The following is a 72,089-nucleotide window of genomic DNA, read 5'->3' as shown; positions in this document are numbered from 1 at the left end:
AATGAAAATTTCATCTTCATAAAAAAAATTTTTAACTACCACCATCACCTCAGTCAATAAATGTTCAAAAAGTGTAATTTGTGAAAGAGATGCTTCAACTAGTTAATATCTGGGAAAAAATGTTCAATTTCACTAATAATTACAAAATTCAGATTAAATCAATGTGATACAGTTGCTCCTCCACCACCTTATTTCACTCTCAGTGATTTGGTTTGTTCTTTGGGGTTATTAATCAAGAGACCTGGTACTTCCAAGGGAGTGTAATTTGGAATATTTGTTTTTGAAAGATTTTAGCTAATTTTAATCAAGAGATTTCACTAATTACTATTCCGTGAATGTCTTCTAAAGAACAAATCCTAAATTTGAAAAATAGTTATGTGCACAAAGATGTTTGTTATATAATTATTTATATTACCATAAAACTGAAAACAACCCAGTTTGGGTAATAGTGAATAGAGGAATAACTCAAACCATTGGGTGCTAACTTGGAATATTATAAACTTATAAAATTATATGAATGTGTGAAAATAAAAAATGTGCTTATAAAATTAAGCAAAGAAACAACTCATAAAATTCTCATGTACTTATTTCTATATATAAAAACAAAATAAATAGTTAAAAACTATCTACAAAGTAAATACTGGAATGAAACCTACACAGAGTTAGCTATAGCATTTCTGTAGTCTCCACAGTATCATTTATTAATCTGTATTACTTTCTTAAAGTAAATTGTTTTTATTTATCCTATATAGTAAAGATTTCCCTTTTTGAAAAAAAATTCACTTATTCACTTTTGGTTATGCTGGGTCTTCGTGGCTGTGCATCCTTTCTCTAGCTGCAGTGTGTAGGGTCTACTCTCTAAATGAGGTGAGTGAGCTTCTTATTGCAGTGGCCTTCCGTGTTGCAGAGCATGGGCTGAAAGGCACGTGAGTTTCAGTAATCGCAGAAGTGGGGCTCAGCAGTTGCAGTTCCCAGGCTCTAGAGCATGGTCTCAGTAGTTATGGCAAACGAACTTAGTTGCTCCGTGGCATGTGGGATCTACCCACATCAGGGATTCAACTCGTGTCTCTTCATTGGCAGGTAGATTTTTACCACTAAGCCACCAAGGAAGCCCTCCCTTTTGTTTTTAACACTAGTTCAGTTCAGTTCAATCACTCAGTCATGTCCAGCTCTTTGCAACCCCAGGGACTACAGCACACCAGCTTCCCTGTCCATCACCAACTCCCGGAGCTTACTCAAACTCATGTTCATAGAGTCCATGATGCCATCCAATCATCTCATCCTCTGTTGTCCCCGTCTCCTCCTGCCTTCAACTTTCCCAGCATCAGGGTCTTTTCAAATGAGTCAATTCTTTGCAAAGGTGGCCAAAGTATTGGGAGTTTCGGATTCAGCATCAGTCCTTCCAGTGAATATTCAGGACTGATTTCCTTTAGGATGGACTGGTTGGAACTCCTTGCAGTCCGAGGAACTCTCAAGAGTCTTCTCCAACACCACAGTTCAAAAGCATCAACTCTTTAGCGCTCAGCTTTCTTTATAGTCCGACTCTCACATCCATACATGACCACTGGAAAAACCATAGCTTTGACTAGACAGACATTTTTTGGCAAAGTAATGTCTCTGCTTTTTGAAATGCTGTCTAGGTTGGTCATAATTTTTCTTCCAAGGAGCAAGCATCTTTTAATTTCATGGCTGCAGTCACCATCTGCAGTGATTTTGGAGACCAAAAAAATAAAGTCTGTCACTGTTTCCATTGTTTTCCCATCTATTTGCCATGAAGTGATGGAACCAGATGCCATGAACTTTGTTTTCTGAATGTTGAGTTTTAAGCCAACTTTTTCACTCTCCTCTTTCACTTTCTTCAAGAGGCTCTTTAGTTCTTCTTCACTTTCTGTCATAAGAGTGGTGTCATCTGCATATCTGAGGTTATTGATATTTCTCCCAGCAATCTTGATTCCAGCTTGTGTTTCATCCAGTCCAGCATTTTTCATGATGTACTCTGCATATAAGTTAAATAAGCAGGGTGACAATATACAGCCTTGATGTACTCCTTTCCCAATTTGGAACCAGTCTGTTGTTCCATGTCTAGTTCTAACTGTTGCTTCTTGACCTGCATACAAGTTTCTCAAGAGGCAGGTCAGGTGGTCTGGTATTCCCATCTCTTTCAGAATTTTCCACAGTTTATTGTGATCCACATAGTCAAAGACTTTGGCATAGTCAATAAAGCAGAAGTAGATGTTATTCTGGAACTCTCTTGCTTTTTGATGATCCAGCGGATGTTGGCAATTTGATCTCTGGTTCCTCTGCCTTTTCTAAATCCAGCTTGAACTTCTGGGAGTTCACAGTTCACATACTGTTGAAACCTGGTTTGGAGAATTTTAAGCATTACTTTGCTAGCATGTGAGATGAGTGCAATTGTGTGGCAGTTTGAGCATTCTTTGGCATTGCCTTTCTTTGGGATTGGAATGAAAACTGACCTTTTCCAGTCCTGTGGCCACTGCTGAGTTTTTCAAATTTCCTGGAATATTGAGTGAAGCACTTTCACAGCACCATCTTTTAGGATTTGAAATAGCTCAGCTGGAATTTCATCACCTCCACTAGCTTTGTTCATAGTGATGCTTCCTAAGGCCCACTTGGCTTCACTTTCCAGGATGTCTGGCTCTAGGTGAGTGATCACACCATCATGATTATTTGGGTCATGAAGATCTTTTTGTATAGTTCTTCTGTGTTCTTGCCACCTCTTCTTAATATCTTCTGCTTCTGTTAGGCCCATACCATTTCTGTCCTTTATTGTGCCTATCTTTGCATGAAAAGTTCCCTTGGTATCTCTGATTTTCTTGAGGAGATCTCTAGTCTTTCCCATTCTATTGTTTTCCTCTAATTCTTTGCATTGACCACTGAGGAAGACTTTTTTATCTCTCCTTGAAATCTCAAAAATGACAGAGTGATCTCTGTTTGTTTCCACGGCAAACCATTCTATATCACAGTAATCCACAAGTCAATGCCCCGACCAGGAATGCTGAAAGAAGCTGAAGCTGAATGGTTCTAGGAAGACCAACAAGACCTTCTACAACTAACACCCAAAAAAGATGTCCTTTTCATTATAGGGACTGGAATGCAAAAGTAGGAAGTCAAGAAACACCTGGAGTAACAGGCAAATTTGGCCTTGAAATACAGAATAAAGCAGGGCAAAGGCTAACAGAGTTTTGCCAAGAGAACACACTGGTCATTGCAAAACCCTCTTCCAACAACACAAGATAAGACTCTAACATGGACAACACCAGATGGTCAATACCGAAACCAGATTGATAATATTCTTTGCAGCCAAAGATGGAGAAGCTCTATACAATCTGCAAAAACAAGACCGGGAGCTGACTGTGGCTCAGATCATGAACTCTGTATTACCAGATTCAGACTTAAATTGAAGAAAGTAGGGAAAACCACTAGACCATTCAGATATGACCTAAATCAAATCCCTTACGATTATACAGTGAAAGTGAGAAATAGGCTCAAGGGATTAGATCTGATAGACAGAGTGCCTGAGGAACTATGAATGGAGGTTCAAGACATTGTACAGGAGACAGTGATCAAGACCATCCCCAAGAAAAAGAAATGCAAAAAGGAAAAATAGTTGTCTGAGGCCTTACAAATAGCTGAGAAAAGAAGAGAAGCAAAAGGTAAAGGAGAAAAGGAAATATATACCCATCTTAATACTAGTACTCATACCTAATCTTTATTAACTTTATATAGAATAAATTATTGTTAAATATCGCCCACATATTCTGTTTGTCCATGTTGACTCTGCTTTCCACATTCAGTCAGAAATTAGTAATTATACAGTGCTAGTTTTATAATGTGGAGAAGGCAATGGCACCCCACTCCAGTACTCTTGCCTGGAAAATCCCATGGACAGAGGAGCCTGGTGGGCTGCAGTCCATGTGGTTGCTAAGAGTTGGACATGACTGAGCGACTTCACTTTCACTTTTCACTTTCATGCATTGGAGAAGGAAATGGCGACCCACTCCGGTGTTCTTGGAGAATCCCAGGGATGGGGAGCCTGGCAGGCTGCCGTCCATGGGGTCGCACAGAGTCGAACACGACTGAAGTGACTTAGCAGCAGCAGCAGCAGCAGTTTTATAATGAGCTACTGATGCCAGTGTATTTGGGGTTTGGAATCTTCAGACTATGATGTCTTAATATCGACCCTATAGTGTATATCCCAATTTATGTATAATTTATCTTATGGGCAGTACCATGATTGTGATAAACAATATAAATAATGCTCTTTAACAAGAATATGTTTTGTGAGAAATAACTTTTAAATTATATTTTGATTTTAGAATCTGGAGAATATGTTTGGATATTTTCAATTTTTCTTTCATATAAACACTTCCTTACCCCTTAGATCTAGAGGATTTTAGTGTATATATTTCACTATTCTGTCTCCAATTTTATTAAAGTAATTACTGCTTTTTCTGTGTATCTTTAGCCATCAGTTCCCTGAACTATTTTTAAAGTGTTAATAGATTTCAGAGTAAAGCTACAAAAGTAATATTAAAAAACATGCCCTTTTTCTGAAAGAGAGAAACACTGACATGTCACTCAACTTGATACACAGATATATATTATGCTTATTGCTTTGACAAGCTTGTTTATATGATTTCCAATAATATCTGTCAGGATTATAAATGAGTAGCAGAATAGATTCAGGTGATATACTAAGAGATGGCAAGTGTAATGAGCTGGATTCTCAGTTGTAAATAACAGAATCCCTTCCCTTTTAGTTTCAATAAAGGAATTTGTTGTGGAATATAGATAGAATATAAACTTACTGGAGATGTTCTAGAAGAAAACTAGAGATTCATGTTGAGGAATGATAACAGAGCTACATCCCACAACAAGCCTGCCTAGAATGTTGTGCCTGCCACAATCGGAAAGTGAAAGTGAAGTTGCTCAGTCGTGTCTGACTCTTCACGACCCCATGGACTGCAGCCCACCAGGCTCCTCCATCCATGGGATTTTCCAGGCAAGAGTACTGGAGTGGGGTGCCATTGCCTTCTCCACCACAATAGGAAAACTACACCCAAATGATGAGCCCCCACAGATGCCAGCTAGGGAGTCATGTTGCCTCTGCCAGAGTCTGTGCTACAAATGACTGTTTTGCCTTGTGCTGCTTTCTCTACAATAAATCATTTCTGAATCTAACTTGTCATATAAGGCCACAAGAATCCAAAATGCAAGGGTATTGTGGCACTTATTATTACATTTCTTCATTGAAATACTCATTTAAATTAGGAGTAAAGGGCTGAAACGTGCTCTTTGGTAAGGAAGATGACTACTTCACGTTTACCTTGCTCTCTCTGAGTCTCCTCTCTACCCAGAGATGTGAAGCAGAGTTCTTTGAGCTTCTTGAATGTTCATTGGAGACAGATTATATCTCTACTAAGAGTTGTTTCTCTACCTACCATAGTAGTGCCTTTTTTCTTGGCAATTAAATTTCTCATTAAGAAGTAATTTATTACCATTTCTCTGTATTTTTGTAAGTGAGAGATGAACGCTGGTTTTTCAGTTGACATACCTCAGGAGTAACTTGTATTGGTTTTATACCTAAGACAGTGACAGCTTTGTACAGACTATCCTATAGTTGTTTGAATCATCTTTAATGAACCACGAGTGCAGTCATATTCCAAGACTGGTGTCATCAGTTGTTTCTATGCCCCTACCAGGGATCCTCATAAACATTTGGGGACATGTCTCTACTTCTTGATAACCTGTAGAATAGGGCCTGTGATTATTGTTGTTTAAGTCTTAAAGGAAAAGCTGACCTCTGAACTCTAGAACATTTGAGGTTACTTGGAGTTTCAGTTTTTAAAACAATCCAGGAGACGTATACTACAATTAACACAGCTGTTTGGTCATTATTAAAATCCATGTAACTAACCTGGCTTTAGATACGTCTTGTGCTGCTTCCAGTGACAGTAAGTTGCAAAACTGACTTCATCATTTCTGAGTGGAAGGGGGCATGGAATTAGTATTTTACCAGTAGTTTCAAAATTACTTCAAGTTGATGATACCAAGATGTTTAGTGCAGTAAGTTGAAAATGAAATACAATTGTCTATACAAGGCTATACATCTAGATCTATGCAAGTTCTGTACATCTACAAATTGAAAAACCCTAAAGCGATAGCTTTAGAAAGAGAAGTTATGACAAATCTAGATAACATATTAATAAACAAAGGCATTACTTTGCCAACAAAGGTCCATATAGTCAAAGCTATGGTTTTTCTAGTAGTCATGTACAGATTTGAGAATTGCACCATAAAGAAGACTGAGCACCGATGAACTGATGCTTTCAAACTGTGTTGCTGGAAAAGACTCTTGAGAGTCCCTTGGACAGCAAGGAGATCAAACTGGCCAATCCAAAAGAAAATCAACCCTGAAAATTCATTGCAAGGACTGATGTTGAAGCTAAAGCTCAAATACTTTGGCCACCTGATGCGAAGAGCCAGCCCATCAGGAAAGACCCTGACGCTGGAAAAGATTGAAGGCAGGAGGAGAAGAGGACAACAGAGGAAGAAATGATTGGATGGGATCACTGACTCAGCGGACATGAGCTTGAGCAAACTCTGGGAGATGGTGAAGGACAGGGAGCTCTGGCATGCTAGAGCCCACAGGCTCACAAACAGTCAGACACAGCTGACCAACTAAACAATAAAGCAATAGCAGCACTGAAAAATTCTGTGGTTTAAGATGGTTGTAGCTTGGCATAATGGGAAATAATACTCAAATGATGCAGAACTTTCCTTATTATTATAAAAGCATTAGCCTTGACTGTAGTAATCTGCCTTCTTGTCCATTTCATTCAGATCATTGTCATAAATGACTAGTCCTGTCTGCCTATTAAAGGCTATTTTCTTAGTCAGTTTTTACACTAGTAGAAAATATGGTCTAAAGAAACCAAGATGCTATTCTTCAAAAAGAATAGCATACCTTATACTTTTGTTGTGATAGTAAAAAAAGAGTCCAGCTCTTTAAAAGAAAAGATTCTCCCTATAAATACATTGTTTTATATTCTAAAATCTAAGTGATCTCAGTTCAGTTCAGTCACTCAGTCATCTCTGACTCTTTGCAACCCCATGGACTGCCTGTCCATCACCATCTCCTGGAACTTACTCAAACTCACGTCCATCAGTTGAGTTTCAATCTCCTGCCTTCTGCTCCTTCTCCTCCTGCCTTCAATCTTTCCAAGCATCAGGGTCTTTCCAGTGAGTCAGTTCGTCACATCAGGTGGCCAAAGTATTTGGAGTTTCCACTTCAGCATTAGTCTTTCCAATGTATATTCAGGACTGATTTCTTTTATGAGTGACTGGTTTGATCTCTTTGCAGTCCATGGGATCCTCAAGAGTCTTCTCCAACACCACAGTTCAAGAGCATCAATTCTTCGGCACACAGACTTCTTTAAAGTCCAACTCTCACATTCATACATTACCGCTGGAAAAAACCATAGTTTTGACTAGACGGACCTTTATTGGCAAAGTAATGTCTCTGCTTTTTAATATGCTGTCTAGGTTTGTCATAGCTTTTCTTCCAAGGAGCAAGCATCTTTTAATTTCATGGCTGCAGTCACCATCTGCAGTGATTTTGGAGCCCCCCCCAAAAATAAAGTCTGTCACTGTTTCCACTGTTTCCCCATCTACTGCCATGAAGTGATGGGAATGGATGCCATGATCTTAGTTTTTTGAATGCTGAGTTTTAAGCCAACTTTTTCACTCTCCTCTTTCCCTTCATTAAGAGGCTTTTTAGTTCCTCTTCGAATTCTGCCATAAGGGTGGTGTTATCTGCATATCTGAAGTTATTGATATTTCTCCCGGCAATCCTGATTCCAGCTTGTGCTTTGTCCAGCCCAGCATTTCTCATGATGTTTAGCTAAGCAGGATGACAATATACAGCCTTGACGTACTCCTATCCTATTTTGGAACCAGTCTACTGTTCCATGTCTAGTTGTAAATGGTGCTTCTGCATACAGACTTCTCAGGAGGCAGGTAAGGTAGTCTGGTATTCCCATCTCTTTCAGAATTTTCCACAGTTTGTTGTGATCCACACAGTCAAAGGCTTTGGCATAGTGAATAAAGCAGAAGTAGATGTTTTTGGAACTCTCTTGCTTTTTCAATGATCCAGTGGATATTGGCAATTTGATCTCTGGTTCCTCTGCCTTTCCTAAATCCAGTTTGAACATGTGGAATTTCACAATTCACATACTGTTGAAGCCTCACTTGGAGAATTTTGAGCATTACTTTGCTAGCGTGTGAGATGAGTGCAGTTGTGCAGTAGTTTCAACATTCTTGGGCATTTTTGGGGGGTTGGAATGAAAACTGATCTTTTTCAGTCCTGTAGCCACTACTGAGTTTTCCACATTTGCTGGCACATTGAGTGTAGCACTTTAATAGCATCATCTTTTAGGATTTGAAATAGTTCAGCTGGAATTCCATCACCTCCACTAGCTTATCATAGTAATGTTTTTAAGGCCCACTTGACATCACCCTCCAGGATGTCTGGCTCTGCATAAATGATCATACCTTTGTGGTTATCCAGGTCATTAAGTCCTTTTTTATATAGTTCTTCTGTGTATTCTTGCCACCTCTTCTTAATATCTTCTGCTTCTGATAGGTCCATACCATTTCTGTCCTTTATTGTGCGCATCTTTGCATGAAATGTTCACTTGATATCACTAATTTTCTTGAAGAGATCGCTAGTCTTTCCTATTCTATTGTTTCCCTCTAATTCTTTGCATTGATCACTGAGGAAGGCTTTCTTATCTCTCCTTGCTATTCTTTGGAACTCTGCATTCAGATGGGTATATTTTTCCTTTTCTCCTTTGCCTTTAGCTTCTCTTCTCTTCTCAGCTATTGTAAGGTCTCCTCAGACAACCATTTTGCCTGTTGCTATTTCTTTTCATTGGAGATGGTCTTGATCACTTTCTCCTGTACAGTGTCACAAACCTCCGTCCCTAGTTCTTCAGGCACTCTATCAGATCTAATCCTTTGAATGTGTTTCTCACTTCCACTGTATAATTGTAAGGTATTTGATTTAGGTCATACCTGAATGGTCTAGGGGTTTTCCCTACTTTCTTCAATCTAAGTGATCTAAAGACTAATTATTTTTAATGGAGTTTGCACAGAGCTTGGTCAATAGTAGATTTTCCTGATAAACTCCACATTGAGATTATTGTATTAAAGTAGGCATTCTTGTAAGGTCTATAGCATCAGACTCAAATGTTCAATTGAAGACCAGTATTAATTCTGAGGTATCTCTAAGTAACTTAGAAATATTTTTATACTATGAATCTTCTTGTGCAGTGCCAGAATTTGTTGGTTTGTAAATAAAAGATGATCTGTTTTCCATGCAGAGAATGAATTTATAGAGCACCCTAGTAGGCATATTTTAAAAAATTAACTAACTCACTAGACTTCCAGTAATGGTGATTGTGGAAACTATTCCACATTAAAAAAAAAAATTAACTGAATTTTTAAATATTAAGACACTAGAGAGCATCCAAAGTCAGATAGCAGTCATTGGATGATTTAGTTTTGAAAAACTGTATTTGGGCAAGATAATTCTCAGTTTGCAGTTTTCTGGTCCGTGGGCACTAAACAACCCCCAAAGCAATGATTGTGGAAAACATAAATAGTGTAAATTGCAATCATACCAGCTCAAAATGTCAGAGATCAAAGTTCATGGCTATAAAACCAGGTAGAATGTTAAAGGAAAAACCCAAGCAACAAGAGAGCTACAAAAGGACGAATACCCAAATTCTGATTATGAACTGCCAAAATCCCTGGCTGGCAGTTTTAATTATGCATCATGGGTGTCTCAAGTGACCCAGGGGGGAAGGAGAGCCCCCAAAATCAAACAGATCAAAGAAGAATTGACTCTTCCATAATAGACTTACACAGGACTTTACCTGTGAGTCTGATACTTTCTTCTTTTATAACAACTGAACAGAGCTCTAGCAGTAGAAAGCTGAAGCCTTACAGATTTGAAGTGTACCCGCCAGACTCAAAGTATCAGAAGGAGGAGGACAGGACCAGAAGAAAAACCTGAAATTCCTTGTCTAAGAGACAAGGAAACCACAAAGGTGAGCCCATCCTTGCCCGTCCTTGACTGATTACCAAATTATATAGATACAGTGCAGAATTCATGGAGCCACGCTGAAAAAGCATTGGTGGAAGACCAAAAGGACAGGGCAGGAACATAACTTGTTATATACAACAGGAAAGATAAGGTTTGCAGTTACTGTCTAGGCAGGTTAACTGCTTACTAAATCAAAAAATCAAGTCTTTAGAAAAATATAAGATAAGAATTGCAGCAATATGTCATTTATCATGTCCAATTTTCAACCAAAAATCACTAGTCAAGCAAAGAGCAATGTGAGATCTATATTTAAGAAAAATGTAGTCTATAGAAAGTGACTTCAAGTGAGCCAAGATACTAGATTTCAGATTTAAAGGCTTAAAAGCAATATCTACATTTATATATTCAAAAATTAAAGTAACATGTGTTCAAAGAATTAAGTAAAAATGTAATATCAATGAGTAAACAGCAATCTCAACAGAAAACAAATCCTAAAGCTGAAAATTTTTACAAATGGAAAAATTCATTATCTGGGATCAATAGTAGATTAAAACAAAAACAGTAATAAGCAGCAAGGATCTACTGTGCAGCACAGGGAACTATATTCATTATCTTATAATAACCTATTATGGAAAATAATATGAAAAATATATATATAGCTGAGTCACTTTGAACACTTGTAAACCTGAAACTAACACAATATTACAAATTAACTACACTGCAATAAGCAATTTTAAATAAAAATAAAAACAGTAAATAAAAAAAAGTAGATTAAACAGAATGATGAATCCATTCATTGATGTTAAGGTAACTTGAAGAACAAAGAGAAAAAAGTTCAAAGAAAAATGAACAATCTTAGAACCTGTGAGACATGGCAAGTGGTGCAACATATAAAAACTGCAATTCCATAGAGAGAACTGAGGGAAAATGGCTGAAAACTTCCCAAACTGGATAGAGAAAACAGATTTATTGGTCAGAGATGCTCAACCAAAACATAATAAACATAGAATTGCTCCCAAAAGTGTTATAAACTTCCAAAAGCAAGCATAAAAGAAAATCTTAAAAGCAGTAAAAAAAAAAAAAAAAGAAAGAAAAAGCCATTCCATCAGGAAACAATTATATCAGCAGTCCCCAGCCTTTCTGGCACAAGGGACTGGTTTCGTGGAAGACAACTTTTCCATGGACCCAGACACTGGAGAACCCTGGGTTAGATTAAGTCGTGCCTGACTCTTTGCAACCCCATGGACTGCAGCCCACCAGGCTCCTCTGTCCATGAGATTTTCCAGGCAAGGATACTGGAGTGGGTTGCCATTTCCTTCTCCAGGGGATCTTCCCAACCCAGGGATTGAACCTGAGTCTCCTTCACTGCAGGCAGATTCTTTACTGACTGAGCTACACGGGAAGCCGGGTTATATTAAAGTTATATAGATTAATGGCTCATGTATCATCTGAAGCCATTTCAATCAGAAGACTGTGAAATGACATATTCAGAGTGCTAAAGGAAGTTATTTTCCACTAAGAATTCTACATCCAGGAGAAAGTACTTTCATAATGAAGATAAAATATATTGTCAGATAAATAGAAACTGAACCAAAACTGAGTTAAACCAAATACACAAAACTGAATTCATCAGTAGCAGATCTGCATTTAAAAGTACAACAGCAATTTTCATGCTAAAGGGAAATGATACAAGATGGCCTCACACTAGGAAAGGCTTCTGACTTAAAAGATCCTCACATAAACATCCAGAGTTACATTTGACCAAATACTTGCCACTCCATGGTCATCAAATTGACAAATACAATTAATCAGCACAAGTCTACCACTTGTCATTTGGCACTCATATGCATCTCCTTCACCATACTTAATCTCCAAACGAAGACAATGACATGATCATAATTCTGCTTAAGATGATACAACAATGAACCAAACACACAAACTAATGGCTCCCCCAAAAGAGGAGGTAAAGTCCTTGAGTAGTGTTGACTCTTCTTCATGATATTATGCAGCTTAAGTACCATGGTGTAAAATTATATTTTAAAATACTTAAATATTGTTATATAAAGTTTGTACATCTTATATCACATGATAAAGGAATAAAAAAAGGAAGGAAACCAATACTCACACAAATATATCCGTGACAAATAAGGAGGAAATAACTCATAGCAATTACAGTCCTTGGTTTCTGTTTACTTGTCATACCTAGCTTGTATTTATAACAGTCTTCTTTTACTACCCATTCTGTATTTCCTTTGCATTTAGCAAGTGCCTCAGCTAGTTTCAGTTCCATGGAGTGGGGTGAGCCTGAAGGGTCTGGGCCATTAATACTGCTATCTAGACTGGGCTGTTACAGTTTTCCTGTGACTCCTATCCTAGTAATTCTAAGAGATACCCTAGGAGATCTCCTGTATTCAAGACATACTTTTCTTTATCTCCATTGTGGAGTATTAGGATTTTCCTTGGTGGTCAAGACCAACCACCCCAGCTAGCACATAAACTCAATTTGCCTGTTGATTCATAGGCTTGAGGAACCCAAAATGGTGGAGCAGCTGTCTTAACTTCCAGTTCAGTAAAATTATTATGTATCTCCCTGTGGAAGCATTCTTCCCTTTGGAACCAAGACCTCCAGGCCAGCAGAGCATAAGATCACAGTATCAGGTTGGTTTATTTCTCTCACTTGGTTCTTGTCTTACTGTAACAAAGATTTGGAATGACAGACTAATTACAGTACAAGCAGGCAGGATTTCTCAGTTGCTGTTTTGTTGTAATAAGGATTTGAAACAACATGGGCCACTTCATCATGTAACTTACTTGTGCTTTCAGGGTCTGCTTGGGCCTGGTGACATATATACCACTTCCATTTGATGATGGAATGTTGCTGTACATACCAAACTTTATGGTTTGCTCCATCAGATATCAATATCAATTCATGATGAATAGTTCAAGTTGCATAGTAACCATGGTGGCCCATAGTTAAGTGTTCAGTCTCTACTAAGACTCAGTAGCTGACCAAGAACTCTTTCCCAAAAGGAGAGAAGTTATCAGCAGAGAATGGCAGGACTTTAGTCCAAAATCCTGAGAGTCTGTGTTGTGAATCATCAATAGGGCCTGCCTGCTGAAAGCTCAAAACAGCATCCCTGCCTACCTACTACACACTCTTCAAGCACCCTTGGATCTGTTGGACCATAGTGGCAGAGCAGTTGGCACAGCAGCCTGGACCTGCTACAGAGCCTTCTCTTGTTCCAGACTCTACTCACAGCTTTTCAGGTCACTTATTTTTTTAAATTTATTTATTTATTTTAATTGGAGGGTTATTACTTTTCAATATTGTGGTGGTCTTTGCCATACATCGACATGAATCAGCCATGGATGCACATGTGTCCCCCATCCTGAACCCTCCTCCCAGCACCCTCCCCACCCTGTCAGCAGCTTTGAGTGCCCTGCTTCATGCACTGAACTTGTATTGGTCATCTATTTTACATACGGTAATATACATTTCAATGCTATTTTGTCATATCATCCTACCCTTGCCTTCTTTCACATAGTCCAAAAGTCTGTTCTTTACATCTGTGTCTCTTTTGCTGCCTTGCATATAGGATCATCATTACTGTCTAAACTCCATATATATGCATTAATATACTATATTGGTGTTTCTCTTTCTGACTTACTTCACTCTGTATAATAGGCTCCAGTTTCATCCACCTCATTAGAACTGACTCAAATGTGTTCTTTTTTATAGCAGAGTAGTATTCTATTGTGTATATGTACCACAACTGCCTTATCCATTCATCTGTCAGTGGACATTTGGTTGCTTCCATGTCCTAGCTGTTGTGAACAGTGCTGCAATGAACATTTGGGTACATGCATCTCTTTCAAATCTGGTTTCCTCAGTGTGTATGCCCAGCAGTGGGATTGCTGGGTCATATGGCAGTTCTTTTTCCAGTTTTTTAAGGAATCTCCACCGGCTGTACCAGTTTGCATTCCCACCAACAGTGTAAGAGAGTTCCTTTTTCTCCACACCCTCTCCAGCATTTATTGTTTGTATACTTTTTGATGGTGGCCATTCTGACTGGTGTGACGTGATCCCTAATTGTGGTTTTGATATGCATTTCTCTAATAATGGCAATGCCAAAGAATGCATAAACTACCACACAATTGCACTCATCTCACACACTAGTAGAGTCATGCTCAAAATTCTCCAAGCCAGGCTTCAGCAATATGTGAACCGTGAACTCCCTGATGTTCAAGCTGGTTTTAGAAAAGGCAGAGGAACCAGAGATCAAATTGCCAACATCTGCTGGATCATGGAAAAAGCAAGAGAGTTCCAGAAAAACATCTATTTCTGCTTTATTGACTATGCCAAAGCCTTTGACTGTGTGGATCACAATAAACTGTGGAAAATTCTGAAAGAGATGGTAATACCAGACCACCTGATCTGCCTCTTGAGAAATCTGTATGCAGGTCAGGAGGCAACAGTTAGAACTGGACATGGAACAACAGACTGGTTCCAAATAGGAAAAGGAGTATGTCAAGGCTGTATATTGTCACCCTGCTTATTTAACTTCTATACAGAGCACATCATGAGAAACGCTGGGCTGGAAGAAACACAAGCTGGAGTCAAGATTGCTGGGAGAAATATCAATAACCTCAGGTATGCAGATGACACCACCCTTATGGCAGAAAGTGAAGAGGAACTAAAAAGCCTCCTGATGAAAGTGAAAGTGGAGAGTGAAAAAGTTGGCTTAAAGCTCAACATTCAGAAAACGAAGGTCATGGCATCCGGTCACATCACTTCATGGGAAATAGATGGGGAAACAGTGGAAACAGTGTCAGATTTTATTTTGGGGGGCTCCAAAATCACTGCAGATGGTGACCGCAGCCATGAAATTAAAAGACACTTACTCCTTGGAAGGAAAGTTATGACCAACCTAGATAGCATATTCAAAAGCAGAAACATTACTTTGCCAACAAAGGTCCGTCTAGTCAAGGCTATGGTTTTTCCTGTGGTCATGTATGGATGTGAGAGTTGGACTGTGAAGAAGGCTGAGTGCTGAAGAATTGATGCTTTTGAACTGTGGTATTGGAGAAGACTCCTGAGAGTCCCTTGGACTGCAAGGAGATCCAACCAGTCCATTCTGAAGGAGATCAGCCCTGGGATTTCTTTGGAAGGAATGATGCTAAAGCTGAAACTCCAGTACTTTGGCCACCTCATGCGAAGAGTTGACTCATTGGAAAAGACTCTGATGCTGGGAGGGATTGGGGGCAGGAGGAGAAGGGGATGACAGAGGATGAGATGGCTGGATGGCATCACTGACTCAATGGACGTGAGTCTAGGTGAACTCTGGGAGTTGGTGATGGACAGGGAGGCCTGGTGTGCTGTGATTCATGGGGTTGCAAAGAGTCGGACACAACTGAGTGACTGAACTGAACTGAACTGAATAATGAGTGATGTTGAGAATCTTTTCATGTATTTATTAGCTATCTGTATGTCTTCTTTGGAGAAATATCTGTTTAGTTCTTTGGCCCACTTTTTTATTGGGAGTTCTTTTTTTCTGATATTGAGCTGATTGTGCTGCTTTTATATTTTGGAGGGTAATTCTTTGTCAGTTGCTTCATTTGCTATTATTCTCTCCCATTTCAAAGGCTGACTTTTCACTCTGCTTATAGTTTCCATCGTTGTGCAAAAATTTTAAATTTAAATAAGTCCCATTTGTTTACTTTTGGTTTTATTTCCATTATTCTGGGAGGTGGGTCATAGAGGATCTTGCTGTGATTTATGTCATAGAATGTTCTGCCTATGTTTTCCTCTCAGAGTTTTATAGTTTCTAGTCTTGCATTTAGATCTTTAATCCATTTTGAGTTTATTTTTGTGTATGGTGTTAGAAAATGTTCTAGTTTCAGTCTTTTACACATGGTTGACCAGTTTTCCCAGCACCACTTGTTAAAGAGACTGTCTTTTTTCCATTGTATATTTTTGCCTCCTTTGTCAAAGATAAGGTGTCCATAGGTGCATGGATTTATCTCTTGCCTTTCTATCTTGTTCCATTGATCTATATTTCTGTCTTTGTGCCAGTACCATACTGTCTTGATGACTAGCTTTGTAGTATAGTCTGAAGTCAGAAAGGTTGATTCTTCCAGTTGCATTCTTCTTTCTCAAGATTTCTTTGGCTATTTGAGGATTTTTTGTGTTTCCATTCAAAATGAAATTATTTGTTCTAGTTCTGTATTGGTACCTTGATAGAGATTGTGTTGAATCTATAGATTGCTTTGGGTAGTATGCTCATTTTCACTATATTGATTCTTCCAATCCACAAACATGGTATATTCCTCCATCTATTTGTGTCATCTTTGATTTCTTTCATCAGTGTTTTATAATTTTCTATATATAGGTCTTTTGTTTGTTTAGGTAAATTTATTCCTAAACATTTTATTCTTTTTGTTGCAGTGGTGAATGAGATTGTTTCCTTAATTTCTTTTTCTGTTTTTTCATCATTAGTATATAGGAATGCAAGGCATTTCTGTGTATTAATTTTATATCATACAACTTTACTATATTCATTGATTAGCTCTAGTAATTTTCTGGTGATATCTTTAGGGTTTTCTATGTAAAGGATCGATCATATCATCTGCAAACAGTGAGAGCTTTACTTCTTATTTTCTAATCTGGATTCCTTTTATTTCTTTTTTCTTCTCTGATTGCTGTGGCAAGGACTTCCAAAACTATGTTGAATGGTAGTGGTGAGAGTGGGCATCCTTGTCTTATTCCTGATTTTACAGAAAATGCTTTCTGTTTTCACCCTTGAGGACAATGTTTACTGTGGGTTTATCATATACGACTTTTATTATGTTGAGGTATGTTCCTTCTGTGTCTGCTTTCTGGAGAGTTTTGATCATAAATGGGTGTTGAATTTTGTCAAAGGCTTTCTCTGCATCTGTTGAAATAATCATATGGTTTTTATCTTTCAATTTGTTAATATGGTGTATCACATTGATTGCTTTGCAAATATTGAAGAATCCTTGCATCCCTGGGATAAAGCCCACTTGGTCATGATATATGATCTTTTGAGTATGCTTTTTAATATTGTTTGCTAGAATTTTGTTGAGGATTTTTGCATCTATGTTCAACAGTGATAATGGCCTGTAGTTTTCTTTGTTTGTGGCATCTTTGTCTAGTTTTGGTTTTAGGGTGATAGTGGCCTCATAGAATGTGTTTGGGAGTTTATCTTCCTCTGCAATTTTCTGGAACAGCTTGAGTAGGATAGGTGTTAGCTCTTCTCTGAATTTTTAGTAGAATTGCCCTTGAAGCCATCTGGTCCTGGGCTTTTGTTTGTTGGAAGATTTTTTATTACAGTTTCAATTTTGATACTTGTGATGGATCTTTAAGATTTTCTATTTCTTCTTGGTTCAGTTTTGGAAGATTATACTTTTCTAAGAATTTGTCCGTTTCTTCCAAGTTGTCCATTTTATTGGCATGTAATTGTTCATAGTAGTCTCTTATGATCTTTTGTATTTCTGTGTTGTCTGTTGTGTTTTCTCCATTTTCACTTCTAATTTTATTGATTTGATTCTTCTCTCTTTTATTCTTGATGAGTCTGACTAGTGGTTTGTCTATTTTATTTATCTTCTCAAAGAACCAGCTTTTAGTTTTGTTTTGATTTTTGCTATAGTCGTCTTCATTTCTTTTTCATTTATTTCTGCTCTGATTTTTATAATTTCTTTCCTTCTAACTTTGGGGTTCTTCTTTTCTTCTTTTTCTAGTTGCTTTAGGTGTAAAGTTAGGTTGTCTATTCCATATTTTTCTTGTTTCTTGAGGTAGGCTTGTATTGCTATAAATACAAACACTCCCTCTTAGCACTGCTTTTATTGTATCCCATAGGTTTTTGAGTCCTTGTGTTTTTATTTTCATTTGTTCCTATGCATATTTTAATGTCCTTTTTTATTTCTTCTGGATCTGTTGGTTATTCAGAAACATGTTGTTTAGCCTCCATATACTTTAAGTAGGCCAGAGCAACACACCCAAATGAGGAATATGTTGTCTCCAAAATTTAAAGAATTCCACTAGGCATTGTGCCCCTTTCTTGGTTGTAGGAGGAGCCAGATGTAACAACTTATCCTTTACGTTAGAAGGAATATCTTGACATGCCCCACACCACTGCTGCTGCTGCTGCTGCTGCTAAGTCACTTCAGTCGTGTCTGACTCTGTGCGATCCCATAGACAGCAGCCCACCAGGCACCCCTGTCCCTGGGATTCTCCAGTCAAGAACACTGGAGTGGGGTTCAGTGGTTGCCATTTCCTTCTCCAATGCATGAAAGTGAAAAGTGAAAGTGAAGTCGCTCAGTCTTGTCCGACTTTTAGCAACCCCATGGACTGCAGCCTACCAGGCTCCTCCATCCATGGGATTTTCCAGGCAAGAGTACTGGAGTGGAGTGCCATTGCCTTCTCCCCCCACACCACTGTACCCCTACAAATTTTACTGAGGTAGAAGGTTTTTAAATTTTAGTTGGATTTATTTCTCACCCTTTGGTACATAAATATTTACCAATAAATCTAGAGTAGTTGTTTCTTCTTGCTCCTTCTTGCTCCAGTCATCATAATGTTACCAATATAATGTACCCAGTGTGATATTTTGTGAAAGGGAAAGGCAATCAATATCTTTGTGAACTAAGTTATGATATAGGCCTGGAGAGTTGATATCTCTCTGAGGTAGGACAGTGAAAGTATATTTTTGGCCTTGCTTTGTGACAGAAACTGCTCTGGTGGTCTCTGTTAGCAGGTATGGAGAAAAACATGGTATACCAAATCAAAAACTATAATATATATATCACTTACCTTGGAATGTATTAATTAGCTAAAGAAATGAAACCACATCTGGTGCAGCAGTCACAGTTGGAGTCACCAGCTGGTTAAGCTTATGAGAATCCACTCTCATTCTCTAAGATCCTTCTGTCTTCTTTACAGGCCAAATAGGGGACTTTAATGGGAATGTGGTGGGAATCACCACCCTTACATCCTTTAAGTCCTTGATGATGACATTAATCTCCGCAGTCCCTCTATGAATGATTATTGATTTTGGTCTACTATTTTCCTTATAATAGTCCTTACTCCACAGGTCATAATGGCCCCACTATAGTAGTCCTCACCCCAAAGCTCAGGGAACAAATGAGATTCTGCCATTTGCTGAGTATGTCTATTTCAGTTATGTGTTCCAGTGAGTAGTATGATGAATAGGTGCAAGGACCCACTGGGTCCACTTTGAAATGGACCTGGGCTGAAACTCCATTGATTGCTGACCTGCATTAGCTCCTACTTGGACTGTTGGACAACAGTGATCTTTCAGGTCTCCTAGTATTTGTGTCAGTTCAGAGCTAGTATCCAGGTGTTCCCAAAAATTCTGAGTACTTCTTTTTCCTCAATGTACATTTATCCTAATAAAAGGTTATAGGTCACTATGGGGGAATGCTGAGGAAAAGATTAATGGTATAATATTTTAGCAGCATACTTCTTTAAGGAAGCCTCTCTCTCTTTCATTTAAAGGGTTCTGGGTCTGTAAACTGGCAAAAGTCTAGAAATTGACTGAGTGACCTTGACTTTGTTTTTTTTGATTCAGTTGAGACTTTTGTTCACTTGACCTAGAATTTTTGGCTCATATAGATTAAGGATATAGTAAACTTTCTATCTGTTTTGCTTCTAGGAATACCATGATGAACTGGCCCACCCCATAGGTCTATGGGAGTCATACTATTCCTCTTACTACTTTGACTCTTCTGTTCATTATGATAACCATGCCCATCTTGCCTTTGGCAGTTGAGTATAACCACTTGGCCCCTGCATCCCAGGATCCAATCTTACCATTGCATTTAGATTTCTCAGTTCATTGATGGCAGTTTCCATTGTAAGTTCTGACCTTTAGAGAAGAGCAGTCACAGAGCTCTTCAAGAATGCTAGCACTCCCCTCACAAATTTATTTCTCAAAGTTGTGCCTTGAGAGGGTATGCCTTCTGAACCCTCCCAGGGTAAGTTGGTTTTAGATGACAAATCCACTCTAACATTCCAGTCTTTTTAAGCATTTGAATCTCTTCCTCTACACTAAACAAAGGCAGATCTGGCATTTCTAATTTGCTTACTATAGACCACCTTTTGGTCCATATTTTAGCCAGTCATCCAAACTTTTGGAACCCTTTCTGACTCTTTGAGCTGCAACATTAAATGCAGAATTTCTGCTTAATGAGGCTTCCTCCCTGGTGACTCAGTGATAAAAGCATCCACCTGCCAATGCAGGGGACACAGGTCCAGTCCCTGGTCTGGGAAGATCCCATGTGCTACAGAACAACTAAACCCTTGTACCACAACTATTGAGACTGTGACCTAGAGCCCAGGAAGCACAACTTCTGAAGCACACCTGCCCTAGAGCCTGTACTCTGCAATGAGAAGCCACTGCAATGAGAAGTCCGTATACTGCAACACAGAGTAGCCCTTACTCACCACAACTAGAAAAGAGCCCTTGCAGCAACAAAGACCAGCACAGCCAAATAAATAAATAAAGAATTTCTGCTTAATGAGTCCATATCGATAACTTTCTGTTCAGCAGCATTCACACCCTGGCTGCTCAAAACACTTTTCATCATGCTTTTTAAAAGTTTCCTGGGCCACAGAAAGGAGTGGCTCCTAGAGAGGAGAATGAGGACTAAGCAAGGTTTGGGGACCAAATGTCCAATATGGGAAGCCAATGAGAGATGTTCCCCTCCTGTCAGTAGGTGGTGTTCTCTCTGCTAGTTAGCAGGCGGATCATAGGGAACTTTCTTCAGCCCATCAACTGATGGGTGCCAGGTGGACTGGGTCACTCATTCACTCTCTTTGGCTTCCTGACCCTGGCACAGGCCCCACTGTGACCTGCTGGATTGGAGGCTGGAGAGCCTCTAAGGTATTGCCTCTACTCAATACATGTGATCCTTTCAAACCCTGGCTCCATCGCAAGTTAAGTTCACTTTGTCACTCCTCTGTCTTCCCACTGATACCATCTGACAGATTTATGTCATCTTCATGTAGCAAGGACCATAAAATAAGCACTCTACCTGTCATGTAGATATTCAAGAATTTTTTTTAAAATTTCACACTTCAACCTTGGCTTTTGAAATTCACCAACCAAAGATCTGATTACTTTTTTCTTGGTTCTTTTGTGCTAGCACATCAAGAAGCAATAGGTCCCTAAAATATAGCTCTCAGCAGCAATGGTCACTCACCAAATACCAGAAAAATGACAACCATTCATATACCAAAACAGTGTCTTATTAAGATACAAAATAGTATCTTACTAAAGTAAGAAAGCAAGCTAAGTAGAGTCCTGGGAAACCCCAATATTTAAAGGTCTAGTGGATAGGGAATAAGAATGGGCTCTTGAACACCAGAGAAGTAATATATCAGGAACAAGATCAGCATTGTCTGCGCCATAAAGAAGTAAGTAAGGCAAAGGTTTTTGCAGGCCATTTGCCTTAGTTATGAAGTCTTTGTCGAGCTCTGTTTCTGAGGAGGCAGCATGGAACTTGAAATCAGAGGGATATGAGTTTCAGTCTTGGCTGCACTCCCTACTCAGTACATGTGTGACCTTGGACGAGTGACTCAGCCTTGCATCCACCAGTTCCTCTTTGTGCTGATGTTTAAAAATGCTTTAGTGATTATCAGAGTGCCGTTTCAAGGACACCAGTACCAGAATCACAGGAAAACCTATTAGAAATGCAACTTCTTGAGCCCTGTCCCATATTTATGGTAGCAGACACTCTGAGGGTGGACCCAGCAATTTCTGTCTGACCATGTTTCCCAGGTGTCTGTGATCATACTAAAGTTCAAGAACCACGACTCTATAAAATTTATTCAGGAGGAAAACAGAATCAAATATAAAGAAGGGAGGACAGTACTGCTAACACGTGGTAGATCATGAGTAGACTTTGCTTGTCGCCTTTCTGTCTTCAATCCAGCCCTCACTTTGGTCTTTCTGTGTAACCTGCTAATCTTTTCCCTTGTTTCTCAGCCATCCTCTCCCTCCTTCTCGTCCCCATTCCATCACAAAGGAATACTCTCACGTACTTACTTAACTCTCCTAGGCCAATTACTGATAATGTGGTCCACATGGTGATGAAAGAGCCAATTAGTGCAAATGCATTTTCTTTTTACTGAACAGAAAAGAGCTAACTGGCTATTTAAAGTCATGCAGGAACCTCCACACACAAAGCCCAATTATTTGGCTGAATTTTTCACTTTCCATTTGCTTATACTGGTGCTGTGTAGACAAAACCTCAACTAATTACTCCGTAGGTTTCTGGCTCTAACAGTATCAACAAAATATAAAAGTCACATATTTGAAGATGTAGCCAAATGAGGTTCCCACGAAGAGGAAATAAGCAACAGCTTTCCCCTAAATGTGGGCCCGTATTTATTTCTAGTAAAAGCTCATAATGAAAATCACTATGTGCACTTGCTGACAAACACACTGAAATGAACAGAGCATCGTTATTTGGCACAACACAGGTTTTGCTCCATGGCTTTTTGTACCAGCATTTTCATCCTTTACCAGAACTTTGCTTTTCTAATCACTAGATTGATAGAAGTAAATGTGGAGGATCAGGAAGAAAGAAAAAACTTGAAAACAAATAGTCAAATGCTGCATTTTTTATCAAGCCAATTGCTTAATTGATAGTGCATCTTCATTCAGTTTAAAACCAAAATTTAACTGTATGGAAGAAGGCTCTCCTTCTAAGCCACTTGTACTGGAAATTACTTTAAACTGTCACAATTTAAATAAAGTTCATTAGGCATATTATGTACAATCAAGTATCAGTTCTGCTTGGGCCATTGCCATGGAGCCTCAAAAATATTGTCAGGAGCATGTTGTGCTATGATATTTGGAGTAGTTTTATCTCTGTCAGCGTCTCTCTACTTTCAGATGCCTTTAGCAATGATGGACTTACCAGTCTTCATCTCATCTCTCTTAGGTCTGTTTTCAAACTCCCCTCAGTGGCGACACTGACTCCTCTCCTGGTAGGGTCAGCTGGCTGCACTTCTTCTGCCATTCTTGACTCAAAGCAAAGAGGATTTAAACAGCTTTATATCCCAGTACTAATACCTGGGCCTTGTGGCTCTCTCGAATTAAAATTTTAGCATAGGGAAAATACGAGAGGACTTTTACTTAAATTTGGGCCAATATTTATGGACTCGGTCCTGGGCTGCTGATAAATTTGCTTTTTCTCGTCTTTATTTTCCTTTGTTGTTATCGCTATTCCCATTGTACACTATAAGGTTTGCTGTGTTTCAGGCACCATTGACTAAACCCCCACTGTAAGATTACAAGTGGGGTCCCCAAAATTCAACTCTGTAAAATGTGAATTTCTTTATTGAAAGACTGATTAAATGATCTCAGTCAGCCTGCATCAGAGCCAGGCCGCCTGGAGTTCCAGGACCCAGGAGATAGTTGCCAATAGCATTGCATCTGAAATATGCAGTATTATGGGGCTTGCTTTTATTTTTACACATAATATCTCACTTAATTTACATAAAATCCTTTAAGAAAGATAGGACTGTTATTCCCATTTGACAGATGAGAATGTCACAATTTAGAGGCGTCAGGCACCTTTCCCATGGGCACAGGTCACTGTCATTTGTATCTCTAGCTCAAATATGGCTCACTGAAGTGCCCTAGCTTTTATCCACCATGTTATAATTTCCTGGATTTGTCACTCTCCTTAAAGGCTGCAAGCCTTTACCCTGAACCCAAGCCTAGTGTAGACTGAAGGCAGACTTTCCTGATAACACCAACAGCCCCCAAAACTCAGGACATTGCCTCCCCTTCTACCCCACTGTCAAAATCTGTCTGTATGGTTGAGACTGCACAACCTCTTCCAGGAACAATCCACCTCCCATGTTAGGTGTGGCTTGAGTCACACTGGGTGGTGCTGGCACATAAACCATGCAACTTTTAGCCAAGTAACGTGGCCTGTCTGACCTCAGCTTCCTCTTCTGCAAAATGAACATAATGATAATGGTCATGTACTTTTGTCATGTAAATGACAGTATTATGTAAAACCCCTGCACTAATACCTAGATGCTCAGTCGATAAATGGTACCATCCTTTCTTTGGCCGGTGCAGCTACTTGTGCACAGTTCACTAGGCTTATCTCCCAGCTTTCAGTTTCTGGCTGAGTATCATGCCAGCCTTGAGCTTTTTCTTTGACTGTGTTTATTCTTTGCTACTAGGAAAAACCACCACCCAAGTTCTAAAACCTTGAGATAAAATAGGCAGTCATTGTTAATACAGTTTCTATTCTCTATCATAACATTGGCTTTTAGAAAATATTCTGGTGGGGTTTTTTTGAGGGGGTAGGTGAGGAGAAGAACCAATATTCTCTTTTGACAGCTTTAACATATGACTTAAAATTTAGTAAAGTCTTCAAATGTTTATCTGCCAGGAAAGCCTTCTCTCTTCCCCTCCCACTTTCCATCTCTCTCTGGTTTCTCTTCCTTTTTGAGTTGTTTTGGTAAAGGTGATTCAGTTGGAACCTCCTAGACTCAAATAGGTAGAAAGATTCCAAGATTCCAGGGTATCAGTTCTCTCTGATGGTTGTAAAGGTCCATTTGATCCCCCATTAAGCAAAATCATGACTCTTTATTTCAAAGAAGCGTAGTGTTAAGATTCTTTTATGGGCCCTAATCTTACAGGGATGCTGGTGTAGTGATGTGAATGAAAGGTGTTTCTCTGTAATTCTTATGTGCCCTGGAAAATCTTCAGCTTCCAAACTGCATTTCTCTAAGATCAGAAACAGAGAGGAGGGAAAAGACACTTAGGAAAAGGGAGACAGTTCAGTTGCCCAGTTGTGTCCAACTCTTTGCGAGCCCATGGACTGCAGCACATGAGGCTTCCCTGTCTATCACTAATCAGAGCTTACTCAAACTCATGTCCATCGAGTCAGTGATGCCATCCAACCATCTCATCCTCTGTCATCCCCTTCTCCCCCTGCCTTCAGTCTTTCCCAGCATCGAAGTATTTTCCAGTGAGTCAGTTCTTCGCATCAGGTGGCCAGAGTATTGGAATTTCAGCTTCAGCATCAGTCCTTCCAATGAATATTCAGGACTGATTTCCTTTAGGATTGACTGGTTGGATCTTCTTGCAGTCCAAGAGACTGTCAAGAGTTTTCTCTAACACCACAGTTCAAAGGCAATAATTCTTCTGTGCTCAGGTTTCTTTATAGTCCAACTCTCACATCCATACATGACTACTGCAAAAACCATAGCTTTGACTAGATGACCTTTGTTGGCAAAGTAATGTCTCTGCTTTTTAATATGCTGTCTAGGTTGGTCATAGCTTTTCTTCCAAGGAGCAAGCGTCTTTTAATTTCATGGCTACAGTCACCATCTGCAGTGATTTTGGACCCCCCCAAAATAAAGTCTCTCACTGTGTCCATTGTTTCCCCATCTATTTGCCATGAAGTGATGGGACCGGATGGCATGATCTTAGTTTTCTGAACGTTGAGTTTTAAGCCAGCTTTTTCACTCTCCTCTTTCACTTTCATCAAAAGGCTCTTTAGTTCTTCTTTGCTTTCTGCTGTAAGGGTGGTGTCATCTGCATATCTGAGATTATTGATATTTCTCCCAGCAATCTTGATTCTAGTTTGTTCTTCATCCAGCCCAGCACTTCGTATGATATACTCTGCATGTAAGTTAAATAAGCAGGATGACAATATACAGCCTTGACGTACTTCTTTCCCGATTTGGAACCAGTGAAAGAGACTCCGGAAAAGGGAAACAAGAGTTTAGAATTGGAGGAATTGCTACAAAGAGAGGACTTCCCTATAGCTGAAATGGTAAAGAATCTTCCTGTGATGCAGGAGACCAGGATTCAATCCCTGGTTTGGGAAGATCCTCTGGAGAAGAGAATGGCAATCCACTCCAGTATTCTTGCCTGGAGAATTCCCTGGACAGAGAAGCCTGGCAGGCTACAGTTCATGGGGTCACAAAGAGTCAGACATGACTGAGCAACTAACACACACACAAAGAGAGTGCTTGTACCTGGCAATCAGTTACTAGAACATGGCCCCAAGCCAAAGCCTGAGTCTTTAAAGCAAGGCAGTGTGGTATATCAGAAAAAGGCTGTGAAGTCAGACAAATCCAAGTATAATCCTATTTATAATCTCAAATTTTCTCTGTATGTTTGGGCAAGCTACTTAGCCTATCTGAATGTTATATCTATAATCCATGTGTACTGGGGATACTAAGGCTTACCTAACCTGTTGTGAGAATCACATTCATGTAAAGTTTTTTAATCAGATGGATTCTAGTATTCAGAACACATATTGCTTCTCCGTTTCTTTTACTCCTAGTCATAAGAGGTAAGAACAGGACAACCTGAAAGAGCATTCAGTGGCCAAAGCTGGAACAGTTTCAGCAACAAAATGAATAGCTAAAATGTTAGATCATAACCCATAGATAAAATAAATACCCATAAGTTTTTATCAATAATAAATAATCATTTCTATAAATAAAGAATGGCAGTTCTTCTTTAGAGAAGCATTTCTATCAATAATAGGTAACAGTTGTTGTGGATAAGAAGAGAAATGGCACTAATTAGTAACAAGAACATATACCGAAGTAAAAATCTTACTAGAAAAGGTAAATATAAAGTTAATGAATAAATCACTTATAAAGTCAGTATGAAAGTTAAAAGAAAAAAGTATTGAAATTAACTAAAACTACATTACTTAGGTAAGAAATACATAAAATATAAATATGTAAAAGGTAACATCAAGCTTATTCAGTGTGGAGGAAATAAACATGTAAAGTTCTGTAATGTGTTCAAGTTTAAGTCGTTACCAACTTAGAACATTGTATACATAGGATGTTGTATGTGAACCTCACAATAACAACAAAACAGAAATTTGTAGTAAATAACAAAACAAAATGAGAAAGTAACCTCAACATAATACTAAAGAAAGCTATCAAACCACTCAGGAAGGGAGAAAGAGAAGGAACAGAGAGGAACTACAAAAAGAGAAAACAGTTAACAAAATGACAGTAAGTACATACCTATCAATAATTACTTTAAGTAAAATCGCACTGAATTCTCCAATGAAGAGACAAAGCATGGCTGAATGGATTAAAAAAAAAAAAAGACTCATCTATGTTTTACCTATAAGAGACTTACTTCAGAAGTAAGGACACACAAAGACTTCCAGATCAAGATGACAGAGTAGAAGGATGTGTGCTCATCTCCTGTGAGAGCACCCAAATCACAGCTAGCTGGTGAATAACCATCAACAGGAGGATGCTGGAACCTACCAGAACAAAAGATACCTCATGTCCAAAGACGAAGAAGAAGCCACAGTGGGACAGAAGGAGGGACACAGTCATGATAAAATCAAATCCCATAGCTGCAGGGTGGTGTTGTTTAGTCGCTCAGTCCTATCCGAACTGCAGGGTGGGTGACCCACAATCTAGAGAACAATACCAAAGAAGTTCTCCCAGTATTGTAAAGGTTCTGAACCCCACATCAGGCTTCCCAGCCTGGGGATCTAACAAAGGGAATGGGAATCCCCAGGGAATCTGAGAAGCCCAGCAGGATTTGATTACAAGACATCCGCAGGAGTAGGAGAAAGAAAGACTCCAGTCATGGAGGGCACAAATAAAACCTTATGTGCACCAAGATTCAGAGGAAAGGAGCAGTGACCCCATAGGAGACTGAACCAAAACTACCTATTACCTACTAGTGTTGGAGGGTCTTTTGTGGAGATATAAGTTGGCAGGAACTTGCCACACGGTCGGGGACACCAGTCTGGGAAGGTCCCCCATAGTGTATACCTCTTGGAGGTTGCCATTAACCCAGTCATAAACAACCACACATAACCCAAACCAGACTCTAGGGCTGGTCTGCCTCAGGCCAAAAAATTGCCAAGAAGGGAGCACAACCCCAGCCATATTAGATAATTGGATTAAACTTTACTGAGCAAGACCCTGCCCACCAGAGCAAGACCCAGCTTTTCCCACCACCAGTCCTTCCCACCAGGATGCTTACACAAAGCTTATGCTCCTCCATCAGAGGGCAGACAGAAGAAGAACCACAATCCCACAGCAATTAAAACAAAAACCATGCTACACAAAGTTAATCATCATGAAAAAGCAGAAGTTATGTCCCAGATGAGAGGACAAGATAAAACCCCAAAAAATAAGTAAATGAAGTGGAGATAGGCAACCTTCCAGAAAAAGAATTCAGAATAATGATAGTGAAGATGATCCAGAATCTCAGAAAAAGAATGGAGGCAAAGCTTGAGAAGATGCAAGAAATCTTTACCAAAGAGACACCAATATTTCATACAAAGATGGGCACAATAAAGGACAGGAACGATATGGACCTAACAAAAGCAGAAGATATTAAAAAGAGATGGCAAGAACACAGAAGAACTATACAAAAAAGGTCTTAATGACCTAGATAACTATGATGGTATGATCACTCACCTAGAGCCAGACATTTTAGAATGTGAAGTCAAGTTGGCCTTAGGAAGTATCGGTATGAACAGAGCTAGTGGAGGTGATGAAATTCCAGCTGAGCTACTGCAAATCCTAAAAGATGATGCTGTTAAAGTGCAACACTCAGTGTGCCAGCAAATGTGGAAAACTCAGCAATGGCCACAGGACTGGAAAGGGTCAGTTTTCATTCCAGTCCCAAAGAAAGGCAATGCCAAAGAATGTTCAAACTATCACACAATTGCACTCACCTCACATGCTTGCAAAGTAATGCTGAAAATTCTCCAAGTTAAGCTTCGACATTATGTGAACCTATAACTTCCAGATGTCCAAGGTGGATTTAGAAAAGGCAGAGGAACCAGAGATGAAAATGCCAACATCCACCGGATCATCGAAAAAGCAAGAGAGTTTGAGAAAAACATCTACTTATGCTTTATTGACTATACCAAAGCCTTTGACTGTGTGGATCACAAAAAAACTGTGGAAAATTCTTCAAGAAATGGGAATACCAGACCAGCTTACTTGCCTCATGAGAAATCTGTATGCAGGTCAAGAAGCAACGTTTATAGTTGGACATGGAACAATGGACCGGTTCCAAATTGGAAAAGGAGTATGTCAAGGCTGTATATTGTCACCCTGTTTATTTAACTTATATGCGGGGAAACAATGGAAACTGACAGACTATTTTCTTGGGCTCTGAAATCACTGCAGATGTTGACTGCAGCCATGAAATTAAAAGACACTTGCTCCTTGGAAGAAAAGCTATGACAAACCTAGATAGCATATTAAAAAGCAGAGACATTACTTTGCCAAAAAGGTCTATCTAGTCAAAGCTATGGCTTTTTCCAGTAGTCATGTATGGATGTGAGAGTTGAACCATAAAGAAAGCTGAGTGCTGAAGAATTGTGATGCTTTTGAAGTGTGGTGTTGGAGAAGACTCTTGAGAGTCCCTTGGACTGCAAGGAAATCAAACCAGTCAATCCTAAAGGAAATCAGTCCTGAATATTCATTGAAAGAACTGATGCTGAAGCTGAAGCTCCAGTACTTTGGCCACCTGATGCAAAGAACTGACTTATTAGAACAGACCCTGATGCTGGGAACATTTGAAGGCAGGAGGAAAAGGGGATGACAGAGGAAGAGATGGTTAGATAGCTTCAACGACTTGATGGACGTGAGTTTGAGCAAGCTCTGGGAGTTGGTGATGGACAGGGAAGCCTGGCATGCTGCAGTCTATGGTGTTGCAGAGAGTTGGACTTTACTGAGTGACTGAACTGAATTGAACTGAGAACTAAAGAACAAAAAAACAGAGATGAATGAGACACTAGAAGGAATCAATAGCAGAATAACTGAGGGAGAAGAGTGGATACTTAACCTGGAAGACAGAATGGTAGAAATCACAGCAGAACAACCGAGAATACTCCACCCAGCAAGACTCTCCTTCAGATTTGATGGCGAAATCAAGAGCTTTCCAGACAAGCACAAGTTAAGAGAATTCAACACCACCAAACCAGCTTTACAACAAATGCTAAAGGAACTTCTCTAGGCAGGAAACAAGAAAAGGAAAACACCTACCTATAGGAAATAAACCCCCCCAAATTAAGAAAGATACAGATGAATTAAAGCACCCAGCAAAAAACAGACTGGCTGAGCAGATGAAAACATGTGCATGTGTATGCACTTCCACTTACAACATCACTCTGCTTGACCCCCAAATTGTTTGTAATTATTTTTGGTTATTTTTGTACTGTTAGGTTAATCATGTTCCCATTTTGGTGTGCAGTTGTAATTATCTTTTTTTCTTTTGTCTGGCTATTAATTGTGAAAACTGATAAACATCTTTCACTATTGTGATTATATAAATATCACTCGCTTAATACCATTGTATCATGATTGGTCAACAGAAAAATAACAGATTTCTATTATCACCAAAACTACCATTTATTAGGAAAAAAACCTGTAATCACTTTTTAAAATTCATATGCATATCAGAATTATCTTGGAATTTTTTGAAAAATACAAATGCTCAAGTTTTGTTTTGTTTTGTTTTTTTGGCCAGAGCTCCAGGTATGTTTCTAATGAGCAGTCTTGTTTAAAGTCCACTGGACTATATGAGGATCTTTTACTTTTATTTGCTTTGGTTTACTTTTTCTATTTCATATTCAGTACTCCCATTTCATTTAGTTATGTTTTCCAATTTTTCCATCTCTTCTTTTTTTTGATGTTCTTTCTCAAGCCTTTATCAAGTGTAGTAGAAAAGCTCTTGTATACAATATATATAAATAATATGTATATTATATGTATTTTAGGAAGCTTTTAAATTTTTGCCTAACTAAAAAATTTATGACATTTTGATTCAACTTGTTTGACTCACTATGACTAGAATGCTAGATTTTTATTTTAAAATAATAGGCAACAAGCAACAAAAGTTTACTGCATAGCACAGGGAACTATAGTCAATATCTTGTAAAAACCTATAATGGAGAATTTCAAAAACAATGTACGTGTATATGTATAACTGAATTACAAAAAAAAATAATTCTACCTTTTGAAATTTAATAATGGTTATCTTTTTGCCAGTTTCCCTAAATGTGCTATGGACACCTAATAACAACATATGACAGAATTTTAAATATATTTGTGTAGGATATGATATTAATATAAACAGAAATAGAAATGTTATATTGAAAATATCAGTGACATCATTCAAGATGCTTCTATTCTTATTTTTTGTGCACTTGATAAAGTATTCTCAGAAAAATGTTATTATGTCTCACTATGATTGTATATTTTTTTCCTTTTCGCTTATATTTCTTCTGATTTTTGCTTTATGAGTCCTTGTTTCTTTGTTGTTAGGTGTCTGATGGTTTATGATGTCTATCTTCTTTGTGAACTGTACCTTTCATCATTACAAATATTCATCTTTATTTCAGAAGTAAGAAGTAAGGACAGAAGAAGTAAGGACACGCAGACTGAAAGTGAAGGATGGAGAAAGACAGTCCATGCAAACAGAAACAAAAAGCCTGGTGTAACTCAGGTAAAATACTTTAAAACAAAGATCGTAATAAAAGACAAAAAAGGCCATTACATAATTATAAAAAGTCAGTACTGTGGAAAGATATAAAATATATGAGATGTTTATAAAATATGTATGCATCCAACATAGGAACATCAAAATATATAAAACAAAATTAATGGACCTAAAGGGAGAACTTGACAGCAATACAATAGTAGTAGGAGAATTTAGCATCAATGATCAGACAATATCAGTAAGGAAACATTGATTTAAAATCACATTACATAAAATCACAATAAAATGGCACATTACACCAGATGGACTTTATAGATAAATACAAAGCAGTCTATCCAAAAGCAGCAGAGTAAACATTCTTCTCAAATGCACATAGAACATTCTCTAGGATAGATCACACGTTAGGCCCCAAAAATGTCCCAGGAAATTCAAGATCATTATAATGATAGGGAAGCATCTTTCCAACCACAGTGGTGTGAAACTAGAAATCAGTTACAAGAAGAAAACTAGAAAAAAAATGTGGAGATAAACAACATGCAGTGGGTCACTGAAGAAATAAAAGGAGAAATAAAAAAATACCTAGATACAAATGAAAACAGAAGTACAATGTACCAAAACCTATGGAATGCAGCAAAAGTTTTACAACAGAAGTTACTAGTAATACAGGTTCACCTCATTAATAAAAACCTTAAATAAACAATCTTTCTTTTCATTAAATATCTAGAAAAAAATAATCAAAGCCCAAAGCAGACGCTTTACCCTCTGAGCCACCAGGGAAGCCCAGATATCTAGAAAAAATAATCAAAGCCCAAAGTTAATAGAAAAAAGAAAAAATAATAAACATCAGAGTGGAAATAAATAAAATAGAGACTAAAAAGATAATAGAGAAAATCTGTTTCTTTAGATTTAGGCAACTAGCTCTTCTTAGTTCTTTGAAAAGATTTTAAAAATTGGCAACATTTAGATAGACTGACCAAGGGAAAAAAAAGGTTCAAAAAAGTCAGAAATGAGAGAGAAGTTGTAACTGATACAATGAAATGCAAAAGATCACAGGACTCTACTACAAACAGTTATATGCCCACAACTTGGGCAACATAGAAGAAATGAATAAAGAATAAATTTGTAGAAACATATACTTTTCCAAGACTGAACCATGAAGAGATGGAAAATCGATCTTGAGAAAGAAGAATGGAACTGGAGGAATCAACCTACCTGACTTCAGGCTCTACTACAAAGCCACAGTTATCAAGACAGTATGGTACTGGCACAAAGACAGAAATATAGATCAATGGAACAAAATAGAAAGCCCAGAGATAAATCCACGCACATATGGACACCTTATCTTTGACAAAGGAGGCAAGAATATACAATGGATTAAAGACAATCTCTTTAACAAGTGGTGCTGGGAAAACTGGTCAACCACTTGTAAAAGAATGAAACTAGAACACTTTCTAACACCATACACAAAAATAAACTCAAAATGGATTAAAGATCTAAACATAAGACCAGAAACTATAAAACTCCTAGAGGAGAACATAGGCAAAACACTCTCTGACATACATCACAGCAGAATCCTCTATGACCCACCTCCCAGAATATCGGAAATAAAAGCAAAAATAAACAAATGGGACCTAATTAACCTTAAAAGCTTCTGCACATCAAAGGAAACTATCAGCAAGGTGAAAAGACAGCCTTCAGAATGGGAGAAAATAATAGCAAATGAAGCAACTGACAAACAACTAATCTCAAAAATATACAAGCAACTCCTCCAGCTCAACTCCAGAAAAATAAATGACCCAATCAAAAAATGGGCCAAAGAACTAAATAGACATTTCTCCAAAGAAGACATACAGATGGCTAACACATGAAAAGATGCTCAACATCACTTATTATCAGAGAAATGCAAATCAAGACCACTATGAGGTACCATTTCACACCAGTCAGAATGGCTGCAATCCAAAAGTCTACAAATAATAAATGTTGGAGAGGGTGTGGAGGAAAGGGAACCCTCTTACACTGTTGGTGGGAATGCAAACTAGTACAGCCACTATGGAGAACAGTGTGGAGATTCCTTAAAAAACTGGAAATAGAACTGCCTTATGATCCAGCAATCCCACTGCTGGGCATACACACTGAGGAAACCAGAAGGGAAAGAGACACGTGTACCCCAGTGTTCATCGCAGCACTGTTTATAATAGCCAGGACATGGAAGCAACCTAGATGTCCATCAGCAGATGAATGGATAAGAAAGCTGTGGTACATATACACAATGGAGTATTACTCAGCCATTAAAAAGAATACATTTGAATCAGTTCTAATGAGGTGGATGAAACTGGAGCCTATTATACAGAGTGAAGCAAGCCAGAAGGAAAAACACCAATACAGTATACTAACGCATATATATGGAATTTAGAAAGATGATAACAATAACCCTGTGTACGAGACAGCAAAAGTGACGCTGATGTATGGAACAGTCTTATGGACTCTGTGGGAGAGGGAGAGGGTGGGAAGATTTGGGACAATGGCATTGAAACATGTAAAATATCATGTATGAAACGAGATGCCAGTCCAGGTTCAATGCACGATACTGGATGCTTGGGGCTGTTGCACTGGGACGACCCAGAGGGATGGTATGGGGAGGGAGGAGGGAGGAGGGTTCAGGATGGGGAGCACATGTATACCTGTGATGGATTCATTTTGATATTTGGCAAAACTAATACAATTATGTAAATTTTAAAAATAAAATTTAAAAAAAATTACATGTATTAAAAAAAGGAAAATCTGAATATAAATAAATTCAATCAGTAATAAAAACCTCCCAAAAAACAGTCTCAGACCAGACAGCTTCACTGTTTAATTCTATCAAACATTCAAAGAAAATTTAATATCTATCCTTCCCAAACTCTTTGAAAAAACTGAAGAGGAAGGAATCCTTCCTAACTCATTTTATAAAGCTAGCATTATCCTGTGGAGAAGGCAATGGCACCCCACTCCAGTACTCTTGCCTGGCAAATCCCATGGACAGAGGATCTTAGTAGGCTACAGACCATGGGGTCGCTAAGAGTCGGATACGACTGAGCGACTTCACTTTCATTTTCATGCATTGGAGAAGGAAATGGCAACCCACTCCAGTGTTCTTGCCTGGAGAATTCCAGGGACAGGGGAGCCTGGTAAGCTGCCGTCTATGGGGTCGCACAGAGTCGGACACAACTGAAGTGACTTAGCAGTAGCAGCAGCATTATCCTGATAGCAAAACCAGACAAGGACACCACACACACAGAATCATCAAGATTAGTAGCCTTGCTGAATATAGATGCAAAAATTTTCCAGAAAATAGTAGTAAGCCAAATTCAACAATACATTACAAGGATCACACACAGTGATCAAATGGGATTTTTCCCAAGGATGTAAGGATGATATAACATCAACAAATGAATCAATACACCACATTAACAAAATGAATGATAAAAATCACATGATCTCAGTAGATTGACAAAAAGCATTTCACAAAAAGCATTTCAACATCCATTTATGTTAAGAATCTCTCCACAAAGTAGATATAGAGGGAGCATCCTCAACATAATAAAGATCATTTATGACAAACCCACAACTCATACTGTATTCAGTGGTGAAAAGTTCAAAGCTTTTTCTCTAAGATTAGGACAAGAGAAGAATGCCCACTCTCACTGTTTTTATTTAACATAATATTGGGAGTCCTTGCCATGACAGTTAGGCAAGAAAAATAAAACAAGAGGTATCTAAATAAAAAAGGAAAAAGGAAAATCATCACTTTATGTATGACTTGTACTATATACAGAAAACCCTGAAGATTCCACTTTAAAAAAAGTTAGAAATAATAAATTAATTCAGTGAAGTTACAAGATATAAAACCAGTACACTGAAATCTGTAGCATTTTGATACACTAATAATTAATTACCAGAAAGAGAAATTAAGAGAAGAATTCCATTTACACCTGCATCAAAAAAGATAAAATACCTAGGAATAAATTTAAGGAGATGAAAGACTTATACACCGAAAATGGTAATATATCATTAAAAGAAATTGAAGAAGATACAAATAAATGGAAAGATATAGTCAACTCATGGATTAGAAAAATTAATACTGTTAAAATGTCCATACTGCTGATAGTAGTCTACAGATTCAGTGAAGTCTTTATTAAATGTCATTTTTCACAGAGCTGGAACAAAATTCTTAAATTTGTACAGAGACACAAAAGATCCTGAGAAGCCAAAGCAATGAGAAAGAAAAACAAAGCTGAAAGTATCATACTCCCTGACTTCAGACCATATTAGAAAGTTATGATAATCAAAACAGTTTAGTAAGGGCACCAAAAAAAAAAAGGGCACAAAGATGAATGGAACAGAATAGAGAGCCCAGAAATAAATCTATGTTTATATGATCAGTGTAACACAAAGGAGGCAAGATTATATTATGGGGGAAACAGTCTTTCCAGTAACTGTTTTTGGGGAAAATGGGCATCCATATATAAAAGAATAAAACTAGACCACTCTCTCACATCTAGAAAAAATTAACTCAAAATGGATTAAAGGCTTCAATGTAAGACCCCAAACCATAAAATTCCTGGTAGAAAACGTATGTGGTGAGCTACTTGAAATCAGTCTTGGCAGTGTTTTTCTGTATCTACCTCCAAAAGCAGGAGAAACAAAAGCAACAATAAACAGAATTACACCAAACAAAAAACGTTTATGCAGCAAAGGAAACCATCATTAAAATTAAAAAGCAACCTAGTGAATGGGGGAAGATATTTTGAATTATGTATTCAATAAAGGGTTAATACCCAAAATATATTGAGAACTAATACAACTTAACAACAAAAAACAAATTTTTTAAAAGAGGAGCTTAATAGGCATTTTTTCCAAAGAAGACAAACAAATGGCCAACACGTGTGTGAAAATGGTCAACAGCACTTACCATAAGGAAAATGCAAATCCAACCACAAGATATTGCCTTAGACCTGTCAGAATGGTTATCTTCAAGAAGACAGGAAAGAACAGTTGTTGACAAGGAGACCGAGAAAAGGAAACTTTTGTGCCTTGTTGGTGGGAATGTAAACTGGTATAGCCACGATGGATAAAAGTATGGAGATTTCCTAAAAAAATTAAAAGTAGAACCACCGTGTGATCCAGCTATTTCACTTCTGTGTACTTATCCAGATAATATGAAAACACTAATTTGAAAAGAAATATATGTACCCCATCACAGCATTATTCATAATAGCCAAGATATGAAAGCAGCCTAAGTGTCTGTGGAAAGTTGAAGGGATAAAGATGATGTGATACGCGCATGTGCGTGCGTGCGCGCACACACACACACACACACACACACACACACAATATGGAATATTACTCAAGCTTAAAAAATGATACCTTGCTTTTGCAACATAAATATACCTTGAAGATATTACATTAATTGAGATAAATCAGACAGAGAAGAAAATTCCTATGAAATAACCCACCTGTGAAATCTTAAATGAGCAAAGAAAACAAACTCATAAATACAGAGAACAGATGCATGGTTACCAGAAGGGAATAGTTTTGTGGGGTGGGGGGAATAAGTGGACATCAACTGTATGGTTGTTGTAGTTCAGTCACTAAGTCATATCCAACTCTTGGTGACCCCATGGATTACAGCACATCAGTCTTCCCTGTCTTTCTCTATCACCCAGAGTTTGCTCAAACTTGTGTCCGTAGAGTCGGTGATGCCATCCAACAATCTCATCCTCTTTTGCTCCCTTTTCCTACTACCCTCAGTCTTTTCCAGCATCAAGCTCTTTTCCAGTGAATCTCTTCTTCGTATCAAGTGGCCAGAGTACTGGAGCTTTAGCTTCAGCATCAGTCCTTCCAATGAATATTCAGGACTGATTTCCTTTAGGATTGACTGGTTTAATTTCCTTGCTGCCCAAGGGACTCTCAAGCATCTTCTCCAACACCACAGTTTGAAAGCATCAATTCTTGAGCGTTCAGCCTTCTTTATGGTCCAACTCTCACATCCATACATGACTACTTGAAAAACCATAGCTTTGACTATATGGACCTGTGTTGGCAAAGTGATGTCTCTACTTTTTAATATGCCGTCTTGGTTTGTCATAGTTCTTCTTCCAAGGAGCAAGCGTCTTTTGATTTCATGTCTGCAGTCATCTTCCACAGTGATTTTGGAGCCCAAGAAAATAAAGTCTGTCACTGTTTCCATTATTTCCCCATCTATTTGCCATGAAGTGATGGGACTGGATGCCATGATCTTAGTTTTTTGAATGTTCAGTTTTAAGGCAGCTTTTTCACTTTGCTAATTCACCCTTGAAAAGCGGCTCTTTAGTTCCTCTTGACTTTCTGCCATTAGGGTGGTGTCATCTGCATATTTGAGGTTACTGATATTTCTCTTGGCAATCTTGATTCTGGCTTGTGATTCATCCAGCCCGATATGTACTCTGCATATAAGTTAAATAAGCAGGGTGACAATATATAGCCTTGACATACTCCTTTCCCGGTTTTGAACCAGTCTATCGTTCCATGTCCAGTTCTAACTATTGCATCTTGACCTGGATACAGGTTTCTGAGGGGGCAGGTGAAGTGGTCTGGTATTCCAATCTCTTTAAAATTTTTCCACAGTTTGCTGTGATTCACACAGTCAAAGGCTTTGGCATAGTCAATAAAGCAAAAGTAGATGTTTTCTGGAATCTCTTGCTTTTTCTATGATCTATGATTCGGTGTTGGAGAAGACTCTTGAAAGTCCCTTGGACTGCAAGGAGATCCAACCAGTCCATTCTAAAGGAGATCAGTCCTGGGTGTTCATTGGAAGGACTGATGCTAAAGCTGAAACTCCAGTACTTTGGCCACCTCATGCAAAAAGTTGACTCATTGGAAAAGACTGATGCTGAGAGGGATTGGGGGCAGGAGGAGAAGGGACAACAGAGGATGGGATGGCTGGATGGCATCACTGACTTGATGGACATGAGTTTGGGTAAACTCTGGGAGTCGGTGATGGACAGGGAGGCCTGGCGTGCTGTGATTCATGGAGTCACAAAGAGTCGGACACAACTGAACGACTGAACTGAACTGATGATTTGGCAGTTTGATCTCTGGTTTTTCTGCCTTCTCTAAATCCAGCTCGTTTATTTGTAAGTTCTCGGTTCCTGTGCTGTTGATTGACATTAACTAGACTTCTAGTGGTAATCACCAAAAGTAATCACAGATATTAAATTATAACCCAAAATCACTGCAGATGGTGATTGCAGCCATGAAATTAAAAGACGCTTACTCCTTAGAAGGAAAGTTATGACCAACCTAGACAGCATATTAAAAAGCAAAGACATTACTTTGCCAACAAAGGTCCATCTAGTCAAGGCTATGGTTTTTCCAGTAGTCGTGTTTGGATATGAGAGTTAGACTATAAAGAAAGCTAAGTGCCAAAAGATTGATGCTTTTGAACTGTGGTGTTAGAGAAGACTCTTGAGAGTTCCTTGAACTGCAAGAAGATCCAACCAGTCCATCCTAAACGATATCAGTCCTGGGTGTTCATTGGAAGGACTGATGTTGAAGCTGAAACTCCAATACTTTGGCCACCTGATGCGAAGAGCTGACTCATTGGAAAAGACCCTGATGCTGGAAAAGATTGAAGGCAGGTGGAGAAGGGACGACAGAGGATGAGATGGTTGGATGACATCACCAACTCAATGGACGTGGGTTTGGGTGGACTCCGGGAGTTGGTGATGGACAGGGAGGCCTGGTGTGCTGCAGTTCATGGGGTCACAAAGAGTTGGACATGACTGAGCAACTGAACTGAACTGAACTCCTGAAACTTATATAAGAGTATATACCAATTTTACCTCAATGGGAAAGAAAGGTAGAGTGAAACCTAAACCTAAAACTCTTCATTTTGTTTTAAATATTCCAGCACTTAATTGTTGGCAAGGTGGAACTACATTTTAACTCAGATTACAGCAGTCAAGTTGGAACTCAGGAATCTAACTTCATCAAAACAGCACAGTTTCAATACTTTTGAAAATGTTTATTATTTGTAGAGCAGTGATCCAGCTGTTGTATTCTTAAAAGAGAATAACAGTAAAGTTCAGTTCAGTTCAGTCGCTCAGTCGTGTCCGACTCTTTGCGACCCCGTGAATCGCAGCACGCCAGGCCTCCCTGTCCATCACCAACTCCCAGAGTTCACTCAAACTCACTTCCATGGAGTCAGTGATGCCATCAGTAAAAGATAATAATAAAAATCTCAGTATTGCTCTCCAGGTCCTTGTCCTCTCTCTCCTCTGCTGTAGAAGTGTTGAAACTATGTAACATCAATGTGAAATAGAAACTTTGCTCTCAGCCATAAAGAAGTGAAGCCATGTATTGATTCATCCCACCAATCCAGTTAGACCTTGGAAGTTAGATTGTGTAAGCTGAGATTCATCTGCCTATAACATTTTTCTCTCTCTTCTTTTTCTGGTAAAGAACTTCTCTGTGATATGTAGAACAGAGGACCAATCTCATCTCTGTGTACAGGGATGGGAAGGTCAACAAAACTTTGACTAGTCAGAGTCATTCCCAGTATTTGTGCTGCATCTTTTCTATCTGAAATTATAGGCCATAAAGCAGAATATATCCTCGGAGCACTGTAGGATACCATCTGTTTTAGCAAGGAAAAGAAATTCCCAGAGAATAAAGCCAACACAGGGAAAGGTAGATTTGACACATGGTACACAGGAGGGAAAGAGAGAGAGAAAAAGAAAGAGAGAAGATTGGAGAGGGTGGGGAGTGGATAAAAAAAGAAGAGAGAAAGACAGAGACAGGAAGAAAGAGAGCAGGACAGAGAAGCCAAGGTTTTTGTGAACACTGAACATGAGAGCCTTCCATCTCTGTTTGAAGTCTGTACTCTTCTGTTCTTGAGTTACACGCCCAAAGACATTCCTGTTTTTCTTCAGCCAGATGAGATTGTCACACTGTCATAGTGAAAAATAGACATCTTCTTTGTCAGTTATACCTCAATAAAGTAGAGGGGAGAGATATTATTTATCATTTTTAATAAGGAAATAAAGGAATAGCATTGATGGCAAAAAAGCATTTTAATAAACATCTTGATGGGCATGATCTCTTTATGTGTCTCATCAGATAAAAGAAGCCTCTAAGCTCTATGTTAACCTTTCTTGTCATTTCAGGATACCTTTAACCGTGTAGTAGATCAGGTTGTGAAATCTAAGTTCCTACTCAATCACCATTTTTCAACCAGGGCCTGCTCTACAGATAATTCCATAAAAGTAAACTTGCTTTTGAGGCTAGTTTCTCTTCATTATTGCCCTATACAAACAGATTTTCATTGCTTATGTGCAAAGGAGAGAAAGATAATCTGATACATTTATTAATACTTAAAGATCAGTGAATTTACATTTTACTCCTTCTGGTAATACGACTGTGTTTCATAAGATTTAACATCAGTGTTTAATCCAAAGAAAGTAATGTGTAATGGTAGAATTACAAGGGCTGTAGCATGTGGATGGGAAGATATTTTCTGTTAAGGAAATTACCCTCCTTTTTATGTGAGGAACTCTAAAAGTGACATTTTAAATATCAAAAGCTTCGGCATCTGTTTACATTATTTAAAATTCAGACAAGTGGTCATGCAAGGGATCAACTCATTCTTTGTTTCTTAGAATAGAATAAGGCATATAATTTCACAAAAATAATTTACAATTATTTATTTCAAGTTCCTTCAAAATCTGGACACATTAATGTCCCAATTCCCTTTGACTTATTGCCCTCGGGGACTTTTGCCAGCAGGTCATTCTTCACCATCCAGGTGTATGAGAGATCATAAAATGAACGTTCAAGCCTTAAATCTAAACTGTTTTTAATTCAAATAGTATCATGTTTATGATTTCGGTTCATTCAAGCCAAGTCATGCCAAAGGACACTAAACAAATGGCTAGTTTACACAATTAAATAATCAAAACATCTAGTAAAAATAAAAAGAATATTGACATCTGAATTTCTAGAGGAGGTAAAGGATAATCCGAATATGTTTTAGACACATTTCCATCATGCACTCCAGTGAAGATCAGCTTTCGATGTTCTCCCCTACTTGTGATTTGGATCATTTTTTTTTCTTCATCCCCCTCTATTTTTCATTCTTTTTTCATTTTTCCTCCTTTATCTCCTCCTTCTATCGTCCTTTCCTCTTGCCACTTCCTTCAGTTTAAATGGTTAGCATTTATTGGGAAGCTAATCAGTTCCAGGCACTAGGCTAAACACTGGGGATTAAACATAAAAAGGCAGAGTGCCTGCTGTAGTAGCTTTCTATTGCTTGGTAACAAATTACCGCAAATTTAGTAACCTAACACCCAGTCATTAGCTCCCAATTTTGCAGCAGTTGTATGTCAGAAGTCCAGCCTGGGAGGGTCTCACCAGGCCAAAATCAAGGTGTTAACCAGGCTCAGATCTCAGGTACGGATTCTGAGGACAAATGCATTTCCAGATTCATTCATGTTGTGGGCAGAATTCATTTCCTTGCCATTATAAAACTGAGGTCTCAAGTTTCTTTGCTGTCTCTCTTCCAGGGCCTCTGTCAGCACTTTTCACAATCAGGTCATCCACATTTCTTTTCACAAGACCTCTCCATCTTTGAATGGAGTGTTGAATACCCCTCGTGCATTGTATCTCTCTGCCTTCCTCTTCAGTCACCAGCTAGAGAAAATTCTGTACTTTAATGGGCCTCCCTGGCTAATCCAGTCTTCCCATATAACAAAACAATCTCAAGATTGATAGCTCATCATATTTACAGATCTCAGGGACTCAGGCAGGACATTTGTGGAGATCCATTGCAGAAATTCTGCCCACTACATTTGCCATCATGGTACCCGCAAGCTAGTGAAAACAGGAAAATTACAGCATTAGAGTAATTATACAAGAAAGAGTGGTATAACAAAATGTGGTATGTGTCATAAAAAGGAAAACAATTCTGATTCATGCTACAACATGGATGAACATTAAAGACATTGTGTAAGGGAAATAAGCCAGACATAAAGGACATACAGTGTATGATTCCACATATGAGGTAACAGAATAAGCAAATTCATAGAGACAGAAAGAATAGACTTTACCAGGGGCTGAGGGAGAGAAGAAAGAGGGAGATATTGTTTGATGGGTACAGAGTTTCTGTTCAGGACAATGAAAACATTCTGGAAATGCGTAGCATCATTAATATACTTAATTGAACTGAATTATACACTGAAAAGTGGTTTAAATAGTAAATTTCATGTTATGTATATTTTATCATGGTAAAAGAAGATTAAAATGTTGAAAAAGTATAGTAGGAACATAGGAAAAGAACAGCATAAGCTATTTCCTGAAATATCAAAGTGTCAGATGTGGTAGGGTATAAGATCGCAGGAGTGTGGGTGGGGGGAAGGGTGCAGACTGTGCAATAGGGAGGGTAGTGGCTTAATTTCAGTTCTCTTTTTGATCATCTCAAGATGAATGTGTTCATTTTGTCCAGATATGGCCTTCCTTTCTCACACAGGTTGCCTGGAGAGCAAACCTTACTTAGCAATCATTGGTAGTCCTAGAACCTTAAATGTTGGTGGTAGAGGTGTGAATTAAGTTAGCTTCTATTCGTTAAATGTCACATTGGTGACCCCAAGTTCACTTTGTTTCTAGGAAATAAAGAAAAAAAGGAAACAGAGACTGAACACTCCTCTGTGCTGGCCTCTGGGCTTCTTCACAGAGCATCAGTGTCTCACAATAACTCTGCCAGTGGAAATTATCCCATTAATAAAACTAATTTTATTAGTTCCACCGATAAAATAGTTGTTACCTTCCCACATCTGGGTCATGTAATATGTGCTTCCCTCTTCCATGACTATCTGCGTTCTTTTAGCACTATCACTAGCTCCCCACCCTCCCCACCCCCCACCAGCTTAAGTTGCTTCACATAATTCCTACCTAATATTTTGCAGGGCTGTCCTGTTCAGTACTCTTGCCCGGAAAATCACATGGATGGAGGAGCCTGGTGGGCTGCATTCCATGGGGTCGCTAAGAGTCAGACACAACTGAGCGACTTCACTTTCACTTTTCACTTTCATGCATTGGAGAAGGAAATGGCAACCCACTCCAGTGTTCTTGCCTGGAGAATCCCAGGGACGGGGGAGCCTGGTGGACTGCCATCTATGGGGTCACACAGAGTCGGACACAACTGAAGCGACTTAGCAGCAGCAGCAGCATGTTCAGTTTTATCGGTTGGGCTCTGCAAAAGATCCAGGAGCACTATTCACATAGATTACAGCGTAGAAGATGCTCTCTGGTGTTGTACAAACACACACGGCAGATGTCTCCTCAGTTTCAGCTTAGATATTTTTCCCCAGAGTAGAGGGCTTGGTTAGATCTCATACTCATATTACATCTGTAGTCTCCTTCACTGCGTGTATTACAATCCTGAAAGTGAAAGTGTTGGTCACTCAGTTGTATCCCACACTTTGAGACCCCATGGACTTGCAGCCCATCAGGCTCTGTTCATGGGCTTCTCCCAGGCAAGAATACTGGAGTGGTTTGCCATTTCCTTCTCCAGGGGTTCCCAACCCAGGGATTGAACCTGGGTCTTCCGCATTGCAGGTAGATTCTTTATCATCTGAGCCACCCAGGGAAGCCACTTAAATAATTATTTACATAATTAATGTTTGGTATCTGACTTCCTGGCTAAACTATAAGTTCAATAAAGGGAGGAATTTCATCTGCCTTTAAATTTTTTTTAACAAATAAATGAGACAATTGGATTTATGTGAGTTCAGTTCAAAGCAAGCTTCTTTTAATTGCAACTTAGTGGTGGTACCTGGGACTGAGGCGCAGAAGCATGTGAAACTCAAAGAATAGCACACTGGATCTCAAAACCTTCACTCTTGTGTTAAGCTTTTTTTTTTTTTTTCCATCAGGTTAGACAGATAACATTTTTTGCAATTTTATTTATAAGTTGATCGTAATAACAATATGCCTTTATTATCTTCTAAAGAAGCACTCTACAGAGCCAGATTTTGTACTAGATGACTATACTGAATTGAACAGTGTCTTGCAAATACTCATGTCCACTTTGAAACTCATAATGTGACTTTATTTGAAAATAGGGTCTTTGTAAGTATAATTGGTTAAGATGATGCCATACTGGATCAAGACAGGCCCTCAAACTCAATAGCTGGTGTCTTTATAGGAGAAAGGGGAGAGAGATTCAGACACAGGGACAGATCAGACATAGAGACCTTGTGACAACAGAGGCAGGGATGTGAGTGATGCAGCTGCTCACCAAGGAACAGCAAGGATTACTGGCCACTACTGGAAGTAGGAAGAGGCAAGGAAAGATTTTTCCCTAGAGCCTTTGGAAGCAAAATGTCCCTGCAGCCCCCTTGACTTCAATTTCCAGATTCCACAACTATGAGTGAATAAATTTCTGTTGTTTTAAACCATCTAGTTTATGGTGCTATGTTATAGCACTCTTTTAATTTTTTAAAGTCGCTCAGTTCAGTTCAGTTCAGTTCAGTCACTCAGTCATGTCACACTCTTTGCCACCCCATGAATCACAACACGCCAGGCCTCCCTGTCCATCACCAACTCCCAGAGTTCACCCAGACTCACGTCCACTGAGTCAGTGATGCCATCCAGCCATCTCATCCTCTGTCCCCTTCTCCTCCTGCCCCCAATCCCTCCCAGCATCAGAGTCTTTTCCAATGAGTCAACTCTTTGCATGAGGTGGCCAAAGTACTGGAGTTTCAGCTTCACCATCATTCCTTCCAAAGAAATCCCAGGGCTGATCTCCTTTAGAATGGACTAGTTGGATCTCCTTGCAGTCCAAGGGACTCTCAAGAGTCTTCTCCAACACCACAGTTCAAAAGCATCAATTCTTCGGGGCTCAGCTTTCTTCACAGTCCAACTCTCACATCCATACATGACCACAGGAAAAACCATAGCCTTGACTATACGAACCTTTGTTGTCAAAGTAATGTCTCTGCTTTTGAATATGCTATCTAGGTTGGTTATAACTTTCCTTCCAAGGAGTAAGCGTCTTTTAATTTCATGGCTGCTGTCACCATCTGCAGTGATTTTGGAGCCCCCAAAAATAAAGTCTGACACTGTTTCCACTGTTTCCCCATCTATTTCCCATGAAGTGATGGGACCGGATGCCATGATCTTCGTTTTCTGAATGTTGAGCTTTAAGCCAACTTTTTCACTCTCCTCTTTCACTTTCATCAAGAGGCTCTTTAGTTCTTCTTCACTTCACTCACTTCACTTCACTTCACTCACTGCCGTAAGGTTGGTGTCATCTGCATATCTGAGGTTATTGATATTTCTCCCGGCAATCTTGATTCCAGCTTGTGCTTCTTCCAGTCCAGCGTTTCTCATGATGTACTCTGCATAGAAGTTAAATAAGCAGGGTGACAATATACAGCCTTGACATACTCCTTTTCCTATTTGGAACCAGTCTGTTGTTCCATGTCCAGTTCTAACTGTTGCTTCCTGACCTGCCTACAAATTTCTCAAGAGGCAGATCAGGTGGTCTGGAATTCCCATCTGTTTCAGAATTTCCCACAGTTTATTATGATCCACACAGTCAAAAGCTTTGGCATAGTCAATAAAGCAGAAATAGATGTTCTTCTGGAACTCTCTTGCTTTTTCGATGATCCAGGGGATGTTGGCAATTTGATCTCTGGTTCCTCTGCCTTTCCTAAAACCAGCTTGAACATCTGGAAGTTCATGGTTCACGTATTGCTGAAGCCTGGCTTGGAGAATTTTGAGCATTACTTTACTAGTGTGTGAGATGAGTGCAATTGTGCAGTAGTTTGAGCATTCTTTAGCATTGCCTTTCTTTGGGATTGAAATGAAAACTGACCTTTTCCAGTCCTGTGGCCACTGCTGAGTTTTCCAAATTTGCTGGCATATTGAGGGCAGCACTTTCACAGCATCGTCTTTCAGGATTTGAAATAGCTCAACTGGAATTCCATCACCTCCACTAGCTTTGTTCATAGTGATGCTTTCTAAGGCCCACTTGACTTCACATTCCAGGATGTCTGGCTCTAGGTGAGTGATCACACCATCGTGATTATCTGGGTCGTGAAGATCTTTTTTGTATACTTCTTCTGTGTATTCTTGCCATCTCTTCTTAATATCTTCTGCTTCTGTTAGGTCCATACCATTTCTGTCCTTTATCGAGCCCATCTTTGCACGAAATGTTCCCTTGGTATCTCTAATTTTCTTGAAGAGATCTCTAGTCTTTCCCATTCTGTTGTTTTCCTCTATTTATTTGCATTGATCGCTGAAGAAGGCTTTCTTATCTCTTCTTGCTATTCTTTGGAACTCTGCATTCAGATGTTTCTATCTTTCCTTTTCTCCTTTGCTTTTCGCTTCTCTTCTTTTCACAGCTATTTGTAAGGCCTCCCCAGACAGCCATTTTGCTTTTTTGCATTTCTTTTCTATGGGAATGGTCTTGATCCCTGTCTCCTGTACAATGTCACGAACCTCATTCCATAGTTCATCAGGCACTCTATCAGATCTAGGCTCTTAAATCTATATCTCACTTCCACTGTATAATCATAAGGGACTTGATTGAGGTCATACCTGAATGGTCTAGTGGTTTTCCCTACTTTCTTCAATTTAAGTCTGAATTTGGCAATAAGGAGTTCATGGTCTGAGCCACAGTCAGCTCCTGGTCTTTTTTGTGCGGACTGTATAGAGCGTCTCCATCTTTGGCTGCAAAGAATATGATCAATCTGATTTCGGTGTTGACTGTCTGGTGATGTCCATGTATAGAGTCTTCTCTTGTGTTGTTGGAAGAGGGTGTTTGTTATGACCAGTGCATTTTCTTGGCAAAACTCTATTAGTCTTTGCCCTGCTTCATTCCTTATTCCAAGGCCAAATTTGCCTGTTACTCCAGGTGATTCTTGACTTCCTACTTTTGCATTCCAGTCCCCTATAATGAAAAGGACATCTTTTTTGGGTGTTAGTTCTAAAAGGTCTTGTAGGTCTTCATAGCACCGTTCAACTTCAGCTTCTTCAGCATTACTGGTTGGGGCATAGACTTGGATTACTGTAATACTGAATGGTTTGCCTTGGAAATGAACAGAGATCATTCTGTTGTTTTTGAGATTGCATCCAAGTACTGCATTTCGGACTCTTTTGTTGACCATGATGGCTACTCTATTTCTTCTGAGGGATTCCTGCCCACAGTAGTAGATATAATGGTCATCTGAGTTAAATTCACCCATTCCAGTCCATTTCAGTTCACTGATTCCTAGAATGTCGACATTCACTCTTGCTATCTCTTGTTTGACCACTTCCAATTTGCCTTGATTCATGGACCTGACATTCCAGGTTCCTATGCAATATTGCTCTTTACAGCATTGGACCTTGCTTCTATCACCAGTCACATCCACAGCTGGGTATTCTTTTTGCTTTGGCTCCATCCCTTCATTCTTTCTGGAGTTATTTCTCCACTGATCTCCAGTAGCATATTGGGCACCTACTGACCTGAGGAGTTCCTCTTTCAGTATCCTATCATTTTGCCTTTTCATACTGTTCATGGGGTTCTCAAGGCAAGAATACTGAAGTGGTTTGCCATTCCCTTCTCCAGTGGACCACATTCTGTCAAATCTCTCCACCATGACCCGCCCATCTTGGGTTGCCCCACGGGCATGGCTTAGTTTCACTGAGTTAGACAAGGCTGTGGTCGTAGTGTGATTAGATTGACTAGTTTTCTGTGAGTATGATTTCAGTGTGTCTTCCCTCAGATGCCTTCTTGCAACACCTACCATCTTACTTGGGTTTCTCTTACCTTGAGCATGGGGAATCTCTTCACGGCTGCTCCAGCAAAGTGCAGCCACTGCTCCTTACCTTGGACGACAGGTATCTCCTCACCGCAGCCCTTCCTGACCTTCAGTGTGGGATAGCTCCTCTAGGCCCTCCTGTGCATGCGCAGCCACGGCTCCCTGGACGTGGGCTTGTTCCTCCCGGCCACTGCCCCTGGCCTTGGGCATGGGGGTGTGGGGTAGCTCCTCCCGGCCGCCACCCCTGACCTCAGACGTGGGGTAGCTCTTCTCGGCCACCTTGGCTGTTCCTGCGCCATCGCAGTCTGGCACTCTCGGCCGCTGCCCCTGACCTCGGACGTGGGGTAACTCCTCTTGGCCGCCGCTCTCCGCCCTTCAGGCATGGGGTACTCCCGGCTTCTGCCCCTGACCTTGGACATGGGGTATCTCCTCTTGGCCGTGCTTAGTGTGCCGGTCGCAGCTCAGTTGTGTCCAACTCTGTGTGACCCCATGAACTATACAGTCCATGGAATTCTCCAGGCCAGAGTACTAGAGTGAGTAGCCTTTCCCTTCTCCAGGGGATCTTCCCAACTGAGGGATCAAATCGAGGTCTCCCGCATTGCTGGTGGATTCTTTTCCAGCTGAGCCACAAGGGAAGCCCAAGAATACTGGAGTAGGTAGCATATCCCTTCTCCAGTGGATCTTCCCAACCCAGCAATTGAACCGGGGTCTCCTGCATTGCAGGTGGATTCTTTACCAACTGAGCTATCAGAGAAGCCATGTTATAGCACTCTTTGGAAACAAAAATAATCTTTTCTATGACTACATAGAGTCAAGATGTGCTAAGTACTTTGTTTTGACAAATAAACCTCAAAATTTCAATCTTACTGGTAGAAGTTTGAGACTCAGGAGCTAGAGTCTATTGTAGATATTCCAGGTATATTGGTGGCCATCCTCCACATGGTGATTCAGTGACCCAGACTCTTTTTGTCTTGTGATTCCTCTATTGTCTGTAGAAAGAGAAAGAGTTTAGAACAGATAGTACCTTTCAGTTGCCTTAAGTGACACACATTCTGTTCATAATCTGTTGTCAAGAACTGGTGACATGGCTACACTAGATAAAAAAGTAAATACATGCACTTTTGAATGGCAGTGCTGTATTGTGGGAAGGGGATACAAATTTTGCTGGACATTTTGCCATTTCTGTCCTGTTGACCTCCAAACATAGTAGATTTGGCCAGTCTGAGCAGTGACCTCATACTTGGCATAAAACAATGAGCTTGATTAGTTAGATCCTCATTCTTGGGAATTTTGTTTTAGAACCTTAGAAAGAATCAAGCACTTAGTAGAGGAGCTGATGCTGAAAGGATGTACTTGAAGAGCCATAGGTAGGGCCAAGGCCATAAGCAATTATGAGACACCCAAGTTCTCAGAAAGTAGAGCTGTGAATAATCAGAAGCCTAGAAGAATATGTAATTCAACAAGAAGAGGATAACTAGTTGACATACAAGAGAAGCTAGATCATGTTAAAAGCAGAGCACTGGAGTGAAACTCTTCAGACTCCTTCTAAGGCACCTAAAGCAGCTGTGCATCAAGTGTCCACTCTTCTAAAACTCAGCTTGAGTATATATCCTGTTTCTGGAATCCCATGACACTTCAGTTGCTATTGTTACTCATGTATACTTGCCATTTCTTTCCCTATGCCATCTACCTCCTGTGACTTAGCTAGCTTGAGTATTTGTTTCTTGCAATCCAAAGAATATCACAAAAACAGTTATCCTGTTCTTATTTCTTGTTATTCAGTCACTAAGTTGCCCTCTTTTTTTGCCTTCAATCTTTCCCAGCGTCAGGGTCTTTCCCAGTGAGTCGGCTCTTCACATCAGGTGGCCAAAGTATTAGAGCTTCAGCTTCAGCATCAGTCCTTCCAAGGAACACCCAGGACCGATCTCCTTTAGGATGGACTGGTTGGATCTCCTTGCAGTCCAAGGGACTCTCAAGAGTCTTCTCCAGCAGTACACTTTGAAAGAATTTTTTGGCACTCAGCCTTCTTTATGGTCGAACTCTGACATCTGTGCATGATTACTGGAAAAACATAGCTTTGACTATGCGGACCATTGTCAGCAAAGTGATGTCTCTGCTTTTTAATACATCTAGGTTTGTCATGTCTTGGAGAACAGTAATTACTAGCACTGATCATCACGTTTCTAGAAGTTATTGTAAAAGTTTTAAAATAATGTGATACTTAATTCCAGATCTTTGAGCATCAAGAGGCAGTAGTAGGAAATCAAAGTATAGTAAGGTACTCAACTCAGAAAATTTTGAGAATCACTGAGAAAGGAGGGAGGGCAGACAATAAAAAGGAAAGGAAATCTTATTAAATCTCTAAGAATGAAAAATATGGATGATAAATATGTAGTTGTGTGTGAGTAGTATAGTCACCTCTGATTTTTCAAGCTAAAGGGAAGAGCATTAGATTGGAAAATAATGACAATAGCAGATAATTGCCTCAGGGGCTTCTTTAGCATGTTCATCTCAAAAATGAAGATGTATAATTCACTGTACCTGTCACCACCAAATTAATCTTCCTGACACATTTCTTTAATCATGTCACTTTCCAATTTAAAAACCTAAAGTTTTTCATTATTTGAAAAATAACAAATGTCTAACAGTTGGGACCCTCCACGTTCTGAAACCAAGGTAGCTTTCCAGTTTATATAGATTTTATGTTTTCTGGTCAAGCTAGTCTCTTGCTTGTCCCCCAGAGTGCATGGCTGTTGCCCACCTCTGTACGTTTGTTCACATTCCTCTCTCTGTTGAAATCATCTCTGACTATCAAAGTTATACTTTCTCTACAGGGTTCCTACCCTGCCACCAGCTGCTGCTTCTGCAGGCTTTCCTGCATTACCGTAGTCAGCAGCAAGGTCTTCATCTCTGACAACCTACAAAGCTCTATTACAGCACATGCTCTCTTCTGTTAGAGTTTTTGGTATATAAGTTTTTTTTAGCTCTTGCTTCAACGTCTTACCAAGCTCTTGAAGTCAGAGACTATATCTGATTCATCTTTATACCCTGCATATTTCCTTGTGCAATGATTTACTCATAGTAGGGATTTAATACATACTTGTAGTGTGCGTGTCCAAATGTATGAATGAATTAGGAAGCATTAAGAATAGTTACAGTGCCTATAATATGAATGTGCTGCTAAGTCGCTTCAGTTGTGTCCGACTCTGTGCGACCCCATAGACGGCAGCCCACCAGGCCCCACTGTCCCTGGGATTCTCCAGGCAAGAACACTGGAGTGGGTTGCCATTTCCTCCTCCAATGCATGAAAGTGAAAAGTGAAAGTGAAGTTGCCCAGTCGTGTCCAACTCTTAGCGACCCCGTGGACTGCAGCCTACCAGGCCCCTCCATCCATGGGATTTTCCAGGCAAGAGTACTGGAGTGGGTAGATAATAAAATTGACCATACTCAACTGTAGTTTAATTTTATTTATTTATCATAGGGTTTATACAGTAACTTTTCTCCATGTATAAAGAGATCCATCATTGCATCCTAATTTTCAGTGTTTTGCCACACTGCTTTAAACAGTACAAGAGGTATATGTGACAGCGGAAGTGATGGCTCTTTAGTTGCATGAAACTTACTTAGGATTTTGCACAATGGCTTGCCATTTGCCAATGCTAGCGTGCACCTCAGCAAAAAAACCACATCAGATAAATTATGGTTTCCTTCTTGCTCTCAGAGCAGCAGTAACCCCATGGCCGTATCTAGTTAGGGCACAAAGTCGTTAACCACCATTACAAGAGACTCAGCCTTGACATGGAAACACTTCAGCAGCTCTTTGACAGAAGGCTGCAATATCTGGGTTAATCAGTGTCAGATTCATTTTGTGCACATCTGTGGGACTGCTTAAAGCCAAGTGAGGTTATCGGGGCCTGAAAAGTATAGCAGACTGATGCCTAGAAAAACTCCAATGTTAGGCAACTAGATATGTGTACTATGAGATTTTTAAAAGATATATATGTGTGTGTGTGTGTATAGTTGTAAGTCAAGGGCATTCTTAGCTAGATTGCTCATAGATCTGCTAATATCCCACTGAAGATATTGAGCTTTGTTTTTCTCCACTCAGGAGCAGCACCTTAGGATGCCACATAATTCCAAGAGATATCAGAAAGTAATTTCCTCAGTTCCCTTATGAGTTTCAAGAGCTGATCCCTGGGGGAAAGGGAAGAATTTTGTGATTTATCAGCTGCCTTGCTTAAACACTTCACAAGTGAATTATTGCAATCTGCAGGCAGCACTCAAAATAACAACTCTCTCTAAACACTAACCATCATTCAGTCACTGAAGAAGCAGACAGGGAAATATGACCAGTGTAAAATGACAGTCCTTTTCTTGAAGCTAAAAAGAGGTTCATAAAATCATTAAATTCTGCCACAAGTCACTTTATTAAAAGTGAAAAACTTGATCAAAGTAGGGACATCATTAAATGGAAGCAACTGACATGTATCATTTTGACCATAGGAGTGACAAGTTTCAATAGGATTAGATGGCTGAGATTTCTTATAGTCAGGGTTCTTTGAACAGGGAAGAGAAAATTCTAAGCTGTCATTCTCAGATACTTTTTTCATTGCCTTTATGCTTTATATCCAAGGTGAACCTAAAGGATGATTTAAAGTAACCCTTAGTGGAACAATACTGGTTGTTGATTGTTCTATTCCGGGTTGAGGGAGTGAAATTTGCTCCTCTTTGCCCAGTAGAAATAAGCTCAAAAGTGATAAAATCCAACCTGCTTCAGCACTACCAGAATAAGTAAAAAGAAAAACATACCAGGAGAACAGTAAAATGCACTCATGATAAGTTGTCTTAGAAATATCACCTTGGAGTCAATGAAGAAAGAAATGTGAAGAGTGACAAAAATTTTTTCCCACTGATTCCTAGGAGAGGAGAGACTAGTACATTTGAAAATGATGATGATGAGTTTTATAGTGATAAGAGAAGTCTTTAGACACTTCTAAAAATGACATTGCTTATTGAGTATTAGATATGTATCATGCATTCCCCTTGACACTTTCTATAAGTTATCACTAATAATAACCACCATCTAATAATATTACTATATTGCTATTTTTATTTTATACAAAAGGAATGAGACAGTTACTCAGTGAAGCTCAGAAATGAATCCAGAGCATCACAGCTAGTGATTTGTGGTGCTGGCTTCAAATCCAGATCATGATACTAAACCCTGTGCTTTTTCCATCATCTTCAGTCATTCCCAACCATGACACCTGCATCAGAGAAATCATCTAAGGTGTATCTTAGCTATACTGCACAGACCTAGGTGGTATATAAAGGAAATTTCTAGTCATAGTCTCCAGTTTTGTTTGGAATTCAGAATTTCCCTGATGGCACAGTGGTAAAGAATCCACCTCCCAGTGCAACGGACAGAAGAGATGCGAAGTGGATCGCTGGGTTGGGAAGATCCCCTGGAGTAGGAAGTGGCAACCTATTTCAGTATTCTTGCCTGGAAAATCCTATAGACTGAGAAGCCTGAAAGGATACAGTCCATGGGGTCGCAAAGAGTCAGAGATGCAAAGAGTCAGGTAGTTTAAGAACTACCCTAATATGAGCAAAGGGAAAGACCATATTTGGGTAATTGAATTTCTACACAAATTAAATGAATAAATAGGCAAGTATCTCCAGTCAAAAAACTTCCTATCATTATACTGCTACTGCTGCTAAGTCACTTCAGTCATGTCCGACTCTGTGCGACTCCATAGACGGCAGCCCACCAGGCTCCCCCATCCCTGGGATTTTCCAGGCAAGAGTACTGGAGTGGGGTGCCATTGCCTTCTCTGATCATTATACTACCCCTACGGAAATAGAAACTTTTCCTTTTCAGGATGTCCTTTATTTCTCTGTGTAAACATTTATCTGTTGGTCCTTAACATATCACAGATTCTCTCACTGCTCATGTCTAGCTACCTGGGGCATAAACTCTATGAACTCAGCTTACAAAGGCACAGCCTCATTTTGCTGCTCTTCATGTCATTATTTGACACTGTATATGTTTTTCTCTTTCCTTTGTCCACTGGTGACTTTACTAACTCTGAAACGAGAATACTTGAGAATTTCTCATGATGCTTGAAGCCATTCTGGTTTTTTTTGTTTGTTTGTTAATTTTTTTTTTGGACCCATTCTATATTATCCAGGTCAAAATGGTTTTCTTCTAAAATGTAGAGGCTCTGCATTTGAAGTGTTTTGTCTTCCTGGATTAATTGAGGTTTTTTAGGCCACATTCTCCTTTCTAGCTGACTTGTCCTTTGTTGGCAGATGAACACATTTTTGGCCACATCCTGCCTCTGTTAACCTTCACCCAAATCACAATGCATTCTGGTTCCCTGTTCTTAAAACTTTTCCATGCATACCCCCTCTCCACTATCTTGACTTTCTCTCCTACATGACTGTCAACTGTTCGATTATTTGCTTTCCCATACGTACCTCTGTCTACCTCTGCTGACAGAAGCACCCTCATAGCTGCATGTGATTTGGAGATAACAATTTTTGCCACATGAATATCACCATGAAGATATTCCCAAGCAGACCAATGAGGAGTCCACAGACCTTTTCTTTAATCTAGAGCATTTGCTAAAAGAATCCTGACGTTGAATCTGATTATGTATCAGGACTCCACCAGCCACTGCTTTGGCTTCCCGGTTGAGTGGTATTCTGTGTACCTGTCAGCTGAAGCATCCTCTTCCAACTCCCTCTAACCCAGCTGGCTTGTTTCAATGAAGGGCCTTGGTAAGGATGAAAATCTAAATGGTCTTCTCTCTCTTGTCCATTTCCTCCCCTTCTTTACTTATTTTATATACAACATGTGTGATTCACAAAATAGCATTTATTCTCTTGCTTTGTGTTTCCCTTTTTATGTGTAAATTTTATTTCTCAAGTAGACTGAAGACTTTTTAAGAACAGAATCCTTGTCTTATAATATTCACCTTCCCAACAATAACTAACATGAGATTCTGTTAGAATCTCAAAAACTGTTCTTTAATTTGCTCTTTAAGTTGACTTGAGCTATTTATAGCATCATTTGGTACTTTTGATAATTTGAAGATGAGGAGATCTGCACAATCCTAAAGCCTTTTATCATAGAATGGAATTTATTTTAAGGAAAAGCAAGGAGATGTCTGAAAACCTTGGCTGAGGGAAAATGGCATTTAATCTGTTGGCCCCAATATTGGCACCAAGTTAATATTTAGTTTCTGGAACGTTTTATTTCACTTGGAGTTATTCATCAAAAATGTGAATTCTCTTGTAGAAGCATGCAGAACAGACAATATTTACTTACAATTTTCCTAATTAATTTCCCAAGAAATAGTCACTAGAGTTGAAGAATTGTCTTTTCTACATCTTAGAAAACAAAGATCATATGAAACTAAAACTACGTAAACACCAGAGAGATGCTAAAGTGTACATTTTATGTACATACAATAAGTTTAACAAATACTGAGGGTTTTGATCTAAATTTGTTTCCCCATAAAAGTCCCCCTAAAATTCACATATTGAAATCCTTATGCACAAAGTGATGGTGTTGGAAGCTGGGCCCTTTGGGAGGTGATTAGGTCATGAGCTAATCCCTCATGAGTGGGATTAGCTTTTATAAAAGAGGACCCAGAGAGATCCCTAGCCCTCTATCTACCTCATGAGGAAACAAGAAATCTGCCACCCTGAAGAGGAATATCACCAGAACGTGCTGGTACCTTAATTCCAGACTTCTGGCTTCTGGAACTGTGAGAGAGAAGTTTTTGTTGTTTATACGCCCCTCAGTCTGTGGTATTCACAGCAGTGTGAATGGATTCAGAACAGACTGTGTTGTCTTATTAATCTCCTGTAACCAAGTTTCAGCCTATGTACCTCGACAGTATAATCTCAAGACTGCTAAAATCTATAAGATCAAATAGATAAGTTTTGTTTTATATTTAATTTTTTGAAATTTAAATGTGTTCTTTTTAATAACTTATTTTTACTGGATGTCCCATTCTCTATTATTGAGTCAGTATTACTGTAAAATTTCCATACATTACACTATACACTATATGTCCCTACCCATTTAATGGAAGATAATATTCTTTACACAGCTTTAAAATCATTGTTTTTAATAACAAAAAGCTTTCTTTCTCCCATCTTCTGTTGACTTTATTCCTTAACTCAACCAAGGATAATGATTTTAACATGGGAAGTATCTTTGCAGTTTTTTTATTCTCAGAAGTTTTCCATATTTGATGTCTCAAGAGCCCCATTAAAATAGGTATATTATGGAATTTTTCTAGATATGCATAATTATATCAAGTGTTCAGTGTATCAGCAGGTTTTTTCCCCCTACATTTGTCAACATAGAGCTTGCACTCAGTATTTAAAGCACATTATATCTAGCCTCTCTCAGTGCATTAATTTGATATGTACAATTTCATTTATTTCTTAAGTTCCAATGAGTCTTTATTTAAAATTCTTTAGTACCTTGAATTCACAATATTGAGCAAATTTCTCCCAACATGTTTAATACCAACATTATACCCTGAAAATATTAGCTTTTTCAGTTCAGTTCAGTTCAGTCGCTCAGTCATATCTGACTCTTTGCAACCCCATGAACTGCAGCACACCAGGCCTCCCTGTCCATCACCAACTCCCAGAGTTTACTCAGACTCATGTCCACTGAGTCGGTGATGCCATCCAACCATCTCATCCTCTGTCATCGCCTTCTCCTCCCGCCTTCAATCTTTCCCAGCATCAGGGTCTTTTCAGATGAGTCGGTTCTTCACATCAGGTGGCCAAAGTGTTGGAGTTTCAGCTTCAGCATCAGTCCTTCCAATGAATATTCAGGACTGATTTCCTTTAGGATTGACTGGTTGGATCTCCTTGCAGTCCAAGGGACTCTCAAGAGTCTTCTCCAACACGAGAGTTCAAAAGCATCAGTTCTTTGGCACTCAGTTTTTTTTATAGTCCAACTCTCACATCCATACATGACTACTGGAAAAACCATAACTTTGACTAGATGGACCTTTGTTGGCAAAGTAATGTCTTTACTTTTTAATATGCTGTCTAGATTGGTCATAGCTTTTCTTCCAAGAAACAAGCGTCTCAATTTCATGGCTGCAGTCACCATCTGCAGTGATTTTGGAGCCCAAAAAATAGTCTTTCACTGTTTCCATTGTTTCCCCATCTATTAGCCATGAAGTGATGGGACTAGATGCCATGATCTTAGTTTGTTGATCTTTAAGCCAACTTTTTCACTCTCATCTTTCACTTTCATCAAGAGGCTTTTTAGTTCCTCTTCACTTTCTGCCATAAGGGTGGTGTCCTTTGCATATCTGACGTTATTGATATTTCTCCCAGCAATCTTGACTCCAGCTTGTGCTTCTTCCAGCCCAGCGTTTCTCATGATGTACTCTGCATAGAAGTTAAATAAACAGGGTGACAATATACAGCCTTGACATACTCCTTTTCCTATTTGGAACCAGTCTGATGTTCCATGTCCAGTTCTAACTGTTGCTTCCTGACCTGCATATAGGTTTCTCAAGAGGCAGATCAGGTGGTCTGGAATTCCCATCTCTTTCAGAATTTTCCACAGTTTATTGTGATCCACACAGTCAAAGGCTTTGGCATAGTCAATAAAGCAGAAATAGATGTTTTTCTGGAACTCTCTTGCTTTTTCCATGATCCACTGGATGTTGGCAATTTGATCTCTGGTTCCTCTGCCTTTCCTAAAACCAGCTTGAACATCTGGAAGTTCACAGTTCACATATTGCTGAAGCCTGGCTTGGAGAATTTTGAGCATTACTTTACTAGCGTGTGAGATGAGTGCAATTGTGCAGTAGTTTGAGCATTCTTTGGCATTGCCTTTTTTTGGGATTGAAATGAAAACTGACCTTTTCCAGTCCTGAGGCCACTGCTGAGTTTTCCAAATTTGCTGGCATATTGAGTGCAGCACTTTTACAGCATCATCTTTCAGGATTTGAAACAGCTCAACTGGAATTCCATCACCTCCACTAGCTTTGTTCATAGTGATGCTTTCTAAGGCCCACTTGACTTCACATTCCAGGATGTCTGGCTCTAGGTGAGTGATCACACCATCATGATTATCTGGGTCGTGAAGATCATTTTTGTACAGTTCTTCTGTGTATTCCTGCCACCTCTCCTTAATATTTTCTGCTTCTGTTAGGTCCATACCATTTCTGTCCTTTATCGAGCCCATCTTTGCATGAAATGATCTCTGGTATCTCTGATTTTCTTGAAGAGATCTCTAGTCTTTCCCATTCTGTTGTTTTCCTCTATTTCTTTGCATTGATCACTGAGGAAGGCTTTCTTATCTCTCCTTGTTATTCTTTGGAACTCTGCATTCAAATGGGAATATCTTCCCTTTTCTCCTTTGCTTTTCACTTTTCTTCTTTTCACAACTATTTGTAGGGCCTCCTCAGTCAGCCGTTTTTCTTTTTTTGCATTTCTTCTCCATAGGATGGTCTTGATCCCTGTCTCCTGTCCAATGTCACAAACCTCCGTCCATAGTTACATTCATACAATGGGATATTTTTCAGTCATAAAAAAGGACATAGTACTGATACATGCTACAACATGGAAGAACCTTGAAAACATTATGTTAAGTAAAAGAACCTAGACACAAAAGGTCACATATTGTATGATCCCATTTTATGACATGTTCAGAGTTAGCAAATCCATAGAGACAGGACACAGGTTAATTCTTGCCAGGAGCTGCAGGAACAGGAAATGAAAAATGATCACCTAATGGGTATGGACTTTTATTTGTGGTGATGAAAATGCCTGGGACTAGATAGTGGTAAAAGTGACAAGTTTATTAAATGTCACTAATCATAAATTTTATGTGTGTTTTACCAAAATGTTTTAAAAAGGGAGAAAAGAAGTCATTTAAAAGAGAAAAATTGAGTAACTTGCTCAGGACTGTATTGTTGTTGTTCAGTCACTCATTCATGTCTGACTGTTTGTGACTCCATGGACTGTAGCAAGCCAGGCTTCCCTGTCCTTGCCCATCTCCCGGAGCTTGCTCAAACTCATGTTCATTGAGTCAGTGATGCCATCCAACCATCTTGTTCTTTATCATCCTCTTCTCCTCCTGCCTTCAGTCTTTCCCAGCATCAGGGTCTTTTCTAATAAGCTGGCTCTTCTCATCAGGTGGCCAGAGTGTTGGAGCTTCAGCTTCAGCCTCAGTCCTCCCAATTATTATTTAGGATTGACTGATTTAATCTCCTTGCAGTCCAAAGGACTCTCGAAAGTCTTCGGCAACACCACAGCTTAAAAGCATCAATTCTTCAGCACTCAGCCTTGTTTATGGTCCAACTCTCAGATCCATACATGACTACTGGAAAAATCATAGCTTTGACTACATGGACTTTTGTTGGCAAAATAATGTCTCTGCTTTTTAATATGCTGTTGAGGTTGGTCATAGCTTTTCTTCCAAGGAGGAAGCATCTTTTAATTTCAAGGCTGAAGTCACCATCTGCAGTGACTTTGGAGCCCAAGAAAATAGTCTGTCACTGTTTCCATTGTTTCCCCGTCTATTTGCCATGAAGTGATGGGACTGGACACTATTATCTTAGTTTTTTGAATGTTGAGTGTAGAACATCAAATAAAAGGTGGTTTCAAAATCATGTAAGGAAAACACTTTTCAGGATCTCCAAGTTGTTTGATCTGCACGCAGTGAGATATATGTGTTGAGGGAGGGAATAAAGGCAAAGACACAGGTCAAGGAAGAATCTGTTTCCACTATGAATACACCGACCTTGTAAGGCAATAGAGACAATCCTAGAGGCACAGATACAGGAATGGGGGCACTCAGGAAGAGGTCACCAACCTGTCACTTAAGTGAGGATCTTCCCTCATGACATGCCCCTCCCTGGAAGAACTGCGTCCTCTGGGTTTCTGGATAGAGAAAGTGCTGCTGAAACAGAATAAACACAGCAGTCAGTCATTGTCCATCTTCTACCCCAAACAAACAATAAAGTTAGAAATATTCATTTCTATACCTCAGATATCTCTTTTGTAGAATGAAGATAATAATAATAGTTCCTATTTTGTAAGTCTGCCTCAGCATCAATAAGTTAATACACACAAAATCCCTTAGGATAGTGACTGGCCCAGTCAACACCTGTAAATGTTTGCTCTTATTACCTTGATGGTTTCCATAAAGTGTCCCTCAGATCTTTCCATTTTTATCATATATGATAAAACTGTGTGCTATCATATCTGGAATGTTTGCCCAAGAACAATACATTTTGTTAACCTAGGACTAATCACCCAAACCTGACCTCATGAGAAGTAGCATTATCTATCATTTCATTTGTATTTTACAACTGCAAAATAAATTGCCTTCCTGCTTACTTCATTTACTTTGATGACAGAGAAAAAGTGTTTTTTTCAGGTTAGCCTGTACTTGTCAATGTAGAACTTAGTGGCACTAATTAGGAGACTCCAAAAAATTAATATAATACAATAACATAATGAAGTATACCAAATAGTCTGGGCGAAAGATGATTTTTCAGATTTCCAAGAAAAAAACATGCTTTTTATCAAAGCACATTGCATAAACATTGTAATCCTTCATTCAGATTACCAAAGAGGACAAAGACAAGAAAATACTAAGCATTTTATAGGCTGCAACTGTCCATCATGCTTTAGTGCTTTCTGCACCATGATTCACTAGTCAACTTTCTCTCACACAGACTCATTATGTAAAATGTGTATCAGTAAAATGTGAAAATGAGCCCTCCTCACTATAACCAGGCTTGAGGAAAGAAGAATTTTAAATCTTGACATTTGGGACTGTTTGTTTGTGACAACAGTGTGACAAGTAGGTCATTAATCCTATTTTATCAGACAGTGAAATAAGTCAAAATTGCTATGAACAAGTAACAATATAAATAGTCCTCTAACAAACAAGGTCCTTATGATTCTTGAATCCAAACCAAGAGCTTAGACTTTTTCTGTATGGGGTCATATAGTAAGTACCTTAGGCCTTGCAGGTAATAAAGTCTCTGCCAGAGCTACTCAGTTCTGCCACTGTAATGTAAACATGGCCATAGATAACATGTAAACAAATGGGCCTGACTGTGTTCCAATAATACTTTATGTAAACACGCTACAACATGGATGAAACATGAAACATTATGGCAAGTTAAATAAGCCAGACACAAAAGAACAAACACCGTACGGTTCCACTTATATGAGGTAACTAGGATCGGCAAATTCATGGAGACAGAAAATAATAGTCGTTGTCTAGGTTCTGGAAAGGGAGGAATAGGTACAGAGTTTAAATATGGGATGATGAAAAAGTTCAGGAAATAGATAGTGGTAATGACTGTACAATATTGTGCATGCATTTAATGCTACTTGCACACTTAAAATGGTGAAATGGTACATTTTATATACAATTTACTGCAACTGAGAAAACTTCATTTTACAAAAACATGCACTTGGCCCTCAAGTCTAAGTTTGCTGACCCCTGAGCTAAATGATCATTTGTCGAGCTGACTGTGCTTCTTTCTTCCCTTCCTACATCTTTGCTGTTGTTTCTGCTGCTGCTGCAGCTGCTCTTTATTTCATTCCTTGACTAAGCTATGCAGTCAAATGTTGCCTTGTGTGCAAGGGAAAAGAAAAACATTTGCATTCACTGGGGCCAGTTTTTTCTAGATGTAGCCCATTCTGAAACCCCCAGTTTTTGCAGATGATGCAGATCTAGAACTGTGAATATGAGTATGCTGTTCCATGCCTATGAAAATGACCCTTTTCACATAGCCCAAAACATTAGAGGATAAACTAGGACTGGTTTTCACCTTTTCTGCTGGGGTCTACAGATTTTCACTTTCCTTTCCCTAGTTTTTCAGTGGCTAGCAGCATAAATGAAGGTGCTAGTGTTAGGGCACTTAGGCTATGACTGTCAGTAGAGCGGTTCTTTTCAAGATTATTGGATCTTAACAGGGTGAACCATTGGCCTTGACTAACAACTTGTGTCTAACCAATTAGGTCAATTGATCTTGAGTTAATCATTTTCAGAAGACAGTGATGAGTGCTTAACCTCTGAAGACAAACCTGATTCCTCAAAATAGAAACTCAGGCAATTAAAAAACCGAGATTGTTAAAAGGGAACCTATTTGCAAATATATATTATTTTTGGAAGATACCTTTAAGTGAACTAACTCAGTCTACTGAGACCTCTTAAGGATTAGAATCCCTAATTTACTTCAGAGTCTAGTCCATCAAAATTGATGACCTAAGAGCTGACTTGGGTAAACCACCTTTGAGAGAGCCATAATAGTAAGAATAATCAATCCTCTGTCTTTAACTAATGAAATGAAAATTATTTTGCTGAAGTGACAGAAGACAAGGCTCTTGATTTCAAATAGATTTTTAGCTAAATAAAAGAATAAAAAAAACTATCACTTTTGTTATGTCACTCATCATGCTACAGTTTTAAAGCATCCCAGTATCTGCTTAAAAGACTAAAATCGTATGACTTATATACTTCATTATTAGTGTTTTTATTTTTTTCCCTAATTCCTATCATGAATCTTTGTGTGTCAAAGTAGAAAAGACATTGAATCTAGAAGTCTCAAAAGTGCAAATATCAGATAACCTCAACAATATCATTTGATACCAAAATAGATTGTTTAAAATTTTTAAGGCCATTTCTGCTTTTTTCTTTCAACACTTGGCCCTGCTACAAATAAGACACTAATTGATGGAAAACAACTTTTAGTCTTTTTAAGCCTAAATACTGTTTTCAATTAAAATGAGAAATATATTTGTATTCAAAACTCCATTTTCTTAAAATCTCTTTAATCTGTATATGATAAAAATTGTTAAAATATTTTATCAGATGAAATACAGAAACATCCCATGATAGTCAACTTTAGCTGTAAGCCTATATACATTGTGCAGATGCTCAGATATAAGGGGGAAGACAGCAGTGATGTCTGAAAATTTATGGTCACCAAAATGATTAGGTTACAACATTCACTTCTAAGCACTTGAAGTATTTACAGATCACTTGAAAAATCACTCTAGTTTGCAGGATGTTACCTGTTGACCTTTGAAAGTGGAAGCAAGTGAATTTTGCCATCAGTATCCTCCTTTCATTTTGAAGTGTAATATAGTGTCATTGGTTCTCCAATATACAGTGCCAATTTCCCACTGATGTCTTGTATCTTGAGTTTCTTTTCCCTTGTTAGAAAAGTGTAGTGATGAAATAGGTGCAGTAACTTTGATCACAGAAAGCCTGTGTGATTACATAGTGTTTCCAGCACAATCCACAATGTTCTGACACTGGAAATCAGCACAATGATAAGAAAGATCAAAAAGCTTGTCAGGAAAGTTTGGTGAGTGTAGCCTCAGGTGAAAAGGTGGTGGCTTTGAATACTTAGAAATCAGAATGTATATATGGAAAATAAGTTGCCTTCTCCTGGTCATTTCTAGGAGATCTTTTTGTGAGGTTCATTTTTCTTTTAAAAAGACAGAATGTCATAAAGAAAGTGAAATGTTTCTTTCTCTTCTGAGAAGAAACATTCTTGGAAAGGATTGCTCCCGGACTGAACAGGACATGGACTATTGTTAGAATTACATAAATAATTCCTTCTTTAAAACTGACTTATAATTCTGCAATTTGACAAGCTTTGACTAGCTGCACTAATTGGACTCACACAAATACAGCCCAGTTTCCCTTTGAAATCTGTGGGCCACCCTGCTGGTATTTTCCCTTGATAATTATTACTCCCCAGGGCCCTAAGTGCTGAGCATTCCAAAGTACCTGTTTTTGTCCCTTTCAATTATTTCTCTCTGACTATGCATAAAATTGGTTAGAACAAATGCTTTTACTTAAGCCCAGGTGTTACTACCCTTTTTCCTTTGTTTCTTGTTTTTGAATTTCTTATCATGAGTTAGCTTGTATTCACCATGAGTAGCTACTACAGCACATTCCCAACTCTGCTGGTAGTCACAATGAACACTCTTGGCTATATGTGCAAAGGAGAGAGTAAAGGCTCCTTCCACGCCTCTGATGTTCCTTAACCTCAGAGGCACCTGAGATCACATATTTACCTAAAATACACCTCTGAAACCAATCTCTAGGATTCTATCAGATGCTGCTTTATGTACTTTAAATATAGATACTTCACTTCCTCAAAAAGCAAAGTAGGTAGTTATTATCATGTCTACTTCACAAGTATGGAAACTGTGGCTAGGGGGTGTTGAGAAACTTGACCAGGGTCTTCCTGGCTAATAAACATTGAAATCAGGATTTAACCTCCTTTCTAACACCAAATTCCATGCTCCCTCCATCACTTGGCATCAAACATCACCAAAGCTTCTTGGTTCTCTTCTTGACATGTAAAATCTGCAAGAGTCATCATGGTAAAAAGCTTATTTTTTAAAAAAAGAACTTAGATGTTTTGTTTTATATTGTTTATTTATGGCTGCAGTGGGTCTTCTTTGCTGCGTATGGCCTTCCTCTAGCTGTGGCTAGCAGTAGCTGCTCTCTAGCTGCAGTGCATGGGCTTCTCACTGCAATAGCGTTCGCTTGTTGTGGAGCACAGGCTTTTGGGCGTGCAGGCTCAGTAACTGCTGCACTCAGGCTCTTAAGCGTGGGCTCGGTTGTTGTGGTACATGGGCTTAGCTGCTTTAGCTCACAGCATGTGGAATCTTCCTGGACCAGGGATCAAACCCGTGTCCCCTGTATTGGCAGGCAATCTCAAACACTGGACCACCAGGGAAATCCAAAAAGTTAACATTTTAGAAGCAACATACCAAAAAACACATGTTCTACATGTATGGTACATTGCTAATGCACTTTAATTAATGATTAAAATATATAAAAAAGACTGAGAGCTAATACACCAAAATATTAGCACTGGGTATCTTTTGGTCAATTACTGGTAATGTTTACTTTTTTCTTATACTTTTCTTTATCTTACTATCTTTCTATAATAAATATGATACTTTTAAATATCGTGTTTACTTAAAATGCAAGAAATGTCCCTATTTAAATGCAAATGGTATAACGGGCTGGATTTTGCAGAATGCCTTACACATTTGTCGTTTGTCTTTGACAATTGACAGTTCAGTTGACAATTATCGTTGGGCTTCACATGTCAGTGAATATTTTAATGTCCAAGGGAGGGCTTTTATATGCAAAATGAATCACTTAGAGTTGTCTAAATATGCAATTGGTAATGGTAATTAATTAAAAGATGGAGTTTTTCTTCAACCAATCAATTTTCTTCAACATAATCAGTTTAAATAAATTCAACTTAAAATTCTTGCTAGTTGATTTATGAATTACATAATTTTATTAAAAATAAGTACAATCACTTTTACTTCTTGATTAATTTTAACTGTTTAATTTAGTAGGTGATCTCATGTCATTATTAAAACCCATTCAGAAAACTTACTTCACTGAATTCCCCTTAAACATTTTAACTTACGTGAGCAAATTAATTTTTTTTTCTTAAAGACATCACATTCACAGTGAGGCCAGTTTACAAACTAAAGCAATTTTTATAAGTTCTTGGCAGCTTTTAAAAATATAACAAATCAAATTTATAACTTTAGTAAGCATTCAAACAACTGTTAATAAGCTTAATTAATTCCATTCTCTAATTCATGTCAAATTTGTCACAAATATCAATTAGGCATTTCTAATTAAAAGAACAAGACAAATAATTAGTTTCTCTAACATGTCAGAAATTCTCTAACATGCTTTTCTTGGACTGCATATAAGGAACATAAATCATCATTGTGACTTAAAATATATTCTGCATAAACTGACTGCTGCAGGATTAACACTATCTATAGATCTTCTTCATTACCGCTATAATTATGTGTGTAACGTTCTAGGTTCGCAAAATCATTTCTCCAAGAGTAGAGATTACTGTCTCTAGCAGAGCCACGTTCCTTGGGTAAAGATTCAGAACTGCAAATCTGGATAATTGATTTGAATTTGGGGACTAGATTGTGAGATCAGATCTGTGCTTCTTTTCGCAATCCTGAGTTGCTTGCCATATCAACAGGGGAATTCAAAAGAATGCTTTTAGCTGCCATATAATTTTACACCCTCTAAAACATTCCCTGAAAATATTTAAAATTTCGCCTTTACACATTTTTAAAAACTTTTTTGTAGACTGATTTAAATAGATGAAATTCTGCACCACCCATATGGAATCCTGATAATTGCCTTCAATTAGACTTAGTTGAGTTCTGTACCTACTTCATGGTTATAGCATCTTTTTTATATGTTGTTCATTATCTATCTCCTTGACCACTATTTGATAGGCATTCTATTAACAATACAGTAACAATATCTTACTTGTAGATTATATAGTCACAAAATGTTTATAACTTGCCTTAGATCTATACTACAGCAGAAAACATTATGTCCTTATTAACTTATTAAGATTATATTTAGATAGCTGGCTTGTTAATATATAAAAATTATACTTAGATCGCAATTGAGGGGCAGCTAGTTCATCTGACCATCAAACCCCAAGGGCAGCCATCACCCACCTATAATCATACAATAATAATTTTTCCCACATAGGCACGAAGTGTTACTCATAATGATTGTAGGATTTTGTAAACCCACTGCAGCACAACTAATTAATTTCATTTTTATTATTGTTTTCAGAAAGTCTGAGATAGATGCTTAATAGAAATTATGGTCATCCTCCAAATTAGCACATTTTCAAATTTACCTTTGGCTATTATAATTGGAGCTGTTTCCAATTTTTAGTATCAAATAAAATCACAGTGAACATGTATTTGATCATGAACATAGTTTTATTGTTCTATTGGATTTTTTTCCTTAGAAAAAATTCCCAATAGTGATATTATTACTCAGTGAGCAGATGGACTTAGTTTTGGATATTAATAGGTATTGTCTTTAATGTTTTCCAAAGAGTTGGTTTGATTACAACAGTGTCAGGATGTATTTGTTTTGTTTAGATGTTCTTTAATTTGGACAGATTCATAGGTGTTAAGTGGTACTAAAATGTCACTGTGATTACTAGGGACAATAGATTTTTTTCTAACATTTGTTCACTATCTGCATTTTTACTTATGTGTTTTACCTCTTTATAGTCTTTGTTCATTTACAACTAAGGCTTCATGTTTATCCTGTCAATTCATGTTAATTCTTTATATATTATAATACTAACCTACTGGTGCTCACATTTTATACAACCTGGTCTTCTATTTAATGGAGAAGGAAATGGCAACCCAGTCCAGTACTCTTGCCTAGAAAATCCCATCAACAGAGGAGCCTGGTAGGCTACAGTCCATGGGATTGCGGAGTTGGACACGACTGAGCGACTTCACTTTCACTTTTCACTTTCATGCATTGGAGAAGGAACTAGCAACCCACTCCAGTATTCTTGCCTGGAGAGTCCCAGGGACAGAGGAGACTGGTGGGCTGCCATTTATGGAGTCACACAAAGTTGGACATGACTGAAGTTGGCTTAAAGCTCAACATTCAGAAAATGAAGATCATGGCATCTGGTCCCATCACTTCATGGGAAATAGATGGGGAAACAGTGAAAACAGTGTCAGACTTTATTTTTCTGGGCTCCAAAATCAGTGCAGATGGTGACTGCAGCCATGAAATTAGAAGACGCTTACTCCTTGGAAGGAAAGTTATGACCAACCTAGACAGCATATTCAAAAGCAGAGACATTACTTTGCCAACAAAGGTCTTTCTAGACAAGGCTATGGTTTTTCCAGTAGTCATGTATGGATGTGAGAGTTGGACTGTGAAGAAGGCTAAGCACCGAAGAATTGATGCTTTTGAACTGTGGTGTTGGAGAAGACTCCTGAGAGTCCCTTGGACTGCAAGGAGATCCAACCAGTCCCTTCTGAAGGAGATCAGCCCTGGGATTTCTTTGGAAGGATTGATGCTAAAGCTGAAATTCCAGTACTTTGGCCACCTCATGTGAAGAGTTGACTCATTGGAAAAGACTCTGATGCTGGGAGGGATTGGGGGCAGGAGGAGAAGGGGACGACAGAGGATGAGATGGCTGGATGGCATCACTGACTCAATGGACGTGAGTCTGAGTGAACTCCAGGAGTTGGTGATGGACAGGGAGGCCTGGCGTGCTGCAGCTGCTTCTATTTAGTAGTATTATATTTTATACTTACGTTAAAATGATTTGTTTCAAATGTTATGGCAGTAACACAAAGAAAGCAAGGGAATTCCAGAAAAACATCTGCTTCAAACACTGTGTGAAAGCCTTTGACTGTGAATCACAACAAACTATAGAAAATTCTTAAAGAGATGGGAATACCAGCCACCTTACCTTCTCCTGAGAAACCTGTATGCAGGTCAAGAAGCAACAGATAGAACTGGACATGGAACAAAGGACTGGTTCAAAATTGGGAAAGGAGTACATCAAGGCTGTATATTGTCACCCTGCTTATTTAACTTATATGCAAGAGTACATCATGTGAAATGCCAGGCTGGATGGATCACAAGCTGGAATCAAGATTTCCAGTAGAAATATCAACAACCTCAGATGTGCAGATGGTTCCACTCTAATGGTGGAAAGGGAAGAGGAACTAGAGAGCCTCTTGATGAAGATAAAAGAAGAGAATGAAAAAAACTGTCATAAAACTCAGCATTAAAAACTAAGATCATGGCATCTGGTCCCATCACTTTATGGCAAATAGATGGGGAAAAAAGTGGAAACAGTGAAAGACTTGACTTTCTTAGGCTCCAAAATCACTGTGGAAGGTGACTGCAGCCATGAAATTAGAACACTCATGCTCCTTGGAGGAGAAGCAATGACAACCTAGACAGCAGATTACAAAGCAGAGACATCACTTTGCCAACAAAGGTCCATCTAGTCAAAGCTATGGTTTTTCCAGTAGTTATGTATGGATGTGAGACTTAGACCATAAAGAAGGCTGAGTGGTGAAGAATTGATGCCTTTGAACTGTGGTGTTGGAGAAGACTCTTGAGAGTCCCTTGGACTGCAAGGAGATCAAACTAGTCAATCCTGATGGAAATCAACCCTGAGCATTCATTGGAAGGATTGTTACTGAAGCTAAAGCTCCAATACTTTGGCTACCAGATGTGAAGCGCTGATTCACTGCAAAAAACCCTGATGCTGGGAAAGATTGAAGGCAAAAGAACAAGAGAGCAGCAGAGGAAGAGATGGTTAAATAGCATCACCGACTCAATGGACATGGATTTGAGCAAACTCTGGGAGGTAGTGAGGGACAGGAAAGCCTGGCATGCTATGCTACTATCCAGGGGTCACAAAGAGCTGGACACGACTTTGCAACTGAACAATGACAATAAATATGGCAATGAATCTAGCAGTCTTTGAATAGTGATTCTCTAGCTTTCTTTTAAGAAATATAATCTATTTTAAAATATATGATTGCTCTGTGAGGGCAATGACCATGCCTATTTGTTCACAAGAATTTCCATAATCTAACAAACACATCCTGGCTCATGGTGGTTAGTCATCATTTTTTCTTTTTTTCTATCTAAAAATGTACAGCTTTTCCAGAATCATTTGGCAATTAAATAAATTTAGGAAACACTGAAAATTACAGTCTACTTTATGAGTTTTATAACATGTATTAGTATGTTAAAGGCTCTGAGTAGTCTGGTTATTTAAAAAAAAAACTTGATTAATTTTATTTACTAATTTTATTTACCCCAAAGCTATACACATTTATTTTATCGTAGAATATTTATTGAGTAACATCACAGAACAAATTTCCAATAATGGGTTTCAGAAATTATATACTAATATTATAGAACAGTTATTTACCTGATTTATTTACTAATAAAGATATTCAGGATAGCTACTCACATAGAAAGTATTAGGAAAAAACTATTAACTTAGTTTGTATACTAAGAAAAATATATATATTTCAGAATGAAGGATAATTAATTTTTACAGCATGCAGTACCAGCAAACCTGCACTATAGAAAATATTCAAAAGATTCTTCCATAAAAAGAATATGAGATCAGACAGAAATGGGGACTAATGCAAAGAAATAAAGAAGTTATTTATTATTTATTATTATTATTTCTCAAAAAAATTAAAGGTAAACATAACAGTTATATATTTATTTTTGATCACTCTAAAAGATTATCATAAAGTAAAAATAGAAACAGTAATGTATTTGGAGTTTATAGCATATATAAAAGTAAATTGTCAATAAATCACAAAAGATGGGAGGAAGATGGGGAGCTTCCTGTTACAAAGTTCTTATATCTCACACAAAGCAGTATAATATTATTTGAAAGTAGATAATCATTAACTGCAGATGTATATTATAAACTCTAAGAAAAAATTCTGAGAAAATAATTTAAGGATATACAAACAATGTGTGGATCACAATAAACTGTGGAAAATTCTTCAAGAGATGGGAATACCAGACCATCTAACCTGCCCCTTGAAAAACCTGTATGCAGGTCAGGAAGCAACAGTTAGAACTGGACATGGAACAACAGACTGGTTCCAAATAGGAAAAGGAGTACGTCAAGGCTGTATATTGTCACCCTGCTTATTTAACTTATATGCAAGAGTACATCATGAGAAACGCTGGGCTGGAAGAAGCACAAGCTGGAATCAAGATTGCCGGGAGAAATATCAATAACCTCAGGTGTGCAGATGACACCACCCTTACTGCAGAGAGTGAAGAGGAACTAAAAAGCCTCTTGATGAAAGTGAAAGAGGAGAGTGAAAAGTTGGCTTAAAGCTCAACATGGCATCTGGTCCCATCACTTCATGGGAAACAGATGGGGAAACGGTGGAAACAGTGTCAGACTTTATGTTTTGGGGCTCCAAAATCACTGCAGATGGTTGATTCCAGCCATGAAATTAAAAGACGCTTACTCCTTGGAAGGAAAGTTATGACCAACCTAGATAGCATATTCAAAAGCAGAGACATTACTTTGCCAACAAAGATTTGTCTAGACAAGGCTATGGTTTTTCCAGTAGTCATGTATGGATGTGAGAGTTGGACTGTGAAGAAAGCTGAACACCGAAGAATTGATGCTTTTGAACTGTGGTGTTGGAGAAGACTCCTGAGAGTCCCTTGGACTGCAAGGAGATCCAACCAGTCCATCCTAAAGGAGATTAGTCCTGGGTGTTCTTTGGAAGGACTGATGCTAAAGCTGAAACTCCAGTACTTTGGCCACCTCATGTGAAGAGTTGACTCATTGGAAAAGACTCTGATGCTGGGAGGGATTGGGGGCAGGAGGAGAAGGGGACGACAGAGGATGAGATGGCTGGATGGCATCACTGACTCGATGGATGTGAGTTTGAGTGAACTCCGGGAGTTGGTGATGGACAGGGAGGCCTGGTGTGCTGCAATTCATGGGGTCGCAAAGAGTCAGACACGACTGGGTGACTGAACTGAACTGAAACAATAAGTAAAGAGTAGAGGTAAAAATGGAATATAAAAATCTACTAAACACAAGCCAAAAAAAAGAATAAAATGTTTTTTAAAAAATGCTGTTGTACAGTCGCTCAGTTGTGTCTGACTCTGCAACCCCATAGACTGCAACACACCAGGCTTCTGTGTCC

This window comes from Bos mutus, chromosome 4, assembly GCF_027580195.1.
Source record: "Bos mutus isolate GX-2022 chromosome 4, NWIPB_WYAK_1.1, whole genome shotgun sequence".
Classification (NCBI taxonomy): domain Eukaryota; kingdom Metazoa; phylum Chordata; class Mammalia; order Artiodactyla; family Bovidae; genus Bos; species Bos mutus.
Note: the sequence above shows the minus strand (reverse complement) of the source record.